Raw genomic sequence first — 72,089 nt, 5'->3', positions numbered from 1 at the left:
CTTTGAGATGTCACTCAACACAGACTTGAAGCTCTTTCTTGGGTTTCAAATACAACAATTTCAAGAAGGGATTTTCTTGTCTCGAACTAAGTACCTCAAGGACATTCTTGAAAAATTTGATATGACAAATGCTAAACCAATGAAGACACCCATGGCCATAGATGTAGTTCTAAATGAAGACACAAACGGTATTCCTTTTGACCCATCTACTTACCGCTCCATGATTGGTTCGCTACTTTATCTTTGCGCATCTAGACCGGACATCATGTTAAGTGTAGGCATATGTGCTAGATTTCAAGCTTCCCCTAGGGAAAGCCATCATACGGCGGTTAAGCATATTCTTAGATACCTTGTTCACACCCCAAAGTTAGGCTTATGGTACCCCAAGGATGCAAAGTTCGATCTTATTGGGTACTCCGATGCGGATTGGGCCGATGACAAAGTGGGACGGAAATCCACTTCCGGTGCATGTCAGTTTCTTGGACGCTCCTTGGTAAGTTGGTCCTCGAAAAAGCAGAACTGTGTTTCTCTCTCCACGGCCGAGGCTGAATATATTGCAGCCGCAAGCTGTGCAACCCAACTGCTATGGATGAGGCAAACACTAAAGGATTATGGTATCACGTATCGACACGTTCCTCTTCTTTGTGATAATGAAAGTGCCATAAAGATCTCCGAGAACCCCATTGATCACCCTCGCACAAAACATATTGATATTAGGTATCATTTCTTGAGAGACCATGTGCAAAAGGGTGACATTGATATTACCCATGTGGGTACCGACATGCAGCTAGCCGACATTTTCACCAAGCCACTTAGCGTAGCTAGGTTCTGTCAACTTAGGCGTGAACTTGGTATCTTGGAGCCTGACAACATATCTTGAAACCTTGCACACATACACACACTCACATTATGTTTGTGTCTTGATGTGGGCATGCATTTAGGGGGAGTGTGTCTTATTTTTCTGTTTTTTTGAGCTTACAAAGTACGCATAAATCACTTTCTGTCCACAAGTAGTATATGTAATGCTTGTAGGCAACTATGTTCGTACTTTTTGTGAGAGACCATGCAAATCATCATCTCATCATCAAAAAAATAATAATCCAGAATCAGCCCCTGCCTCCTCCTCTTTCTCGGACGTCCGGCGGCAAATCTCCTTCCGGTCGTCCGACCAGTGTCGGTCGTCCGACGCCACAATCCTCTCCGGACGTCCGACACCTGTCGGGTGTCCGACGCATCACGGCCTATAAGTAGCTGGGCGTGGGGCTGGGCTTTGCCCTAGCCCTCACGCGCCCCATTTTTCCCATGCAGCCGCCGCCGCCAGCTCCAAGAGCTCTTCCCAGCGCCGCCACACCCGAGATCGGCCCGATCTCCTCTGCGGATCCTTCTCCTCTTCCTCTTCTTCCTCCGCGGGATCCGTCTACAGGTACTCCTCCGTTCCCCTCGCGAGGTTCCCTCTCAAAGGTCTCCCTCTCTCCCAAGTCTACATGTTCGTTCCTATGGTTTGACCATGTTCGTTCCTTATTTGGGATTTCCATCCGTGTAGGACATTGTGCACCATGCCCAAGACCAAGCTCCCCGCACGGAAGAACGTTGCTGGCTCATCCTCTCACGCCCCTCCTAGCACGGGGTCGGACTCGGATGGGCCACGTCGTCCCCTCAAACAGACTACCCGGCGTTCTCCGTCTCCAGAGCTCCCCTTGTCGTCTGATGGTGATGACCCCAACTTCGAGGATGAGCTTGCCGCCGAGGATCTTCCTGACCAACCCGTCGATCGGAGGTCCAAGCCAAAGCCCAGGATTCGCAGGGCATCCTACATGCCACCACCTCCTCCTGCTCAGCCCGTAGGTGAAGCTCGTCGCATCTCACTAGAACCCCCTGCTACTTTAGGTCGTGCAATCACGAACTTCACCACACTTGGCGCGGCTTCATACCTCACTTTCCGCCGCGACATTGATCCATACGCTGTCGTACGTGACTCTACGGACTCACGTTTCCGCACAAACGTCCAGGCGGACATTTTTACCACAGTCATAATTCCTAAGGGTTTATGTGTTCATCTCTATATAGATCTTGAGCATATTCGCATGCACTCGACGAAATACCCGGGTGCCATTGAGCTTATTGAGGCATCGGGGCTTGCTGCCCCGTTTGCCTTTCGTCGCGACTTTAATGCTGATGTCATTCACCAGTTCTATGCCACGTGCTACTTTGCTCCAAACCACAGTGTCAGCTGGATCACCTGTGACATTCGCTTCACAACTTCTTATGATACATTTGTTGCCGCACTTGGTTTCCCCAACTCCGGCTTCCAAATACATAGGGATGATCCTAACCATGCGCCTAAGTCCATTGACGCGTGTGGGTATCTTCTCAAACCACTAAGTGAGCTTGATGCGGATGAACGCATGAAGGATCTTAATCAGGTATCCATCTGGCGCTCACCTTACTTCATCATCTTTCAGTGTCTTATCCGCACCCTCTATCCCAAGATGGGTGATAAGGGCTCTTGCAGTGGCTACTGCATTGACATCATGTCTCACTTATACGAGCACCCCAGGAGCAACATTAATGTGCCTCACTTTCTATGGCATGAGATTCGGCTTGCTAGCTTTCAATACAAGCGAGCCTTTCCTCATGCCCCCTTCATCCCGGCTCTTATTAATCATGTTGCTGATTTCTCTGTTGCTGTCACTCACACACATCGCAAGTGGGTCATTCCCGCTCACATGGCGGATAACTATGCTCCCAAGAAAGCCCCATCCTCCACATCCACTCGCCGCACTGCTGCCCGGTCAGCCACCCCCTCATCTAGCTCCGCTCCTCTTGGTCGCATTGCCAAGTTCCTTGGCAAGGCACATTCTGCTATGATGAAGGCCGTCTCTTTCGAGTGTGGTCAAACCCATGATGTGGTTTCTCGCTTAGTCTCCTCCAAGAATGCCCTCAAGGCTCGTCTGAGAGCCTCGGGCACTCTTGATGTGAGTGATGATGAGGCTCCTCCTCCTGCCCCTCCTTCTGATTTTGGCTTCCCATCTGGTCCTGAGTGGGCTGATTTCCTTGACGAGGCTGGTGGCAGTGGCTTGCCTGACGATGAGGATGATGCCGACGGTGATGCTGATGAGCTCTGAGCATGGTTGATGCTGTTGGTGCCTCCCTTTTTGGTACTTGGTGCCAAAGGGGGAGTAATGTATCGTAGCTTTTAGTCTTTGGAGATTTAATGTAATGGATAAACTCATGTATGGCTATTTATGAATGACTGTGATTGCTATGGATTGCTATGATATCATCATAGACTATTATGTTTTTGCTCCATTACTTCTATGATGATCTATTGTCTTTCTATATTGTCTTTCTATGATGATTTATTATCCTTACATGTTGATCCATTATATGTTCGATACACTACATTAAATGGGAGCTCCGATATTTTATCATGCACATACTAAGGGGGAGCTCCGTACTAAATATCTCCTAGGCTATAATGTATGTTAAATCTTTTTGAGACCTATGTATATGTTGTCATCAACTACCAAAAAGGGGGAGATTGAAAGTGCATGCTATGCCCCTAATCGACTTTTGGTGTTAATGACAACACATACATAGGAAACTAATCCTATTTGTTGAGTGTATCTGAGGATGGCAAGTACTTTAGTAGATTGAGAATTATGTGTCAAAGGTGGTCTGAGAAGATCGGGATTTATATTTCGAGAAGGCTCGGGATTAAGAAAAGATGATGTAGACTATTCTTTTGAGTTTACTGATATTGAGTATAGGGATCCCGCACTATGAAGAGGGGATCACAGGTTTTGCGATGAACTTGCTCATACCACATCTTCACTGTCATACCCAATACCACATATTCCCATTCTGTTCCTATCTCAAAACAGGTCTATTGCCTCGGACTTCCGGCTCCCTCCGGACGTCCGAGGGCCGGACGGCCGGCAGGCTTCGGAAATCCGGAGCCCTCCACCAGAAGTATTTGAGTCATATAACTCGGATTTCCGGCTCCCTCCGAACATCCGAGGGAAGGACGTCCGACCAGCCTCGGAAATCCGGAGCCCTGCACCAGAAGAACATGATCTCTATAACTCGGATTTCTGGCTCCCTCCGGACGTCCGAGGGCCGGACGTCCGCCCCCCTTCGGAAATCCGGAACCTCTCACCAGAAGAAGTTGAGTCGAATAACTCGGATTTCCGGTCCTCTCCGGACGTCCGGTCGCTGTTCAATTCACAGTATTTTCAGTCATATCTACAGGCCTCGGACAACCGACCCCTTTCGGACGTCCGACCCCTCGCGGACGCCCGGACTTCCGGAAACTGTCGGACATCCGGACCCTGTGTGACTTAAAGTGTCCCCAGCGGCTGTTTTTCACTCCCCACTATATATACTCTTCTCCCACCTCGTGAGAGGGTGTTCAACACAGCTAGAATACATCCAAGAACACCTTTCTTCTCACTCACTCTTGTCTACACCAAATCCTAGATCCCAAGAGCGTTTGTGAGTCCCTTTGAGTGTTGTTCCAATCAAAAGATAGATCGTCTCCCTCTCCTCCTTCCCACCAAAGTGATTTGTGATTTGAGCTAGTTTTGAGCAATCCCTGTGATCTTGTTACTCTTGAAGGTTGGAGACTCCTAGGCGGTAGGAGTCTTCGCAGAGGAATCAAACCATTGTGATTTCCCCCGGAAAGTTTGTGAAGGTTTGGAAGCCACCTCAAGGCTTACCACTAGTGGTTGAGAAACTCCTTCGTGAAGTTATCTCAAAGGGAGAATAGGGTGAGCCTTCGTGGTGTTGGTGTGCCTTTGTGGTAACATCCGCCCCTCTAACAGTGACGTAGCTTCCCTCCAAGGAAGTGAACATCGGGATACATCCTTGTCTCCCTTGAAGTTTCGGTTATTCCTAACCCTAACTCTCTACTTGTGTTAATCCTTATTACGCACTTGTACTTGATTATTGTTTACCGCTTTTCTTACTTCACTCTAAATAGCTTACTCTTTGTCATAGCAATTATTAGGCCTACACTCATATTCCACACTTTTGCCTAAAATTTCTAAGTAATTATTAAAATTTGGTACTGTACCTATTCACCCCCCCTCTAGGTCCATTTCGATCCTTTTCACATACCCTCAGCCCCGAGAAAGAACTACTCCCTCCTCGTCATGGAGATCGCCAGGATGATGAAGATGGCCACTGGAGATGGATCCCCCCTTCGGCAGGGTGCCGGAACGGGCTCGAGATTGGTTTTTGGTGGCTACAGAGGCTTGCGGTGGCGGAACTCCCGATCTAGGTTTCTTTTTGGGGGTTTATGAATTTATAGGAATTTATGGTGGTGGAATTACGTCGGTTGGGCCCACGAGGAGGTCACAAGCCTGGTAGGTGCAGCCTAGGGGGGTCGCGCCTCCTGGGCTTGTGACTCCCTCATGGCTCTTTTGGCCTTCTTCCAAAGCTTCGGGGGTCGCTTTTGGTCCAAAAAATCATCGCGAAAGTTTTATTCCATTTGGACTCCGTTTGATATTCTTCTCTGAAAAAGGTCAAAAACACGGAAAAAACAGAAACTGGCACTTTGCACTGAGTTAATAGGTCAATCCCAAAAAAGATATAAAATAGCATATTCATGCATATAAAACATCCAAAGTTGACAAGATAATAGCATGGAACCATCAAAAATTATAGATACGTTGGAGACGTATCAAGCATCCCCAAGCTTAACTCCTGCTCTTCCTCGAGTAGGGAAGTGATAAAGACCAAATTTTTGATGTGGAATGCTACCTAACATATTTGTCCTATGTAACTTCTTTCTTGTGGCATGAATGTTCAGATCCGTAAGATTCAAAACAATAGTTTACTATTGACATGAAAACAATAATACTTCAAGCATACTAGCAAAGTAATCATGAACTTTTGAAATAACAAGGCCAAAGAAAGTTATCCCTACAAAATCATATAGTCTGGCTATGCTCCATCTTCCCCACACAACGTATTTAAATCTTGCACAACCCCGGTATTAGTCAATCAATTGTTTTCACACTTTTACTTTCTCAAACCTTTTCAACTCTCACGCAATACATGAGTGTGAGCCATGGACATAGCACTATAGGTGGAACAGAGTGTGGTGGAGGTTGTGAGGCAAAAAGGAGGAGATGGTCACATTGACTCGGCATATCAATGGGCTATGGAGATGCCCATCAATATATATCAATGTGAATGAGTAGGGATTGCCATGCAACGGATGCACTAGAGCTATAAGTGTATGGAAGCTCAAAAAGAAAACTAGTGGGTGTGCACCCAACTTGCTTGCTCACGAAGACCTAGGGCAATTTTGAGGAAGCCCGTCATTGGAATATACAAGCCAAGTTATAAAATGAAAATTACCACTAGTATATGGAAGTGACAAAACAAGAGACTCTCTATCATGAAGAACGTGGTGCTATTTTGAAGCACAAGTGTGGAAAAAGATAGTAGCATTGTCCCTTCTCTATTTTTCTCTCATTTTTTGTTTGGGCTCTTTGGCCTCTCTTTCTTTCATTTTTTGGTGGGCATCTTTGGCCTATTTTATTTTATTTTATTTCCTCACATGGGACAATGCTCTAATAATGATGATCATCACACTTTTATTTACTTACAACTCAATACTTAGAAAAATGATGACTCTATATGAAATGCTTCCGGCAGTGTACCGGGATGTGAAACGATCTAGCTTAGTGTATGATGTTGAAACATCTCGCTAGCTATCTTACGATCATGCAATGGCAATACGAAAGTGGCGGCACATGTCATGAGACGGAACGGTGGGAGTGGCATGGCAATATATCTCGGAATGGCTATGAAAATGCCATACTAGGTTGGTATGGTGGCTGTTTTGAGGAAGGTATATGGTGGGTTTGTGCACCGGCGAAAGTTGCGCAGGAATAGAGAGGCTAGCAATGGTGGAAGGTAAACGTACATCTATACCATGGACTCACATTAGTCATGAAGAACTTGTATACTTATTGCGAAAGTTTTATTAGTAATCGAAACAAAGTGCTAAAGGCATACTCCTTGGGGAAGGGTTGGTAGGTGTTAACCATCACGCGATCCTGACCGCCACACAAAGGATGAAAATCAATAAATCAATTATGTTCCGACTTCCTAACATAGCGGTTCACCATACGTGCATGCTACGAGAATAACTGTCCTCAACACAAGTATTTCTAGATTCACAACACCCTACTAACATGACTCTAATATTACCATATCCATATCTCAAAACTAATTGTGAGGAATCAAACTTCTCTTACTAATCGATGCACTTGAATATGGAAGTTTTTATTATATCCTCTTTGGATGCCTATCATATTTAGGACTAATTTCATGGCACACGCCAATTACCAAGTTACTTAGAGAGAGCACTCTCAAAAAGATATAAGTGAAGATCGAGAGTTTTTATTTATACAAAATATGACACCGCCGTGGTCTAAAAATATTTAAGTGAAGCACTAGAGAGAAATTATCTAGCTCAAAAGATATAAGTGAAACACATGCGTGCTAAATTGCCTAACTCAAAAGATATAAGTGAAGCTCATTGAGTATTCTAGCAAATTCACGATGAGTTCATGTCCCTCTCAAAAAGGTGTGCAGCAAGGATGAAGGTGAAAAAACAAAAAGCAAATAGTCCTATTATACACGACGCTCCAAGAAAAACACATATCATGAGGTGAATAAAAATATAGCCCCAAGTAAAGTTACTGATGGATTGAAGACGAAAGAGGGGATGCCTTCCCGGGGCATCCCCAAGCTTAGGCTCTTTGGTGTCCTTGAATATGGCTTTGGGGTGCCTTGGGCATCCCCAAGCTTAGGCTCTTTACACTCCTTGTTCCGTAGTCCATCGAAACTCTACCCAAAACTTGAAAACTTCACAACACAAAACTTAACGGAACTTCGTGAGATGGGTTAGTATGATAACGAGCAAATCAATCACTTGGGTACTGTCAAAGCAAGACTCATAATTATTTTCACACAATGCCTACTGTATCTTACTATTTCCACAACATATATTACTCAATATAATATATGGAAACACCAAAACAAGCAAACTATGCATTGAAAACAGAATCTGTCAAAACTGAATAGTCTGTAATGATTTGAATGCTAACCATACTTCTGCACCTCCAAAAATTCTGAAACAATTATGAAAATTAGGTAAATTTGCATATAAATCAGGATAAAAAAGAATCAGCTCAATATCTCTCTCTAGATAGGAATTAAAAATATTTTCGTGAGCGCAAAGTTTCTGTCTTTTTCAGCATGATCAAACAACTATCACCCAAACTAATCATAAAGGCTTTACTTGGAACTTTATTGAAACTAAGGCAATAAAACATGATTAATACAGTAGCTTAATCATGTGAACACACAAAAACATTAAGGATACATATTGGGTTGTCTCCCAACAAGAGCTTTTCTTTAATGCCTTTCAAGCTAGGCATGATGATTTCAATGATGCTCACATAGAAGATAAGAATTGAAACATAATGGGAGCATCATGAAACATATGACTAACACATTTAAGTCTAACCAACTTCCTATGCATAGGGATTTTGTGAACAAACAACTTATTGGAGCAAGAATCATCTAGCATAGGAAGGCAAAACGAGCATAGCTTCAAAAATTGCAACACATGGAGAGGAAGCTTGATATTATTGCAATATGTAGAAGCATATGATCCGCTCTCATAATAATTTTCAGTAGCATCATGAATGAATTCGACAATATAACCAGAACCTAAAGCATTCTTTTCATGATCTACAAGCATAGAAATTTTACTGCTCTCCACATAAGGAAATTTATTCTCATCAATAGTAGTGGGAGTATCGTAAAAGACTTGAACACTACGAATTGTTTCCACATTAAAAGAGTAATGTTCAGTAAGAGGGTACTCAAGAGTATGACAAGTTTTATCATCCCTCTTCTTTATAGCATAAGTATCATCACAATAATCATCATAAATAGGGGGCATGCTTTCATCATAATAATTTTGATCATTCAAAGTGGGAGAACTAAAAAGATCATCTTCATCAAACATAGCATCCCCAAGCTTGTGGCTTTGCATATCATTAGCATCATGGGTATTCAAAGAATTCAAACTAACAACATTGCAATCATGCTCATCATTCACATATTTTATGCTAGGCATTCTATGTAATTCTTCTTCTAGCACTTGAGCACAATTATCCTTCCCATCATTTTCACGAAAGACGTTGAAAAAATGAAGCATATGAGGCAACCTTAATTCCATTTTTTTGTAGTTTTCTTTTATAGACTAAACTAGTGATAAAACAAGAAACTAAAAGATTCGATTGCAAGATCTAAAGATATACCTTCAAGCACTAACCTCCCCGGCAACGGCGCCAGAAAAGAGCTTGATGTCTACTACACAACCTTCTCCTTGTAGACGTTGTCGGGCCTCCAAGTGCAGAGGTTTGTAGGACAGTAGCAATTTTCCCTCAAGTGGGTGACCTAAGGTTTATCAATCTGCGGGAGGCGTAGGATGAAGATGGTCTCTCTCAAGCAACCCTGCAACCAAATAACAAAGAGTCTCTTGTGTCCCCAACACACCCAATACAATGGTAAATTGTATAGGTGCACTAGTTCGGCGAAGAGATGGTGATACAAGTGAAATATGGATGGTGGATATAGGTTTTTGTAATCTGAAATTACAAAAACAACAAGATAAATAATAATAAAATTGAGCACGAATGCGTGGAAACAAGGCCTAGGGTTCATACTTTCACTAGTGAAGTTCTCTCAACAATGATAACATAATTGGATCATATAACTAGCCCTCAACATGCAACAAAGAGTCACTCCAAAGTCACTAATAGCGGAGAACAAACGAAGAGATTATTGTCAGGTACGAAACCACCACAAAGTTATTCTTTCTGATCAATCTATTCAGGAGTCCGTAGTAAAATAACACGAAGCTATTCTTTCCGTTCGATCCATCATAGAGTTCGTACTAGAATAACACCTTAAGACACACATCAACCAAGACCCTTATGTCACCTAGATACTCCATTGTCACCTCAAGTATCCGTGGGCATGATTATACGATATGCATCACACAATCTCAGAATCATCTATTCAACCAACACATAGAACTTCAAAGAGTTCCCCGAAGTTTCTACTGGAGAGTCAAAACGTGTGCCAACCCATATGCATAGGTTCCCAATGTCACGAAACCCGCAAATTGATCACAAAAACATACATCAAGTAATCACATGAATATCCCATTGTCACCACAAATAGACACGTGCAAGACATACATCAAGTGTTCTTAAAGACTCAATCCGATAAGATAACTCCAAAGGGAAAACTCAATTCATTACAAGAAGGGAGAGGGGGAAGAACATCATAGGATCCAACTATAGTAGAAAAGCCCGTGGTACATCGAGATCAATACATCTCAAGAACACGAGAGAGAGAGATCAAACACATAGCTACTGGTACATACCCTCAACCCCGAGGGTGAACTACTCCCTCCTCGTCATGGAGATCGCCGGGATGATGAAGATGGCCACCGGAGATGGATCCCCCCTTCGGCAGGGTGCCGGAACGGGCTCCAGATTGGTTTTTGGTGTCTACAAAGGCTTGCGGTGGCGGAACTCCCGATCTAGGTTTCTTTTTGGGGGTTTATGAATTTATAGGAATTTATGGCAGTGGAATTACGTCAGTTGGGCCCACGAGGAGGTCACAAGCCTGGTAGGTGCGACCTGGGGGGGGGGGGGCGCCTCCTGGGCTTGTGACTCCCTCTTGGCTCTTCTGGCCTTCTTCCAAAGCTTCGGGGGTCTCTTTTGGTCCAAAAAATCATCGCGAACGTTTTATTTCATTTGGACTCCTTTTGATATTCTTCTCTGAAAAAGGTCAAAAACAAAGAAAAAACAGAAACTGGCACTTGGCACTGAGTTAATAGGTTAGTCCCAAAAAAGATATAAAATAACATATTCATGCATATAAAGCATCCAAAGTTGACAAGATAATAGCATGGAACCATAAAAAAGTATAGATACGTTGGAGACGTATCAGTGTCCAAAGCCTTTAGGCATGGATTCTATTAGTTAACGGCTCACGCAGATGCTGAGGACATAGTGTGCAGATGTGATGGATGCTAGAAATTTGGACGTCATATGCATGTGCTGGCTCAGGAATTGTGGATGATCCCAATTACTTGGCCTTTTGCGGTCTGGGGGCTGGACATGGTCGGCCCCTTCAAGATGTGCTCCAGCAAAAAGACTCAGTTACTAGTGGCGGTCGACAAATTTACCAAGTGGCTTGAAGCAGAGCCGGTCAGTAGTTGCGATGCAGACACGTCCATCAAGTTCCGCAAGAAGTTGATTTTTCGCTTCAGGTATCCTCATAGTATCATTATTGACAATGACACTAATCTGTCCAAAGGCGCCATGCAAGAATTTTATGAAAAAGAGCACATCCGGCTTGATGTCTCTGCAGTTGCACACCCCCAATCCAATGGACATGCGGAGAGGGCGAATCAAGAAATTTTGCGGGGATTGAGCCCCGACTTATGGTTCCTCTGGAACGTACCCCGGAATGTTGGGTTGAAGAGCTACCTTCTGTTATATGGAGCATCAGGACTACCCCTAATCGATCCACTGGTTACACGTCCTTCTTCTTGGTTTATGGAGCCGAGGCGGTGTTACCAAGTGACATTAGGCACGACTCGCCACGAGTCGCCGCTTATGTTGAGAAAGACAACGAGCTGGCGCGTCAAGATTCGTTGGATGCCTTGGAGGAGGAGCGTGACTTGGCAGCATCACGGTCAGCTATTTACCAGCAAGACTTGCGACGCTATCATAGCCGCCAAGTCAAAAGCCGAGTCTTTCAGGAGGGCGACTTAGTGCTCCGTTTGATTCAAGATCATACTGGTATGCATAAGTTATCACCTCCGTGGGAGGGACTGTTTGTCATCAGCAAGAGTCTTCACAATAGTTCCTACTACCTGATGGATCTTCGTCCAGATAGGCCAACTACAGAGGTTGAAACAACCCAGCCTTGGAACATTGCCCACTTGCGGCCTTATTATACTTAGAGCCACTGGCTTCTTATCATTGTACATAGTTTAGTCATTGTACTCTCTTCCTATATATATATATAGCAATAAAGCCGGCGCCCACGAACTTCAGGGTCTCTGCCATTTCAGCTTCTTGAGACCATGAGTCTTTATTGTTTCATAAGACGTCCAAGCATGGACACTATCAGTATCACAGAGCATAAGTCCCAATGCTGCACTTATTTCAAAACTGGATACTGGTATGCCAAAGAGGACCAAAGTTGCCATGCTGCACGGTTCAAACATGGGCACCCTATATGGTTTTGAGAATCAAGTCGGCTTACTTGGGGGCTACTAGCTCCCAAGTTGTTTTGCAGTTAGAGCGTAAACGCTTCTGCAATCCTATGACTGGCTGTTCTCTAATCATAGGTCACTTGGGGGCTTCTATTCACTGAGTTCAGCCAGAATACCCTCTTGGCTAGTGAAAAATTAACGCATTATAGTGGTTATACTGGACTGTGTGTTTGGCGACTCGCCTTATGGTCCCATGTACTCTTGGCGAGTCAATCCACTTTTTAGACCCTGAACTTGCCTAGGTTAAAACATGAAGGGTGCTAGCGGGAGTCGGCACATGGAAAATAGACAAACCATGGGTTCACTGAACCCACTTCACTGAAGCTTGACTCACGCCTGATCAGTCGGTCTAAACAACTCAGGCCGTTGCAAGAGCCTTTGTGGGGTAGCACTAGAGCCTTGAAAGCTCGTCCTACCCGGTCGTGACTCATTGATCTGGCAACCTCTATGACTACAAAGTATCTTTGTAGCGTAGCTAAAGAGTTTTATAAAAATTCATTCTAAATCGCTGCGTCTCACTGAGCTGGCTTATTATTACGTGTCAAAGACATGGTAAAGGCGCCTAATCAAGGCGACTCATATTAATGGAAGGGTGAGACTTCAAAGTCAGCAAAAGGTACAGGTGTATCATAATGTTGTTTTCGTCTCTAGCCTGTTACATGGCTCGGAAGGCCATAACCAATTATATAACCCGGCATTGGATTTTAAATTGATCTCCACGGGTGATCTTCAAGTAACTCCTGGTTCAGGCCGCCTCCGGATTATCCTGCCTCGAGCTTTCGCCATATTGGATCTGTAAGTCGCCCAATTTCCAATTGCAATTGGTCAAGGCATGGAACTCATCCTCGTCGGTCAAGATGGTGGACAGGTCGGCATCAGAGTCAAAAGGATGCTTACGGTGCTGCGGAGTCAGAGCGGTGATTTCATACGAGGGAGAAGTAACCCGCTTGCTGTGCTCATCATAAGCCGCCTGATACTTGGTTAAGTCCAGGATGACTACTAGTTGAGTCGTCGCGAAGCGAGATTCCTTCACTCATCGATGGTAATCTTCTTTAGTAAACTCTGACCCGTCGTCTTTATACTCTAGAAATCCCCCAGTTACTTCCTCCGGCTTAAGCTTTGGAGCTTAGGCCAAGCACCAGCTCAGGGTGGTCAGTGCTCCTTTCCAGGCGGCTAAGCTTTTTAGCTCTTCTATTTGGGGTGGCAGCATGGACAAGCATCCCAACATATACTTGATTGATTTTATGGGCTCTTTGTCGCCCATAACGGCCTTCATAGCATCACACCGCCAGTGTATAGTTGTTCTGTCAAGGTATAGATTGCCTTAAACTTTAAAATGCAATCATCTTGAAGAGTGGCGGCTCGAGGACCTGCAGTAAAGATGCACGCTTATAAGTCGCCACAAGATCTTACAACACGACTTTGGAAGGAAAGGAAGAGGTGGACACTTACCAAACACAACATGGGCCATTTTTGAGATATGATGTTTTAACCCAGACAGCTCCTGCACGACGACTTTCGTCTGCTCTTCGGCTTGCTTCGCCCTCTTTGGTAAGGCGACTCGCTCAGTTTCGGCTTTGTTTTCATGCTCCTTGTGTTCTGCCTTCAGTTTTTCCATATCGGCTGGTGCAAGGCGAAGCTTCTCTTCAAATTTATCTCGAGCGTCTTGTTGCTCAGCCAGACTTTGCTTCAAGCCGGCCACAATTATGTCAGCTCGAGTCAACGATTCCTGCAAAACATCAGGGCAAAGCTAGTTTCATGCACATTGCAAGCAACATCCCTGACACTTGGGGGCTAATGTAAGATTCATTTTTTTAAGGTAAAAACCTTAAAGCAAAGACCCGACTCATCTTTAAAAAGATGACCCGGCCCTTGGGCCTACAGGTTGAAGCTTTCTTTAAATATATGCTAAAGACCCGACTCATCTATGAAAAGATGACCCGACCCTTGGGGGCTACATGTTGAAGCTTTCTTCAAATATATGCTAAAGACCCGACTCATCTTTGAAAAGATGACCCGACCCTTGGGGGCTACAGGTTGAAGCTTTCTTCAAATATATGCAAAAGACCCGACTCATCTTTGAAAAGATGACCCAACCCTTGGGGGCTACAGGTTGAAGCTTTCTTCAAATATATGCTAAAGACCCGGCTCATCTTTGAAAAGATGACCCGACCCTTGGGGGATACATGTTGAAGCTTTCTTCAAGTACAAACTAAAAGATCCGGCTCATCTTTAAAAAAGATGACCCGACCCTTGGGGGCTACAGGTTGAAGCTTTTTTCAAGTACAAAATAAAAGATCCAACTCATCTTTAAAAAGATGACCCGACCCTTGGGGGCTACATGTCTAAGGTTTATACAAAGCACGATTCGTCACAGATAACTCGCCCTTTTTGAGGGCTAATGGGAGGACATGTCAAAAAGGTTAACATGTATCATACCTCATGTTTTCTTCGCATCATGTTAACCATGCCTTTTTCCATTTCATGGTCCGTCTCCAGGCGACTCACAAAGCCAGAGTACAATTCATCAAACTCCATCTTCTCAAAATTAGGAAGCTTCAGTTTGGTCATGTCCTTCTGTGGAAAGACCGAGGCATCTTTGGGTGCATGCTTGGTCAGAACCGCGGACGCAGGTTTGGAAAAACTGGTACTAATGACGACGACTGGGTTTGGGTCAGGCATTACTTCTTCAGCCGCCTTGTGAGAACTTGGCGGATTGAGGTTTTCAGATGACTCCTTCTCAGGACTTGGAAGCTCGTCCGGATGTCAGGGAAATCATCAAAGGACTCGGCATGAGTCTCAGCCGGCTCGTCTTGAGCTTCTGGGATGGAAGTACTCATTCCAAGTATTTCAGCCGCCTTGGGAGCGGATGGTGACTCATCGGTTTTCCTCTTCTTCGCTTGAGCCGTGCGGAACGATGGTAAATATGTTACAATAGAAACATTGACACCCAAAAAGAGCACGTTGATGAAAGAACTTACCCCTGAAGGCGGATCAATGGGGGGAGAGTCGAGGCAGCTGAGTCGCCAGATGAAGGAGGTGAAACCTATTGGATGTAGGATTTAAAGATTCAGTAAATCGCGAGAACGATTTGCACAGGAAGAAAGGATGTTTAATAAAAATGTACCTCGTTCTGTCATTGACGACCAACCATTTTCTCGGGCAAGCCAGACAAAAGGTCCCCAAAGTGGCTTCGAGTATGACGTTTGGGCATAAAACTCGCCTTCTTCAAAAGGAAATCGGGATCCAGATAAGCATCCGGGTGAGACAGGGGAACTTTCCTACAGATCCGCCTTGCCGGTTTGGGAAGAGAAGAGTTTGAGTGGGAAGAAATGGAAATTACCTCTACGTCTTCATCTTGGCTCTCAATGTCATCATCCTATAAATAGAAGCAGCAAAGCATGAGTACAAGTCATATTAAAATAATAAAGACAAAGAGCATTTACCTCTGATTGTTCTTTGGCAACCCGAGACTCGCCCACAACGGATGACTCCTTTGTGGTGGCCTCGCCCCTGGTCTTCTTCTTCTTTGGGGTGGGTTTCAACACTTTCTTGACGACGGTTTTGGGTCTTCGGTTCCAGAAGGCTGAACCTCTCTGATTGACATAATTAAAGCCCGGATCAGAGACAAGCCTGAGTATATTAAAAGCTAGAAGGGCGAGTTGAGATGTTTTACCTCTGGAGCCGGATTAGAAACGTAGAAAGGTTTTAACCCGATCTTGGAGCAGTTTTCAACAGGCTCGCCACTTAACTTTTTCACAATTTCAACAATGTCTTCTTTGTGAAGCCTCACGTTGTAGAAGCATTGAGGGTGGTTTAAGTTGCCATTGAACTCACACATTAAGCCGTCCCGGTGGCTCAAGGGCATAATTCTCCACTCCACCCAGCAACGGATCAGATCAATTCTGGTAAGACCGTTGGCGGTTAAGGCCCTGAGCTTTGCAAAGACAGGGACGAATGAAGCTTCTTCTTCTTTAGTTAGCTTTTCAGGGAGCTTGAAATCCGTGGGCAGAGTTCCTGCCTAAAACCTGGTAAGGGGTTGTCATTGGATGGAGAGGTGTCGCGGCAGTAAAACCAAGTTTTTGCCCAACCCTTGGGATGACTGGGCAGTGAAGCAGCCGGGAACCCGCATTCTCGTCGTCGCTGGATATTAACTCCCCCAAGCTCTAGGCAGGGCTCGTTGGCAAACTCCGTTTGGCGGTTCAAATAAAAGAACTTCCTAAACAAAAGTATAGTAGGCTCTATCTGCAGGTAAGCCTCGCATAACACTTGGAACTGGCAAAGGTTGCTGATGGAGTTTGGGCCTAAGTCATGGGGATGGAGGTTGTAGAACTGCAAGGCATCCCTGAAGAACTTTGAGCTGGGCGATGTGAAGCCTCGCTCGAGGTGATCAACAAAAACGATTACTTCCCCTTCGACGGGTTGCGGGCTTTGCTCCCCAAGGGCGGTTAGCCAGCCGATCATTTCTTACGGCGCGAGAATTCCCACTTTCACGAAATTCGCAAGGTAGGCATCATCAAGTTATGTTGGTGACGAGTTGCATTTGGAGATGGAGCCCATGACTGCAAGCTTAAAGGATGAGGACGGAGATCTGCATAAGAATGTTTGGCGGGTTGTAAGGACCTACAAAGTGGTGACTCGCCAACCAACAACTGGAAATTATCTAAGAGGACATTGTGACTCGCCACAGTACTAAGGGCGGGTTACGTTTCTAAAAATTCCCTTAGAAGATTCCTAGCCAAGGATAAACACGTTTCCAATGCCATGACAAAGTTTATGGATCTATGGGTGATTTTATTGAGAAAAATAACTTGCCAAAATAAGAGCGCTAAGAATATAGGGACACTATGGAGCTGTGTGGTGGTCCTATGAAACAATGGGGGAACAACAGATCTACCGAGGAGTGTTGATGGGACTACCATGGTTCTTTGCTAAAGTGCGAGATCTAAAAACAGTGCCTATGCGAATTGATGGTGCGACATGCAAACAATCGAGGAGCTCCGTTGCTGCCCTAAGAACTAGGGAAGTTCGAGATTCGGATCTACTAGAGGAGGAAAAGTTACGTGTTGAATGTAGATGACGACGGAAGGAGGCCACGGAGGTTGGCATCGAAGACCAAGCCCAAATAATTCCGAGAAGCTGCCGGCCCGAAGCGGAGGTTCAATGACGGCGCGGCGTTCGTGGTGCAAGCTCGAGGAAGAAGACGCAGTGGGGGAGATGGAATAGAGGTAGGTGAGGATACCCCTTTCCCCCTCCGTCTATTTAAAGGCCTAGGGCAAAAAATTAAAACGGCAGGCGTGGGAGTCGAGGGGGCGCATTGAAAACCGGAGATGATGGCGCCTAGATTCTCGGGACAACATGATAAGACGAAAGATCCGTTGGAAATGACGTCATCAAGATCCCTGGAATAGTGGAAAAGATGACATCACCAATAAAAGACCTAGCGATTCAGGCAAATCACGAAGATTGGCGGCTTGTCACTCGCTGAAGGAGAAAGGTCAGAGATCATTTGTGAGTCACCGTAGACAGACATGAAAGTTTATTGGCATGAATGAATTCAAGTCAATCTGGGGCCTAATGTTGGGGATATTACCCGCGGTATGACCCGCCCTATTGGGCTAGGTCAGGTGCATGACAATTCAACATTCATAATCAAGATAGGCCTTGGCCTAGGGTCTGAGAGGTGCAAGGAGAACCTCAACGGAGAGCCGGCCGGGCCCACGAACCTAGATGGCGGTTCAAGACCTATGGAGCAGATGAGTCGCTGTGACCGTTTCCTTGCTTGGAAGACACGACGGGATAGAGATATGGCAGGCCACGATTTGTAATGTGGCCTGGACTTTTGTAAAATCTAGGACCTCGACCTGTATATAAAGGTGAGTCCCTAGGGCAGATAGATTAAGTTACAATCCATCGAGAGCTATGTTAGGCAAGTTACGCCCTCCTTGTAATTGATTCCACCATCAATATACACAAAGTAGGACGTAGGCTTTTACCTCCATCGGAGGGGCCGAACCTGGGTAAACCCGAGTCTCACTTCCACTCAACCCCTTTGAGTCGCCACCAAGGTGCGATGGTTCCATCACTAAGTCCTTTGACGAGGACATCTTCCGTGACAAAACCACGACACCTCTCATACAACAATGTGTTCGGTCCACGGGCATCGTCTCAACGGTATACCTTTGAAGCGTGCATCTTGGAGCGGTTCGAGTCGTCGCGGTGTAGATGTACAAGGTCGTCATGGACGTAGTGGAAGTAGTCGTTCCCGCGATGGTAGTTGAAGTAGTTGTACATGGGTCTTCGGCGACGGTAGTCGTACACACTCCATAGATGTTGGGGGTCGTCGAGGACATCGTGGAAGTAGTGGTACACGTGTCGTCGAGGAAGTAGTCGTACACGGTTAGAGAGGATCTTGGAGAATCCAGAGCCACAAACGATGGAGGTGGTGCAGGTCGGGCGCAGGAGCTGTGGGTCGAGGCGGGGAAGAGCTGGGGCGGCCTGGGCGTTGGAGCAGGCCCACGCACGCAGGCACGCGGCCAACATCCATGGCACGACCTGCTCGGTCGTCCCTAGACCGAAGCAAGACCGACAGCGCAGGGGCGGCTGCGACCTGGCTTGGCTGATGCGGGCAAGGGGCAGCCGGGTTGGGACTCACGGCGGCTAAATGCACCTGCGGGCCTTCGGCGAGGCAACAGAGGTGGGGTTGAGGCGGCGAAAGGGAGGCCAACAGCAGAGAATCGAGGCCAGCTGGGACGCTCGTCTCCCTGGCACACTCGATCTGAAGGAGCATCGCGCGGCACGTGGGAGACGCACGGGGACGAAGTCTTGCTCACTCCGGGCGAACGACTGGCCTGGCGGCAGCGCTCGCTAGCTCGGCTGCCGATGGCTGCGCGAAGGCGGACGACGAATGGCAGGGCGGAGCTCGGCTCCATGGCCACGGGGCGGCGATAGTGCATGCAAAGGAGGCACGCGACACGCGGGGAGAAGGAGATCGGGTGCGCATTGGGGCTGTGGGGAAAGGGTCGGGCGAGGAGGAGGTGGTGGATGCTGCAAGGATCATAGGCATCGGGCTGGATCGAGGAGAGGAGGAGCAAGTGATGCGGCTCTCCTTGGGGCTTCGGTCGCAGGATAGGGATGACTCCTACACCATCCGATATGATCACGGATGGCCAGGATGGACTGACGAGGCTGGATCCGATCTGGTGGAAATGGACCAAGAGGAGGGTGGTTGGGTCATTGGGGATCCCAAGGCGATCAGGTGGCGACAACGGTTGGGACAAGGCTCCTAGTTTTTAGGGTTAGGTTAGGTTTAGGTTAGGTGGTATAAATATAGCTAGTGTATTAGGTTTAGACTCATCTCGATCCTCCGATTTTAATCGTACGGTCGGGAATATAGGTTAGAGGAGTCCAATTAACAAACTGATGACGGCTTAGGGTATTACGGGGTTGATCCAGATCCAACGGCCACGACTGTCGGGTTCGGGTCCGGGGAAGTTTTCAGACTAGGTTGTGGGAAGGTTGGTGCACTGTGCAGAGGGGCTAGGTGGGGATGAGAGGGAAAGCGGGCACCCAGCGACAAAGTTTAAAATACCCACACGTCCGACAATTGAACGGCTATAGTGCCGCTATAGGTTTAACGGTTTGGGTATCAAAAGAACTCCAATTGCGACAGAATTCGGCAAGCAGCCTACCAACAATTAAAATAAGACCGCATGCCAAGTATCAACCCAATCCAAGAATATTTTATACACACTTTTAAAAACAATATTTTAATGATGTCACGGGCGCGTGCGAGTGTGGTTGGTCTCAAAACGGTTGATACGTCCCAAACGTATGTATAATTTCTGCTTGTTCCATGATCTTTTGGGTGACATTGTTATATGTTTTGCTACACTTTTATATCATTTTACAAATATTTGGACTAACCTACTAACAGAATGCACCCAGTGCCAGTTTCTGTCTTCTCATGTCTTTTTTGCACGGGCTTTTACCTAATTTTCGGAAGCCTGAAAAAATCCAGAATATATATATATATAAAATCAGCGAAACAGAAGCTTCCGGATCACCAAAGGAGGGCCAGGGGCCTCCCAGGCAGCCTGCTGGCGCGGCCAGGCCCTAGGCCGTGCCAAGAGGTCGCTTGGGTGGGTCCCACCTCCTCCGGTGCCCTCCTTTGGCCTATATTTAGAGTCCCGAGAGGAAACCCTCGCAGACTTTCTGGAATCGCAGATTTCTCCATCGTTCCGCCACCGTAGCGCTTTTAAGATTGGGAACGTCAGGATATTTCTTCCCGGCACCCTGCCAGAGGGAGGATTGACCTGTGGGAGCTTCTCCACCGTCATGGATGCTTCCCGAATGTGCCGTGAGTAGTCCTCCTTGGACCATGAGTCCATGACCAGTAGCTATGTGATGTCTTCTCTCTAGTCTTGTGCTTGAATGGTTAGTCCTTGTGAGCTGCCCTACATGATCAAGGCATCTATGTAATTCTCTTGCTATTGCTATGATCGGTTTGTTGGGATCCAATGGATTGTGAGATTATGTTCAGATTGTTGTGAGTTATATATTTGATTATCCTTTTATATTATGTTCCTTAGTGATTCATGCATGTTCTCCGGTGATTTTTATTGCTTTGGCCAAGTAGTAGATCGTAACTCCAAGAGGGAGCGTTATGCATGATTGTGGGTTCGGGCCCCTCGATGTCTAGCTTGAGTGACAGAAAGATGAGACTAGGGGATGTGCTTGTTGCCACTAGGGAGAAAACAGAAGTGCTTGTCACCACGGTTGCAAGGATTGTTTACCTTATGCATAGTTCGTTAATGCAGTTGGCCGTTGCTTTGAGTTTACACTTTCGGTGGGTCTCACAACTTAATACCGGAGAGATGTTCTCGATAGATATCTCAAGGTGGATGATTAGTAAGTAGATGCTGATGAATAAACGGTCTACTTGCCTTGGCGTACTGCCCATTACTATTGGACCTCTAACTATCAATGAGCATAATTAGCATTGCGGTGCGATCATAATTCTGTCAATTGCCCAACTGTGCTTTGTTACCCTAGCATAGTTGTTTATCGTCTTTTGGGAGAGAGACATCACTAGTGAACATAATGTGACTTCGGTCCATATCACCATCATTGTTTACACCTCCATCATTTACCGCTTTCATTTACTTTTCCGTTGCAATCACTATTACCTTCCCGCTTGTGTTTTGATCCTTTGTAAACTACAATGCCGAAGAGATTGACAACCTCTCTGTACTCGTTGGGAGCAAAGTTATTTGTTGTGTGTGTGCAGGTCCACGTCTTCTGCTAGCGCTAGGGTGGAATACACCTACTCATTGATCCTAGGAGTCCTCCTGGTTCGATAAACCTTACAGTCTCCGTGTAAGGGAAATTTGCCGCTGACTACATATCCACCTTCCACTTGGGGTATCCAACGAGGGGCGAGAAGTATATACATCATCTCATCATCAAGCGAATTTCTGGCGCCGTTGCCGGGGACTCCAGTGTTCAAGATAAGGGAGTTGCACACTATCTTTTACCTTTGCTTTTTTAGTCTTGTTAGTTTGCTTTTTAGTTCTTGCTTTAGAGTTTATACCAAAAACCACAAAAAATTAGTTGCTTTGTTCTTGGTTGTGGTTGTTGCTATGGGTTCCACTGAGAACACCAAGTTGTGTGACTTCACTAGTCATAACAACAATGACTTTATCTACACTCCTATTGCTGCTCGTGCCATTGAGGCCACGTCCTATGAGATTAAACCTGCTTTGGTGAACCTAGTTATGAAAGATCAATTCTCCGGTGCTAGAGATGCTGCTGCTTTGCACTTGAACAATTTTATTGAGCTCTGTGATATGCAAAAATATAAAGAAGTAGATTGTGATATTGTTAAACTTAAGCTTTTTCCTTTCTCCTTGAGAGGAGGAGCTAAAGTGTGGCTTCAATCTTTGCCTAGGAATAGCATAGATTCTTGGGATAAGTGCAAAGATGCTTTTATTGGCAAGTATTACCCGCCTGCTAAGATTATCCAGCTGAGGAGTAACATTATGAATTTTAGAAAATTGGATAATGAACATGTTGCTCAAGCTTGGGAACGTATGAAATCTCTTGTTAAGAATTGTCCTACTCATGGTTTTACTACTTGGATGGTTATCCAAACTTTTTATGCATGATTGAACTTTACCTCGCCGAATCTGTTAGACTCAGCCGCGGGAGGAACCTTTATGTCAATTACACTTGGTGCTGCCACAAAGCTATTGGATGAGATGATGACAAATTATTCTCAATGGCACACCGAGCGAGCTCCAACAGGTAGGAAGGTAAACTGTGTTGAGGAGATCTCCTTCCTTAATGATAAGGTTGACATGATTATGACTCTACTTACTAAGCAAGCTCCTATTGATCCTCATGATGTTCCTTTAAATTGGTTGCTCAAGAAAGAGAGAAAGTGGATGTTAATTTTATTTCTAGGAACAACTTCAATAACAATGCTTATAGGAGTAATTTTGGTAGGAATCCTAGACCGTTCCCATCCAACAATTATGGGAACAACAACAATTATCCTGGCACCAAAAAATCCACTTTTGAATTAGAGAGCATGCTTAAAGATTTTATCACCTCTCAAAAAGCCTTCAACAAGAGTGTAGAAGAGAAACTATAAAAATTAGATAGTCTCTCTTTGAAGGTGGACAACATAGCTCATGATGTAGAGATGCTTAAAACTAGAACTTCCCCACTTGAGGAAAGGAACACCACACCCATGAATGCTATTCAAGTCCAAACTAATGAGAACATAAGAATGCTAGCCAAACTTAAAGAGAGATGGGCTAGAGAAAATAAAGAGGAAGAGAGAATTAAGAGCCTTACTACACACACTACTATTGCTACTATACAAGTTGTTGAGGATCTCAAAACTTTTAGCACCCATTGCACTCTTAGTCCCAATGGACTTATTAATGGTGATGCTAATACCTCAACTATAGGACAAGAAGGTCCTATGAATTTAGAGACTACCAAAAGAATGAGCTTAGATGACATTACTACCACTTTAATTAATGGTAGTAACCTTGATTTTGACAATTGTAGTCTCTCCGAAGTTATCACCTTTTTTCAAAGAATGGCTAAAGACCCCCACACTAGTACACTCAATATTGTCTTCACCGAGCATATTACCAATGCTCTTATCAAAGCTAGGGAGGAGAAGCTCAAGCTAGAGACTTCTGTTCCTAGAAAACTATAAGAAGGTTGGGATCCTATGGTCAAAATTAAATTGAATAACATCTCTTGCTTTGCTTTGTGTGATGTTGGAGCTAGTGCCTCCGTTATGCCCAAAAGAATGTATGATATGCTTGATTGGAAACCTTATGATACATGTTCTTTTGGTGTTCATCTTGTTGATTCTTCCATTAAGAAACCTTTAGGGAGAATTGATTATGTGCTTATTATTGTCAATGATAATTATGTGCCTGTTGATTTTCTTATTATGGACATTGAATGTGATCCTTCATGTCCAATTATTTTGCGACGTCCTTTTCTCCGCACCGTTGGTGCCATCATTGACATGAAAGAGGGAATTATTAAATTCCAATTTCTTCTTAAAAAGGGAATGGAACACTTCCCTAGAAAAGAAGATTAAGTTACCTTATGAGTCTGTTACTTGGGCAAGTTATTCTTTTGGAGTTGATAATACTTGATCTTCTTGCATTATGCCTAGCTCAAAGGCATAAAAGAAAGCGCTTGTTGGGAGGCAACACAATTTGTTTTTACTTTCTGTTTTAGTGGTATTGATGTGTGTTACTACTGTAGCAACATCATTGTATCTTTATTTTTAAGCTTTGTGACAAGTTATAGCCTCCGATTGCAAGAAAGTTAAAAAATTGTGACATGTTGTCCAGAAACAGATTTTGTCTGCTTGACGAGAAAATTCCCCAAAAATCACCAGATCATCTTTTTGATCTGAATTGTTTTGACAGCATGATCTATATAATTGTCTTTCTGGCATATGTTTTGATTTTTTGGTTTGAGTTGCAGAAGTGCCCCCAATAAATTATTTACTACCTGTTGTTCTGTTTTTCACAGATTCTGCCATGTTTTGCGAATCCTAACTTGCTTTTTATTTGCAAAAACCTTTTGGCATTCATGAGAAGTAGTATATTTTCATGAAAACCTTTATTTCCAGCAGTTATTGAATTATTTTATTAAGGGAACTAATCACTCTAATCAGCTTATGATGAGTTTGGTATGAAGGGAGTTTTCAAGTATGGGATGGTATAGATGATGAAAGAAGATGCAGGAGTGTCAAGCGCTCAAGCTTGGGGATTCCCCCATGCACCCCAAGAAATATTCAAGGATACTCAAGCGTATAAGCTTGGGGATGCCCCCATGCATCCCCTTCTCTGTCAACAATCATCAGTTCGTCCATCTCCATGCTATATTTTATCACTTCATATGATATGTGCTATGCTTGGAGCATCCCGCTATTTGCTTTTTAGTTTGTTTTAGTTTTTCTTGCTATTCATAACGAGTTGGAACCTAGCTTATCTTTGGTTGGGAGAGACACACGCTCCATTCCACTCTAGAACACGACATAGCTTTTCATGCTTATCTTTTTTGTGGGTTCTTCATCTTTTCGTAGCTACTGTCATGCTTAGCTCTTACTTTTCATGCTTATCTTTTTAAGATCTATTATTTAGGTTGATTTTGGAACTATCTTGAGTTATCATTCTTACCTTGTTTAGAGAGTTGGCTTGTTGCACTGAGTTGTGTGTCTTGCATAAGTAGGTAATCGTGATTGCTATTTAAGTATAGTAGTAACCTCCAATAGTTTTGAGGTATTGATTTGAGTAATGTTTGGACTATCTGTGCCAAGAGCTTGAGCCTATTAGTGATAGGTGTCGTATTTTGGGAAATCCGTGTGTTCTTCAAAAACTAAAAATTAGTTGAGAACTCTAGCTACTAAATTGACCGCTAACCTCGGGAGGGGTTGGAATATATAAAGTACCCTCACGTTACCATGAGTCGAGGATGCGCAAGGATAAGAAAACCCCCAAACAGTCCTCCTCGGGGTACTTGTATCTTTGTGAACCTCCTAACGAGATATAGAGTTACCGATAATAAGCATATGAGTTCTTCGGACTAATGTGAGAATTCGATTGTTGGCACTTCCACCATCCATATTTTGCTACCCTCTTCGGTACCGTGCATTGCCCTTTCTCACATTGAGAGTTGGTGCAAACTCCGCTGGTGCATCCAAACCCATGACATGATACGCTCTGTCAGACATAAGCCTCATTATATCTTTCCTCAAAACAGCCACCATACCTACCAATTAAGGCATTTCCATAGCCTTTCCGAGATGTATTGCGAAGCAACATCCACCATCTCATGACTTGATCTTCATGTCATACATGCTTTTGCTTGATCATAGAGCCGCATGCTAGTTGGGCCTTGCCCTCATTACTGCTACATGACGCGCTAGTATCATTGCATATCCTGCTACACTGGCAGAGGCATACATTTGCATACATCATGATAATTTTTACTTGTCTTTATGTTGAGTACTTCTTATAAAGTGTGATGATTTTTCTTTCTATTCTTGAATTGCATATCTTACTTGCTTTACTTTGAAGTTCTTATATGTATGTTAGCATTGTCACCAAAGAAATTATTGTGTTATCATTTATCTACTCGAGGATGAGGAGAAATTAAGCTTGGGGATGTTGATACGTCCCAAACATATGTATAATTTCTGCTTGTTCCATGATCTTTTGGGTGACATTGTTATATGTTTTGCTACACTTTTATATCATTTTACACATATTTGGACTAACCTACTAACTCAGTGCACCCAGTGCCAGTTTCTGTCTGCTGATGTCTTTTTTGCAGGGGCTTTTACCCAATTTTCCGAAGCCCGAAAAAATCCAGAAAAAAAATATAAAAAAATTAGCGAAACAGAAGCTTCCAGATCACCGAAGGAGGGCCAGAGGGGGGCCAGGGGCCTCCCAGGTGGATTGCTGGCGCGGCCAGGCCCTAGGCCGCGCCAGGAGGTCGCCTGGGTGGGTCCCACCTCCTCTGGTGCCCTCCTTTGGCCTATATTTAGAGTCCCGAGAGGAAACCCTTGTAGACTTTCTGGAATCACGAATTTCTCTATCATTCCGCTGCTGTAGCGCTTCCGAGATCAAGAGCGTCAGGAGACCTCTTCCCGACACCCTGCCGGATGGAGGATTGACCTCCTGGAGCTTCTCCACCGCTATGGACGCTTCCCAGACGTGCCGTGAGTAGTCCTCCTTGGACAATGAGTCCATGACCAATAGCTATGTGATGTCTTCTCTCCAATCTTGTGCTTGAATGGTTAGTCCTTGTGAGCTATCCTACATGATCAAGGCATCTATGTAATTCTCTTGCTATTGCTATGCTCGGTTTGTTGAGATTCGATGGATTATGAGATTAAGTTTAGATTGTTATGAGTTATATATTTGATTATCCTTTTATATCATGTTCCTTAGTGATTCATGCATGTTCTCTGTTGCTTTTTATTGCTTTGGCCAAGTAGTAGATCGTAACTCCAGGAGGGGAGCCTTATGCATGATTGTGGGTTCAGGCCCCTCAATGTCTAGCTTGAGTGACAGAAACATGAGACTAGGGGATGTGCTTGTTGCCACCGGGGAGAAAACAACGGTGCTTGTGACCACGGTTGCAAGGATTGTTTACCTTATGCATAGTTCGTTAATGCAGTTGTCCGTTTTTTGAGATTACACTTTGGGTGGGGCTCGCCATTTAATACCAGAGAGATGTTCTGGATAGATATCTCAATGTGGATGATTAGTAAGTAGATGCTGATGAATAAATGGTCTACTTGTCTTGGCATACTGCCCATTACTATTGAACCTCTAACTATCAAGGAGCATAATTAGCATTGCCGTGCGATCATAATTCTGTCAATTGCCCAACTGTGATTTTTTTACCCTAGCATAGTTTTTTATCGTCTTTTGGGAGAGGGACATAATTAGTGAACATCATGTGACTCCGGTCCATATCACCATCATTGTTTACACCTCCATCATTTACTACTTTCATTTACTTTTCTGTTGCAATCACTATTACCTTCCCGCTTGTGTTTTGATCCTTTGCAAACTACAAGGCCGGAGAGATTGACAACCTCTGTGTACTCGTTGGGAGAAAATTTATTTGTTGTGTGTGCAGGTCCACGTCTTCTGCTAGCGCCAGGGTGGAAGACACCTACTTGTTGATCCTAGGAGTCTTCCTGGTTCGATAAACCTTACTGTCTCCGTGTAAGGGAAATTTAGTGCCGACTACATCTCCACATTCCACTTGGGGTATCCAACGAGGGGCGAGAAGTATAAACATCATCTCGTCATCAACGGTCAACAACGAAAACGAAGAGAACCGACAACTAATAACGGATGCATGTTTTGAAAACTCGTGGCAACGGAGTGCCGATGTAATGTGGATGATGCACATGTTGCGATGATGAATGCGACAAACAGATAATTAACACGTTGACAATGGAATAAAAGGGGAATCTTCCGGAGCGTCGGTCTCGGGCTCTTACACAGTTACATCGTCAATTACTAAAAGTTCAATGTCCCTCATAAGCTTCTCAAACCAGTCCTAGCCTAGCAAGTTCATAAGCCACCTTATTTTGTTCTCTATTACAATGTTCAAACCTAACAAAAGGAAAATCACAAGCTATAATCAAATATTGCTACTGCCGCTCCCACCGTCCGTCCTCCACTCTCCATAGTTTCAAGGGTTAATTATATTCATGCCACTTCAGCTTTCATGAGTTGGAATAATGCCATAACAAAAACCAAAGTTGGAAATATGCCACTATAACTTTCTCATACCTATACATATGCTATTTTCTTTACTGAAAAGAATATCGGTTCTAAAAATTCTTGCATTTCAGTGTATATTTCCAATATTACTCGGTTGGGGAACCAACACCCGCATTGGGCGCCCTTTTAATCGTGGCTTGCCCATCACACCCACCTCCATGGCTGCCGCTGACAGAAGGAAGCAACCGACGGGACTCACGGCGACCCCTCCATGGTTGCTGCTGATAAAGCTTTGAGGAGTAGTGGCTTCTGCACAATGGAAAGCAATTTGTGGAAGTGGGTATCACACGGCAGCTCGCAGCACAACCGTCAAGGAGGTAGTGGGGAACGACCGAGGAGCCCGACATGGGGAATGCAACATGCGACATCTGCTTTTGTCGTTCGCCCACATCGGCACTGAGCGACGTCCATGGAGGATGCAGGACGCAGGTGAAGCCCTACAACAGGGTGGCAGCATGGGACACTCGCGGCAACCAACACAAACGTGCAGTAGATGCAACACACAATTGCGATGCGAGCACACAAGTGTGCGGCTCTGTTTGCATGTGCGTCGAGCCATATAAAGTTACATGAACGAACACATGGCATATAAGGACAATATTTGGACCTATAGTAGAGAAAATGGCATAGGTAGAGTGATGAGAAAGTTGTAGTGGCATATTTCCAACTTTGGTTTTTGCAATGGCATTTTTTCAACTCATGTAAGTTGCAGTGGCATGAATCCAATTAACCCTATTTTCAATCACCTCCATGTTGTCGGAGTTAATGACAAGGCGATTGCAACCCGCCTTTTGTGTAAGGAGTAGACCAAACCTTAGAGCCAAAGCTTCTCCTATTAATAATAAATCTTCCAGTTCCACCAACAATGAATCTTCCATTATCATCTCTGAGAATAGCCCCAGTCGCATCCTTAAGTAGATCATTGTCAAAAAAGGTGTCAACATTAAGCTTTACAAAACCCGAAGGAGGCCTACTCCATCCCCCTATTTTGCCAATTGCCTTAGAGGAGTGTGTGTTGACATAGTTAGCCGTTATAGACCGGGCACCCATGGAAATATGTTGTGCATCTTGGATCTTTACTTCATGAACCAACTTACGTCTTTACCACCATAGATACCAAATTGTAATAGCAATCAATTCCCGTGATTTTGGAGCACCCATGTAAAAGCTCGAGACCGACGCTCCAGAAGATTCCCCTTTTTTTCCATTGTTGTCGTGTTAATTATTTGTTTGCTGCATTCATCATCGCATCATGCTCATCATCTGCATTGCGTCGGCACTTTGTTGCCACCAGTTTTCAAAACTTGCACCCGTTAGTAGTTGTCAGTTCTCTCTGTTTTGTCGTTGACCGTTTTGAGAGAAACCACACATGCATGCGCCCGCGGCATCATTAAGATATTGTGTTTAAAAGTGCGTATAGAACTTTCTAGGATTGGGTTGAAACTTGGTGTGTGGCCTTATATTAATGTAGGTAGGACGCGTGCCAAATTTCGTCGCAATCGGAGTTCGTTTGATACCCGAACGGTCGACCGTAGCAACACCGTCATCGATTTATCATCAGAATTTTTTTGGTGTTTTAAAATATTGTGTCGTGCTGCGAATCTCCCTCTCTTCTCATCCCAACCTATTCTACGCAGTGCAACACCACCCACCTAGCCTACCCCTCTGTTTCGGACCATCCGATCGAGATCCGAGGGCCAGAAAACGGTGCAAACCCCCTAAACCTAGCCTCTTCCCTTTATAAACACCACTTCCCCGCCCTAAATTGATCTTCCCCTACCCCCACCTAAAAATCCACGCCCACCACCTCGTAGCCGCCACTTGTCACTGCCACCTCCACCAGCGCCGCCAGCCGCACCCAACCAGGGCCTGGCACACGCCCCTGGCCGCTCCCAGCCACCACCGGCCCGTCGTAGCCCGCGTCTGGCCCTCCGAGGCCTGAGCACGCCCTCGCTCCCCCTACCTGCCCCCGAGCGCGCCCGAGTCATGGGCAACCGAAGCCCCGCAGCCGATCATGCTTCCGGTAGCCGTTCGTCGGAGCTTTGCCGCCGCCGGAGCGCCACCGCATCCTAGCCTGCTCGCGGCCCCGCCGCCCTCCACCGCATGGCGCGGCACTACTCTCTGGCCACCGCCATGGGTGCTCGTCGGACCTGCCTCCACGCCGACTCCTCGATGCCGATCGGATCGGGAGGAGGAGAGTGATTGCCGCACTGCGTTGACCCATCACCGGCCCCGAGCGTCATGTGGGCCAGGCCTAGTAGCCGGCCCAAGCCAGCTCCGGATATTCCCCCGCGCAGGCCAAGCCATCAGCCTCCTCCAGCAGGCCGCACCGAGGCCGAGTCCAGCCGCTCCACCAAATCCGGCCCGAGGCCGCAAGGTGAGTTGCCAGCCCCGCCCATCCAACACACCGTGCGCTGTTTTACTATCTAACGCTCATAGTTTCGGCCCGTTGTATTTTTTAATGATCCACGCTTTTATCAATTACGAGGTCATTTCATAATTTCAGAAAAAGCATGTTTTAAAATGCTTATATCTTTTCAACCATGCATCCTATCGAAATAAGTTATATATGAAAAACATGTAGAATTTCGTGTACAATCGCAATATCATGTTTTTGCAAATGATAGAGATGTTTAACGTGCTGTTTTCTGTGATGTTGCATAATTGCCATCTTTTGCATCATGCATATTTATTTAAGCGTGTGTCCGAATTGCTCAAACCTAGTATGTAAAATGTTCATGTTGGTTGCAAGGCATTTCCATGCATGGTAAAAATAGTCATCTCGCTGTTTTCATGTAGGTGGCGTAAATAGTTTGATATGTCGGGTTTATGTCATATTCTGACATATACGTGATGGCATTGGTTTGATTTAGAACCCCACATATTATATATGTTTTCATGGTAGAAAATCCATAGAATTTATCTATGCATTTAGTTTTGTCTTTGGAGGAAGTTAGCATGCATGATATTTTGCCACGTTGCCCTTTTGTTTCCTTCGTGTGAATTATTCCATGCATGTTATGAATTAGTTTTTGAATTTGAGATATGCCCTTGCATATGTATGCTAGCCCCTGGTATTTTTGGTTGCTATAGAAATCCATGTTTAGGTGTTGTTTTCTTGTTGCCAACATGCTAGAAAATAGTGGTGATTTGAGATGCTGAAATATTTCTAAGTCTGGAATCTGTAATATTTTGTTGCTGTTTTGCCATAGATTTGTTAGTTATCTCCAGTCCTTTTGGGGTTGGTGCAATGGAGTTAGTTGTAATGATTAAGATTCTCTAGCATGCTGTTAATTTTCATGCCATTCCATGCACTGTAGCATGTAGTTTTACAGCTGCCAATATGCCATCTGGTTAAAAAATTGCACTGTCAAAATTGTTATTTTCACTAGTCTGAAACTGTGTGCAACTTGCCATTTTGTGAGTTATTTCCCTAGTGATCCACGATTCCATGCTACTTGTCTTTAGTAGGGTGTTGTTGTGCATCTTTCCCACTACTGCCACATGTCTTGTTTGAGCATTTTAAACTGCAGTAGCTTGTTGTTTTGGGGTGTACAAAATGCCATGTTGTTGTTTTTGGCAGATTGTAGCTATATCTTGTTTTGCATGTAATGGTTGAACCGTTAAAACGTTTGGAACGTTTTATATATGAAACTTGCTTAGAATCTCGTGTAGTTTCACAATATGTTTCTGCCTTCTTGGTTTGGAATGCTTGTGGATGTCATTTGCATACATACTGCATTGATGGCATGATATCTCACGGTGATCATATGTTTTGAACCGTAGCTCCATTTGCGATGATCTCTATATGTAAGTCGACTAGAATGAATCACGTGAACCTCCTTATTCTGCTGTTTAACAAACATTAAAACATGTTAGTTCAGATTTGGATATATTTCTTAATTAACTTATGGGGTCATTTTGGAGATGCTACAAGTTGTTTTCGACCTCATTTAAAGTTCCTAGATAGGTAGTCTAATTATGCTTCATCTCCTGCCATGTTTAACAACATTTAATATTGACGTGTACCTTAACGGGAATGAAGTAAGTAACTCAAATGTGGAGTTTTGTCAATATACAACTCGTTGCATATCGAGCTTCACTTAATGTGTAGTGTTTTGATTGTGGTGAACTGTTGTACCGTGCCTTGCATAATTTAACCGGACATGCATCATATGTGTTGTTCATCATGTCTTGAATATGTGTGGTGTTATCGTGTGTTGATTGTTGTTCCGGGTTATTTCTTCTCGATAGTGTTCCGAACCGCTTTGGAGTTTGAGGATTCGTTTGACTACATCGGTTCGTCTGCTTCATGGAGTCGATCTTCTTCCAAGCGGGATCACAGGCAAGATGACCATTTCCCTAGATACCATTACTATCATTGCCATGCTAGTTGTCTCGTTTCTTTTAATATGTTTTGCTGCCTACCACCTGTTAAATGTCATCCTCCCAACATTGCCATGAAAACCTCTAACCTTTCTCACAACCCAGCAAACCACCGTTTGGCTATGTTACCGCTTGCTCAACATTCTTATAGCATTGCGAGTTGCAGGTGCAGTTGCTTCCATGTGATAACATGGGTTCCTTGTTATATCACCATATTAATGCTATTTAATTTAATGCACCTATATACTTGGTAAAAGGTGGAAGGCTCAGCGTTTCTAGCCTGGTGTTTTGTTCCATCTTTGCCGCCCTAGTTTCCGCTACCAGTGTTATATTCCATAATTGAGCGCTCCTAACACGATCGGGTTTGTTATGGGGACCCCTTGATAATTCGTCTTAGATTAAAACTGGTCTGGCAAGGTGTGACAGCCCGATGCCGACGTTCCAGAAGATTCCCCTTTATTTCCGTTTCCGTCGGTGAATATTTTGGTTGTTGCATCATCATTTAGTTTGCATCATGGCATCTTGCATCATCTGTTGCGTGTGGTGTTTTGAGTGTGTGTGCTTCAAGTGCTCTTGGAGTCTTTGGTGCAATAGGGACTCCCCTTCTCTCCTCTCTTATTTTATTTTGTGGCTGCTTTAAAGATTTTAGTTTTAACCCCTATTAAAAAGTTTGTCTTCTTTAAAAAATCCTTTTATTAAATGTGGAGGCAACCCCTTGGGTTTTCCTTTATTTTCTCCTTTTGTTTATTTGCAAATTAGAGTTTCATTTTATTTATAAAAGGGGTTTTATTTTATTCTTCAAAAAAAGGTTTCATTTTTATTCGTAAAAAATGCCCAATCTATTTTTATAGTTGGGGTATATTTTTCAAGGAGTCCAAAAGAATTTTGTTATTTTGTTTAAATCTTTTCTTTTGCGTGTGTTTTATGTTTTAAAAAAACAACAAAAGAGAAAAGGGAGTGAGGAGCCGAGCCTGCCAAGGTCCAGTCGGCCCACCCGGCCTCCAACCCTAGCGAGCCAGGGGAGGCTCAGCCCGATCCCATCTCTCCCTCTCGTCCTCCCCCAGCGCCTCCTCCCTCTCCTCTCCCTGTTCTCCATCGCCGCAGCCACCAACTCTCTTCTCTGCGCCACCCCGCGCCGCCTGCCGAGCTGCTCCTCCCTGCACGTCGCCCTCGCTCCCGCCGTGCTCACCTCCCCTCGACCTCGCCCTCGGCCTCGCCCCTCGCCCCTCGAGAGCTCGCCAGCCCACCGTGCCGTGCCCGCCGCCCTACCAGTTCCCTCGCCCGCGACCCTGCACCAGCATGTCTTGCCGCTCTTGCACGCCAAGGGCCTGACCAGCTCGAGCTGGAGCGTGAAGCTCTACTGCACCAGCCACCAGAGATGCCATGGCGGTGCCCAAGACCTTCTCCATGCTCGGTATTGCTTGGAACCGAGGGGATTTGTCCTGTAGCAAGCAGATCCAGTGCCCCAACTCCCCTATGCACCATGCCCGGAGCTCCACCATCAGGCCGTCCGCCGCCTGTTGCTGAAGCCCGTCGCTGTGCTGTGCCTGTTGTTGTTGCTATCGGCATGCTGCCGTTGCCTGCTGCCGTAGTGTGCCGATGCTAGTTGCTGATGCTAGCTGCTGCTTGCCTGCTGGTGCTGCTGCCCGCTGTTAGCTGCCGCTGTGCTGTTGCCGCTCTGTTGCTGTCGCTGTAGCTACTATGCTGCCGCTGTTGCCGATGCGTTGTATCCTGGTGCTGCCGCCCATGCTCTAGCTTGCTTGCTGCTATACTGCTGCCTGATGCTGTTTGCAGATGCTGTTGTTAGCGTTGCCATGCTCTAGCTTGCTATTGCCGCTCTATTGTTGTCGCTGAGCTGCCTACTACCTGCTTGCTGCTTGCGTGGCTTGCTGCTAGGCTGCTTGCCCTACCAGCCGTTGCTGCTAGTTGCTAGGCCGCTTCACCCCTTGCCATGTTAACAACAATTTAATATTGCCGTGTAAATAACTGGGAGCGAACTAAATAATTAATCGTGGAGTTTCGTAGGTATGAAACTCGTTGCATACCGAGCTTCACTTAATGTGTAGTGTTTGCGTGAGATGAATTGCCATGCGATGCCTTGCATCATTGAACTGATCATGCATCATAGTAGGGTGTGCATCATGTTGTGCATCGTGTGCTGAATATCTGTGTTGATGCTTGTTTCCGGTTTGCTTCGTTTCGATAGAGTTCCGGAAGCGTGTCGAAAAGAGAGGACCCGTTCGACTACGTTGGTTCGCCGACTTCATGGAGTCATTCTTCTTCCAAGCGGGATCTCAGGCAAGATGACCATTTCCCCTGATACCATTACTATCATTGCCATGCTAGTTTTACCGCTTCTATCGTTTATGTCTCGTTGCCTACCACATGTTGAATATCAGCCTATCTACAATGCCATGAAACCTTCAACCTATTCGACCTAGCAAACCACTGTTTGGCTATGTTACCACTTGCTTAACCTTGTGTTAGCGTTGCTAGTTGCAGGTGCAGTTGCTTCCATGTGTTAACATGGGTTCCTTGTTATATCACCATATTAATTGCTATTTAATTTAATGCACCTATATACTTTGTAAAAGGTGGAAGGCACGACCTTTCTAGCCTGGTGTTTTGTTCCACCTTTGCCCCTTAGTTTCGGCTACCGGTGTTATGTTCCATAATTGAGCGCTCCTAACATGATCGTGGTTGTTATGGGGACCCCCTTGATAATTCGTTTTAGATTAAAGCTGGTCTGGCAAGGCCCAACATTGGTACTACATTTGCCCAACATAATAATTCTGATAATACTGAAATGCATAGGGAGTTAGCGCTACCCGAGGAGTAATTCTACATAATACACGGAGGGCTAGTGCTGATGGTGCTAGTCCAAAAAAGAGCACTGTGCGGGGCCAACCCAGGGAAACTTGGGTGATTTGTATCAGGCCACCGTACGCGTGGCTCATCTGTCGTGTCCTGAGAACGAGATACGCGGCTCCTATCGGGATCGTCGACACGCCAGGTGGCCTTGCTAGATTAGTTTTACCTTTGACGAAATATCTTGTGCATCGGGATTCCAGTGATGCTTTGGGTAATCTCAGAGTTGAGGTTTTCCACTAAGGAGTCCGACGAGAGCGCGAGCTTCATGATCGAGGATTTCTATGTGGCTTGTGGTAATTTGTGATGGACTAGTTGGAGCACCCCTGCAGGGTTAAATCTTTCGGAAAGCCGTGCCCGCGGTTATGTGGCAACGTGGAAGCTTTGTTTAACACTGCTTCTAGACAACTTGAAGTAACTTAATTAAAATATGCCAACTGTGTGCGTAACCGTGACTGTCTCTTTCGTGAGTTCCTTCTCCGATCGAGAACATGGTGGGGTTATGTCTGACGTAGGTAGGTGTTCAGGATCGTTCATTTGATCATCAGTAGTCACGTCCGCTATGCGTAGATCATCCCCTCTTATTTCTTGTACTCGTAAGTTTAGCCACCTCATATATGCTTAGCCGCTGCTGCAACCTCACGACCTAACCATGCCTCACCCATTAAGCTTTGCTAGTCTTGATACCTTTGGAAATGAGATTGCTGAGTCCCCTATGGCTCACAGATTACTACAACACCAGTTGCAGGTACATGTAAAGGTTACTTGATGCGAGCGTGTTGATTGTTCATTTGGAGTTGCTTCTTCTTCTTCTTCATCGATCTAGGATGGGTTCCAGGCCGGCAGCCTGGGATAGGAAGGATGGACGTCGTTCTTATTTCCTCGTTTGTTTTCGTCCATAGTCGGACCCTGCTCTTACTCTTGATGATTATGTAATGTACTGATGTGATTGATGTAGCTTGTGGCGAGTGTAAGCCAATTCTATATATATATATCTTCCTTTCAGTACATGTACTTGTAACGATATCCATTCTTGCGACACGACGAGATGCGCTTCTATCCCTGACGAGGCCTTCGTGCCAAATTAAGGATAGGGTCGCATCTTGGGCGTGACAAGTTGGTATCAGAGTAGTACCGACCTAGGAGCCCCCTTGATTGATCGAACTTGGCCGAGTCGAGTCTAGCGAAAAACTATTTGAGTCTTAGTTATATATCGGAGAGTAGGATTCATTTTTCTCCTCTTCTATGCTTTGGTGAGGAATCTTGACGTAATAATTTTATTCTACTCCTCTTCCCACTCAATTTTTTTTTAGGATCACGCGGATATTCTTGGAATTTATATGATGCCGATGTGATGGAGTTCTGACTTGGTGCCTCCTATCTGCTTTGAGTTTCAGGGGAGTTGAGCTCCAGGGGATTCTCGAGGACATCGTTATCATTCAGATTTCTTAGTATCTCAGAACGAAGGATGTTCGTAATTGCTTCAACACTAGTAGTGGCGAGATAACCCCGATGTCCCCAGTACTGGTGCAGATTGATCGGGAGTACTGCCATACTTTGTATCATTGTGATCACGAGGGTCTATTGTAGATGAAGGTCCGAGAATCTGGTTGTGTGTTGACGGATGTGATACAGGTGACGGGTTAGTACAGGAGTTGTGTGTTATTACTCCTTGTATCCGTGTACCAGATTGCATGACCAGATATTTCGGGAATTCTTAGGTGGGAATTCAAGTAGTTTCTTATAGGACAATCTTCCAACAAATGCATGATGTTAGGTTGGGGTCCGACATCTAGTGGATTCCTGTCCATGAAAATATCGAACGAAATCTTTCGCATGAGTTTGTTCTGGCTTGTTTCATAAGCCTCACCCTTTGTTTTGTTGGAATATGGTAATTTGTGTTGCTTCGATGTCAAGTAGTGATTTCAGATCTTTCCTTAGTGGTGTTCTCATATTTTTATGAGAGTACTAATCCTTTTGCTCAAATCAGATTGTTATGTCAATTCTTGTCTACCGGAGTTGTCATGTTAATTCTTTTCCAACCGGTGTGCTTCTCTTCAAGTGTAGTCTATCCTCTCTAATTTTGCAAGATCGTTCTCTCATTCATCCGGAGTTCATCTCATCTGTCCCAAGTCGTCTTTGTTTTTCCCTGCCCTCCCGCCCTTTTTATTCGGTGATTGGATTTCATCCAAGCGCATTCATTTCATTGTTCTTCCGCTATCTCTTCTCCCTTTAGTAGCCGGTGATTCATTGTGAAGATTCTCAGAAGATTCGTGTCATATTTGTTCATTCTTGTCATCCTTACCGGTGAATTTAATTCAACTATCCGTGTTCATCATATCCTAATTATCCTTGTAATTCGTTTTCATGTTGGAGATTCTTTCAGCCTATCTTGGTTATTCATTCCTCTCTTTTCATCCGGAGTGTTGAAGATATCTCGGAAGTTTCGTGTTTTCAATTCTTTTAATTATTTCGAGGATCTCAACCTCATCTAGTGCTCTTCATACCGGTGCAATATCTCTCTTCTAAGTAATCTTTTCCAACGATGGTTTCTTTGAGTGGTCCCATAACCCACAGGTTCTTTCCTAGGGTCTTTCCTGGCTCTTTTAATCTTTTCCCGGAGATCTCTAAATCTTTTCAACTATGACGTAAGCATGATTTTCATCAGTCACATTCCTTCTCCAAGATCTATTTGAACTAATTCTCATATTGGCTCAACCTTTCATTCTTCTTTATTCCGGAGTGTCTCATTAATTCTTGGTGGTGTTCTCCTTTTCATTTCAGCTTTGAAGATTCGAAGGAGTGTTTCTGTCAGTCTTGTTCCATTCTTGTGAAGACTGTCATCTCAGCTTCGTGTATCCTATCATTTGTTCCAATCATGAGTAATACATTTCTCGCTATCCGGTGCTTCTTTGAGTTGTTTTTATTTCTTGATCCTCCGAAGGCCATCATTTTAGAAGATTCTTCTTTCTCAGCTTTCAGCTTTCATCCTCGATTCTTCTTATTTGTTGTCTCTTCGTTCATCTCTCGTTTATTCCGGTGCCTTGTTCAAGTTTTCTCTCAGGTGGCTCATGATCTCTTCATTCTCTTGTGTATCCATGCATTCTTGGAATTCCCATTCAGTTGTGAATTCTCACCGGTGTTCTTGCAACAATTCTTCTAGTTTGTGCTCATATCTCTCCTCAATCTTTTCAGAAGAATAAGTGGTATGCTAAATCCGTTGCTTGTCATCAATTAAACTTGATGAAGGATAAGCATAACATAATTCTTATTCTTGTTCTTCCTTCTTCCAAGATATTTCAATTCTTCTTCCGGAGTGGCTCATGATATCGATTCTTTTCTCAGGTGCGTATCTTTCTTTTCCGGAGTTCTAAGTTCTTTTAAGTATCTCTTTGTGAAGCTTCATCTAAATTTTGGCAAGGTCATAATCTTATTCTTTTCTACCTTCATATCTTTGCATCATTCATTTGTATACGGAGGCTCGTCTTGGTGGTTCTTCAAGCATGTGAATTTTACTTAAAGTGTTCTTCAACATTCCTGTTGGAGTACCTCAAGTTTTCTTTCTCTTGCATTTCCAATGCGTTTGTTCTCCTTTATCCTTTGAGGTGGTGTTATAGCCTTCTTGTTAGTGTAGGAGCCTCTAAGAGTTTTTTCCTTTCAAGAATGAGACAATTAAACCCACCAATTCTATGATCATGAGATATTTTCAACCGATGAATTATTCATTGAGCTATCTTGGTTTAGACTTCACCTAAAGCTTTTCCTATGGATTGTTGCTATCATGGTGCTTGTCATTAATCCAAGTTCTTAATGTATCCTCTTGGTGTAAGAAGTTTTGATTTCTTGTTGCTCCCAATCTATCCTTGTTTCTTTTAGTGGTTGTTTGTCACCTCATATTTGTTGAGATAATTTTCATAAGCCCACTACTATCTTGTTCTTTTCATTGTTGGTTTTCCAACTACTCCGTCTATTCCTCTATCCAGAGGCTCTTCGATTCTATGGTGATGATAGTTGTCATTCTTTTCTTCATTCTCTTCTTCCGCTTGAGCTAGTTCCTATTCTATTGTTCCGGAGGCTTTGTGATGTTGCTCATTTGGGTCAATCATGTTGTTCTATCAAGATCATGGTGTCCCTTGCTCTATTTAGTTGTTTGTCATGAATATTGTGTAATTCTCTCTTCTTATTGAATTTTTTGTCCCATTTTCCTACCGAAGTGCTGCCGAAATTTTCCGTGAATTCTTGCTTCTTTCTCATATCAGTCCTCATCTCTTTGCAACTTTCAAGGATCGTTGGTTTCACTCGTTTGGCAAAGAAGCGACTAAGTTTGTACCTCTTGTTCTTTCTCATCCTCTCCCCCTTTCATTCTTGGATCTCGGGGCGAGATCCTCTTGTAGTGTAGGAGAGTTGTGGCAGCCCGAGACCGACGTTCCAGAAGATTCCCCGCTTATTCTGTTTCCGTCGTGTGGCTATTTTATTTTGTAGGTTGCATCATCATTTAGTTTGCATCGTCGCATCATGCATGGCATCTTGCATCGTCTGTCACGTGTGGTTTTGAGTGTTGTGCTTCGAGTGATCACCGAGTCGTAGTGCGATAGTAACTCCCCCTCTCCCCTTCTCTTTTCATTTTTGTGGTTTTGCTAAAGTTTCCGTTTTATCCCCTTTAAAAAACCGTCTTCTTTTAAAAAATCCTTTTATTAAATGTGGGTGCAACCCCTTGGGTTTTCTTTATTTTCTCCTTGTGTGTTATTTTAAAACCCTCTCATTTTCTTTTCCTCTTTTAAAGGGCTTTTATTTTATTCTTTAAATAAAGAGGTTTTATTTAATTCTTCAATGGGGTTTGATTTTTTTTATTCTTTTGTAAACGGGTTTTAATTTTAATTCTTCAAAGGTTTTATTTTTATTTCTTTTAAAAATGCCCAACTATTTTTTATAGTTGGGAATATTTTTTTCAAAGGAGTCAAAAGCCTTTATTTTATTTTATTTTTTGTTAAGAGCTTTCTTTGTTTAAAATTGTCTGTTTTGAATAGTTAAAAAAAACAATGGGAGGAGGGAGCCCAGCCGACTAAGGCCTTCCCAGGCCCAAGCCTCCCGTAGCTCTAGCGCTGCTCGTCCCCCTGTTCTTCCCCGTGCGTCGTCGCCTTCCCATGCCCCGATTCCCCTTTGTCCCGAATCCCCCTCGTCGCTGTGACCTCACCGTCCCCAGTGCCCCTGCGCGCCGCCGCCGGCCTCGGCCTCGCCTCCCCGAGCGCCCTCTACCATCCCCGCGTGCTCGCCAGCCTGCCCGAGGAGCCCCGAGCACCTCCGTGGCCTCTCCAGCGCCGCCTCGCCCCCTCGCCCGCGTGCGCGCCTCCAGGCCGCCGGCGCCGCCCCGCGCCCCGCGGCTCCCAGGTCGCCGCGCCCTGCCGGCCTCGCCTCGCCGCCTTTCGCCCTCGCCTCGGCCTCCTCCTCCTCCTCGCTGGGTGCTGCCGCGTTGCTCGCCTGCCGCGTGCCCGACCTCCCCTTGGAGCCGAGCTGTTGCTGCTCGCGGTGCGCCTTTCTGCCGTGGCGTCTTCCGCGTGCCGCGCCCGCTTGCTGCTGCCGTTGCTGTGTTGCCTGATGCGAGTGATGATGGTGCTGTTGCCGCTAATATGCTGCTGTGCATGCTGTTGCCCCGCGCTGCTATTGTTGCTATCGAGCAGTGCCGCTTGCCTGCTGTTGCTCTTGCCGATTGCTGCCCTGCTGTTGCATTTTGTTGCTGCTGCCTAATGCTGTTGCCGATGCTGCTGTTGCTCTGCTTGCTTGCCGCTGCTTCCTGCCTGCTGTTGTTGTGCCGTTTTGCTGCTGCCGCTGCCAAGCTTGTTACTGCTGCTGTCAAGTTTGCTGTTGCTGTTGTGCCGTGCCGTGCTAGCTGCCGCTGCTTGTCCCTGTTGCTTTGCTGTTGCTGTAGTTGCTGCTAGTAGATGCCTGCTAGCTGGTGTGCCATGGCTTGCTAGTTGCTTGCTGCTTAGCTAGTGTTAGTTGCTTGCTGTTACCTGTTGTCGAGAGCTGTAGTTGTTGCTAGGTGGCTGTTAGATGCCCTGCTAGCATTGACTGCTGCTGCTTGCATTGCCTGCCGCTGCCGCTTCTTACTGTTGCTTGCGTGCTGTGCCGCATGCTCCTGCTATTGCTGTTGCTGGATGCCGGTTTCTTCATTCTCAACTTTCATCTTTCATCCTCAAATTGTTCTCATTTGTTGTCTCTTCGTTCGTCTCTCAATTATTCCAGTGCCTCATTCAAGTTTTCTACTAGCTGGATCATGATCGCTTCATTCTCATGTATCTACATTCATTCTTGGTATTCCCATTCATTCAAAATTCTCACCGGTGCTTCATTGAAGACTTTTTCAAGTTTGTGTTCCATCTCTCTCTGTCGGGAAGACGACACCTATGGGAAGCTCTAAGGGTCCCTTGATCGTTCGACGAAGGGAGAGAGGTGGCGCCAAGAGCGGAACTAGCGATCATCACCAATAAGGTCGTTTACCCAGGTTCGGGCCGCTTGGCGCGTAAAACTCTACTCCTGCTTTGTTTGTATTGGGGGCTTACTGTAGGGTTATTTCCTAAAATAACTTAGCTGGTGATTAGAGAGTCTAAAAACCCAAAAGTTCCAACCCCTAGAAATGAGCCTTGGGCCTCCATTTATAGGCAAAGGGGTCACCAATAGTGTGCTCACGGGCTGCATAGTGAACAGGGTTCACTTATTATCTTTCTACTGTGGTGTTAGGGCCAGTAAATGCCTTGGCAGGCCCCCTGACCAGCATCAAGGTGGCTTCGACATGTACTCAGGTGTGTTGACACCTAGGCTTTGTGCTGGCGCATGAGGGATGCGCTGGAGCGGTGGCGGTCGATAGTACTGTGGCAGGAGGGACACCTGGCGGGCGAAGGGAGCCTGCCGGCCTGGTGTCCTTGCCTTTGGCCACGCCCATCTTCCCGGCAAGGATGGCTTGCCGGGGTCTTGAACATCTTCACCGCAAGGAGCGCTGGCCGGGGCCTTGCAAGTCTTCTCGGTAAGGAGGGCTTGTGGGGCCTTGTGAGTCTTCCCGGCGAGGAGGGCTCGCCGGGGCCTTGTGAATTTTCCCGGCGAGGAGGGCTCGCCTCGGCCTTGTAGACCGGGTTGGCTTTTCACACCTTTGGTGGGGCATTGAGATGTGTCGTGTACCGAACACATATGATGTATGAGTTGAATATATGTATGCACCGTATGTTGCCCGTTGCACGTGTACTTCTTTTGTTGTGCCTCGACACATGGGAACCCGGTAACCGGGATCACCCCATCTTTATTTAACGTTCCCGCACACGCGTTCCCAGTTTGTTGGCACGTTTTCTCAGCGAGTTATCAGGATAGGAACGTTGCCGTGGCATCGTTTCTGACTTGCCGCCATGGTTCCCTCTCGCTCGCCGTGGCGACATATGCTTCTTTCCCTTCTTGCCGTGTTGATGTAACTCGCATGCATGACACATTCATGGCATATACATCTTGTGTTGCATGTTCTTGTGCCGTAGCTCCCTTCTCAGTCCTGCAAGCTATCGACTAGTATGACAGGTGGAATCATCGCTTCACCCCTTGCCATGTTAAGAACAACTTAATATGCCGCGTAAATAATCGGGAGTGAATTAAATAATTAATCGTGGAGTTTCGTCGTTATGCAACCCGTTGCATATCGAGCTTCACTTAATATGCAGTGTTTGTTTGAGGTGAATTGCCATGCCATCCCTTGCATGTTGGCCTGATCTTGCATCATAGTAGGTTTTGCATCATGTTGTGCATCGTGTGGTGAATATTTGTGTTGATGTTTGTTTCCGGTTTGCTCCGTCTCGATAGAGTTCCGCAAGCGTGTCGGAATGTGAGGACCCGTTCGACTATGTTGTTTCGTCGACTTCTCCGAGTTGTTCTTCTTCCAAGCGGGATCTCAGGCAAGATGACCATTTCCCCAGATACCATTACTATCATTGCCATGCTAGTTTATCGCTTCTATCGTTATGTCTCGTTGCCTACCACATGTTAAATATCAGCCTCTCAACAATGCCATGATTACCTTCAACCTGTTCGACCTAGCAAACCACTGATTGGCTATGTTACCGCTTGCTTAACCCTGTTGTTAGCGTTGCTAGTTGCAGGTGCAGTTGCTTCCATGTGATAACATGGGTTCCTTGTCATATCACCATATTTAAATGCTATTTAATTTAATGCACCTATATACTTGGTAAAAGGTGGAAGTCTTGGCCTTTCTAGCCTGGTGTTTTGTTCCACCTTTGCCCCCTTAGTTTCGGCTACCGGTGTTATGTTCCATAATTGAGCGCTCCTAACATGATCGGGGTTGTTATGGGGACCCCCTTGATAATTCGTTTTAGATTAAAGCTGGTCCGGCAAGGCCCAACATTGGTTCTACATTTGCCCAACATAATAATTCTGTTAACACTGAAATGCAAAGGGCGTCATGAACCCGAGGAGTAATTTTTTTTACATAAACAGGGGGGCCAGTGCTGATGGTGTAGGTCCCAAACGGTCTGCCTGTGGGGCCACCACGGGGAAACTCGAGGTTTGGCACCCGTAGCTAGTTCCATCCATCGTGTCCTGAGAACGAGATACGCGGCTCCTATCGGGATCGTCGACACGCCGGGCGGCCTTGCTGGATTAGTTTTACCTTTGACGAGATATCTCGTGCATCGGGATTCCGGTGATGGTTTGGGTAATCTCAGAGTTGAGGTTTTCCACTAGGGAATCCGATGAGATCGCAAGCTTCGTGAGTGAGGATTTCTATGCGGCTTGTGGTAATTTGTGAGCACCCGTGCAGGGTTAAATCTTTTCGGAAAGCCGTGCCCGCGATTATGTGGCAACGTGGAAACTTTGGTTAACACTGGTTCTAGATAACTTGAAGTTAACTTAATTAAAACTTGCCAACTGTGTGCGTAACCGTGACTGTCTCTTTCGTGAGTTCCTTCTCCGATCGAGGACACGGTGGGGTTATGTCTGACGTAGGTAGGTGTTCAGGATCATTCATTTGATCATTAGTAGTCCACGACCGCTATGCGTAGATCTTCCCCCTCTTATTTCTGGTACTCGTAAGTTAGCCACCAAATATATGCTTAGTCGCTGCTGCAACCGCACCACTTAACCATGCCTCACCCATTAAGCTTTGCTAGTCTTGATACCTTTGGAAATGAGATTGCTGCGTCCCCTGTGGCTCACAGATTAGTACAACACCAGTTGTAGGTACATGTAAAGGTTATTTGACGCGAGCGCGTTGATTGTTCATTTGGAGTTGCTTCTTCTTCTTCTTCTTCATCGATCTAGGATGGGTTCCAGGCCGGCAGCCGGGGATAGGAAGGATGGACGTCGTTCTTATTTTCTCGTTTTTTTTCGTCCGTAGTCGGACCCTGCTCTTACTCTTGATGATTATGTAATGTATTGATGTGACTGATGTAGCTTGTGGCGAGTGTAAGCCAATTATATATATATCTCTTCTTTTCGGTACATGTACTTGTAACAATATCCATTCTTTCGACACGACGAGATGCTCTTCTATCCCTGACGAGGCCTTCGTGCCAAATTAAGGATAGGGTCGCATCTTGGGCGTGACAAGTTGGTATCAGAGCAGTACCGACCTAGGAGCCCCCTTGATTGATCGAACTTGGCCGAGTCGAGTCTAGAGAAAAACTATTTGAGTCTTAGTTATATATCAGAGAGTAGGATTCTTTTTTCTCCTCTTCTATGCTCTGGTGAGGAATCTTGACGTAATAATTTTATTCTACTCCTCTTCCCACTCAATTTTTTTTGGATCACGCGGATATTCTTGGAATCTATATGATGCCGATGTGACGGAGTTCTGTCTTGGTGCCTCCTATCTGCTTTGAGTTTCAGGGAAGTTGAGCTCCAGGGGATTCTCGAGCACATCGTTATCATTCAGATTTCTTAGTATCTCAGAACGAAGGATGTTCGTAATTGCTTCAATACTAGTAGTGGCGAGATAACCCCGACGTCCCCAGTACTGGTGCACATTGTTCGGGAGTACTGCCATACTTTGTATCGTTGTGATCAAGAGGGTCTATTGTAGATGAAGGTCCGAGGATCTGGTTGTGTGTTGACGGATGTGATACAGGTGACGGGTTAGTATAGGAGTTGTGTGTTATTACTCCTTGTATCCGTGTACCAGATTGCATGACCAGATATTTCGGGAATTCTTAGGTGGGAATTCAAGTAGTTGCTTATAGGAAAATCTTCCAACAAATGCATGATGTTAGGTTGGGGTTCGACATCTCGTGGATTCCTGTCCACAAAAATATCGGACGAAATCTTTCGCATGAGTTTGTTCTGGCTTGTTTCATAAGCCTCACCCTTTGTTTTGTTGGAATATGGTAATTTGTGTTGCTTCGATGTCAAGCTGTGATTTCAGATCTTTCCTAAATGGTGTTATCATATTTTTATGAGAGTACTAATCCTTTTGCTCAAATCAGATTGTTATGTCAATTCTTGTCTACCGGAGTTGTCATGTTAATTCTTTTCCAATCCGTGTGCTTCTCTTCAAGTGTAGCCTATCCTCTCTAATTTTGCAAGATCGTTCTCTCATTTCATCCGGAGTTCATGTCATCTGTCCCAAGTCGTCTTTGTTTTTCCCCGCCCCCCCGCCCTTTTTCTTCGGTGATTGGATTTCATCCTAGCGCATTCATTTCATTGGGCTTCCGCTATCTCTTCTCCCTTTCGTAGCCGGTGATTCATTGTGAAGATTCTCAGGAGATTCGTGTCATATTTGTTCATTCTTGTCATCCTTACCGGTGAATTGAATTCAGCTATCCGTGTTCATCATATCCTAATTATCCTTGTAATTCGTTTTCATGTTGGAGATTCTTTCAGCCTATCTTGGTTATTCATTCCTCTCTTTTCATCCGGAGTGTTGAAGATATCTCGGAAGTTTCGTGTTTTCAATTCTTTTAATTATTTCGAGGTTCTCAACCTCATCTAGTTCTCTTCATACCGGTGCAATATCTCTCTTCCAAGTAATCTTTTCCAAGGGTGGTTTCTTTGAATGGTCCCATAACCCACATGTTCTTTCCCAGGGTCTTTCCTGGCTCTTTTAATCTTTTCTCGGAGATCTCTAAATCTTTTCAACTATGACGTAAGCATGATTTTCATCAGTCATATTCCTTCTCCAAGATCTATTTGAATTAATTCACATATTGGCTCAACCTTTCATTCTTCTTTATTCCGGAGTGTCTCATTAATTCTTGGTGGTGTTCTCCTTTTCATTTCAACTTTGAAGATTCAAAGGAGTGTTTCTGTCAGTCTTGTTCCATTCTTGTGAAGACTGTCATCTCGGCTTCGTGTATCCTCTCATTTGTTCCAATCATGAGTAATCCATTTCTCGCTATCCGGTGCTTCTTTGAGTTGTTTTTATTTCTCGATCCTCCGAAGGCCATCATTTTAGAAGATTCTTCGTTCTCAGCTTTCAGCTTTCATCCTCGATTCTTCTTAATTGTTGTCTCTTCGTTCGTCTCTCATTTATTCCAGTGCCTTGTTCAAGTTTTCTCTTAGGTGGCTCATGATCTCTTCATTCTCTTGTGTATCCATGCATTCTTGGAATTCCCATTCAGTTGTGAATTCTCACCGGTGTTCTTGCAACAATTCTTCTAGTTTGTGCTCATATCTCTCCTCAATCTTTTCAGAAGAATAAGTGGTATGCTAAATCCGTTGCTTGTCATTAATTAAACTTGATGAAGGATAAGCATAACATAATTCTTATTCTTGTTCTTCCTTCTTCCAAGAGATTTCAATTCTTCTTCCGGAGTGGCGAAGGATAAGCATAACTTAATTAAAACTTGATGAAGGATAAGCATAACTTAATTAAAACTTGCCAACTGTGTGCGTAACCGTGACTGTCTCTTTCGTGAGTTCCTTCTCCGATCGAGGACTCGGTGGGGTTATGTCTGACGTAGGTAGGTGTTCAGGATCATTCATTTGATCATCAGTAGTCCACGTCCGCTATGCGTAGATCTTCCCCCTCATATTTCTGGTACTCGTAAGTTAGCCACCAAATATATGCTTAGTCTCTGCTGCAACCTCACCACTTAACCATGCCTCACCCATTAAGCTTTGCTAGTCTTGATACCTTTGGAAATGAGATTGCTGAGTCCCCTGTGGCTCACAGATTACTACAACACCAGTTGCAGGTACAAGTAAAGATTATTTGACGCGAGCGCGTTGATTGTTCATTTGGAGTTGCTTCTTCTTCTTCTTCTTCATCGATCTAGGATGGGTTCCAGGCCGGTAGCCTGGGATAGCAAGGATGGACGTCGTTCTTATTTTCTTGTTTGTTTTCGTCCATAGTCGAACCCTGCTCTTATTCTTGATGATTATGTAATGTACTGATGTGACTCTGGTGTAGCTTGTGGCAAGTGTAAGCCAATTCTATATATATCTCTTCTTTTCAGTACATGTACTTGTAACGATATCCATTCTTGCGATACGACGAGATGCGCTTCTATCCCTGACGAGGCCTTCGTGCCAAATTAAGGATATGGTCGCATCTTGGGCGTGACAGGCATGGTCTTGGCGAGCCTGGGGTTTACCTTCCCATCGTCTGTCTTTGTGTGATGTCGCCAAGTGTGTTGCGGGTGCCTGTGCACAAGTCTGGGGCACAGGAGACCCCAATCTCTAGTGCACCGACAGGAGCCCCCGGGCCTGGGCCATACATACATGCGAGGCGTAGTTGGGCCAGGCCCAAAAGTGGTGCACGGGTTTCTGCTTGGTAGCTTGGAGACGTTGCAAGTGGCCCTTCCCCTCTTCGCGCATTGAACATGTGAAATGGGGAAGCATGCGCACAGTGGCTGAGGTGGCCACGCGCGTGTAGTTCCGTTGGTTGGGTTCGACAAGGTCGGCCCACAAATCTCCCCCCCACATAAGAAGGTGGAAAACACAAGCGCATAAGCCCATTGCCCCCAACTTCCTTCAATCTCGATGCCGCCGCCATCGCCTTCCTTCAGCTAGAAATCCACCCCTTCCCCCTCCCACCTCTTAGTTGCGCTTCGGGTAGCCGCAGCTTCCGCTGTCGTTATGGCGCCGAAGGGGAACAAAGGCAAGAAAGGGAAGGTTGTTCCCGTGGAGAAGGAGCCGGTGAAGACGCGGAAAGAGTTCGCCTACTTCTCTCTGGGGCCTGATGCGTTCACCTTGAAGCGGCGCTACCAGTTCATGTGGGCTGCTCGGAAGACGGTGCATCCGGCCACCTGCGTGACTCCCGGAGAGGCTGGCGGTGCCCGCGATAAGTATCCTTTCTTTGCTGATTACTTCTACTGTGGGCTCTGCCCGCCTTTCTCTGAATTCTTCATCGAGATCATGCACACCTACGGCTTCCATCTTTTGGACTTCACGCCAAACGCGGTGACATGCATGTCCATATTCGCGCACCTCTGCGAGAACTTCATTGGGATTACTCCCAACACAGCCCTCTTCCGCCATTACTTCACTCCTCGCATCCAAGGAGGGGACGCCCTTTCAGGCTCCATTACCTGGATTCCAAGGACCGGATGCAAGGAGTTATACCTGGATGGGGCCCTCCGCAAGAAGTGGGAAGAATGGCAGGGGAAATGGTGTTGGATACGCGAGGAGGGGTATCTGCCCTTCTGCGTGCCTAGGACCGCGAAGATCGATTCCCGCGGCAAGCATTGGAGTGACCTTGACCCGGATGATAAGAAGCTGATCGTTGCCATCAACAGGATCTTGCGTCTCAGGGCCGCAGGGTTGACGATAGAGATGGTGGGCGCTGACTTCGTCCGCAGGCGCATCGCCCCCTCCAAAACAGAGGAGGAAGGCCAGCCTCGGCCTTCGTGAATGCCGCAGATATTATGCGGCTACGGACCGGCTTGAACAACAATTTGACGATGTTGGAGCATGCCTTCATTTGTCAGAAGCTGTTCAAATCTGACTCTCTGCCTCGGCTACCGCACGACATCATCCCCTTGTGCAACAACTCAGCCTTAAGCACCCTCACGGTGATGATGCCGGAGTGTAATTCTCATAGCGTGGTCACAACTTGGATCGATACCAAGGAGGAGGACGCCTTATCTTTCTTCGACTGCTTGTCGGAGAACCCCATCATGGAAGAGACCGGCCTCGTTCGTGGAACCACCAACGAGGAAGTGGAGTACATCGCCAGCTGGGCCGAGGAGGAGGCCCTTGCTGAAGCGGCTCGGAGCGTCGGATTTTATGATGAAGCAGCACTCGAGGAGGGAGCGCCACTAGAGGGAGAGCTTGCCCGGGAGCCTAGCAGTTCGGCTGCCGGGGGCCCTTCAGTGGAACGGGCGCCCGACAAGGTGGAGGAGGAAGAGGAAGAGGATGTGCCTCTGGCCCGTCGGAAGCCCAAGTGAGTGCTTCGTCATGCCGGCTCTAACCTCCCTGTCCGGCCTGGCCCATCCTCCGCGCCTGTCAAGCGTCCCTGGGTCGCATCCCCTACGGCGGATGTCGAAGGGGATGTGGATTTTGATTTCTCGGCCTTCAGCTCGGGGGAGGAAGGAGATTAGGCGTCTCACCCTTTACCCTCTTCGAACCCCTTGCTTTATTTTTTACTCATCGGGTGTTGGTTCTTCTTCACACGGACACGGAGACGTTGGCCTAGAGGATGGCGAAGGGGGCCAAGGTGTCGGCAGGCGATGGTCCATCGGCAAGTGCCTCAGAGGTGCCGCCGGCAGCTTCCACCACCCCGGTGCCCAGCCCCCGACAGAGCCCTCAGCGGGAGTCACCGAGGCTCGTGACGCCTGAAGACGAGCCCCCGACAACTGATGTTGCCGGAGGGGGACAACTACCCTCACCAGACCGACGAGGGTGAGTGTCCCGACAAGGGACGTCTGTGAGCTTTTCCTTTTGTTTGCTTGAATGCCCTTCCCGTTCTGATCATCTTCTTCTTTGTCTTGTACCCCAGGTCTCTCCCCTGCGGAGGAGATTGACGTCGACTCCGTCATCGAGGAGACGCGGTTGCTGAGGCCGATAAGGTTGCCGCGAGCGAGTCCGTCGCGGAGGCACGGGAATAGGCCGGAGGAGTCCGCCGAAGGACCCGGAGCACGTGCCGGCGATTCTTCTACCACCGGGGCTGAGGAGGCCGTACTGGACAAGGAGCCCCCTCTTGCCTGTGAGAACGTTGGTGACGACCAACCTCCCATGTCTGGGCCCCCGCTAGCCAGCGAGTACATTCGCACTGGCGAGGGTCCATTCGCCAACCCGTCGGGGGTGAGTCGCACGAGGATAGCCATAGAGGGGGAGAGCTTCGATGCCGAAATCTCCGCCAGTGCTGGGCTCGAGATCCTGGAGGGATTGGAGACCCACGGCGGGAAGCTCAATGAAGAGCAGCTCTTCCAGTCCATGAGGGACAACGTCAGCCAGCTCTAGGCCTCTATCAGGCCCGGAAGGATAAACTGGACTCCCACGCGGCGTTTGTCGAGGCAGCTGATACGTCTCAAACGTATCTATAATTTTTGATGGTTTCATGCTGTTATCTTGTCATCTTTGGATGTTTTATGTACCTTTTATATCTTTTTTGGGACTAACTTATTAATTCAGTGCCAAGTGCGAGTTCCTGTTTTTTCTGTGTTTTTGGCTCTTTTCAGATCTGATTTTGGAACAGAGTCCAAACGGAATAAAATCCCCGAAATAAATTTTTCCCGAACGGAAGAAGATCAGGGGCTTAAGGGCCAAGCCAAGAGAGCTACAGGGGGCCCACAAGCCCCCTACCCGCCACCAGGGGGGGGGGGGCTAGCAGGCTTGTGGCCTCCCTAGAGCCCCCCTGACCTAGCTCCTTCGCCTATATATTCCCTAAAATACAGAAAAAATCAGGAATCCACGAAAACACTTTTCCGCGGCCGCAAGCTTCCGTTTCCGCGAGATCTCATCTGGAGACCCTTCCTGGTGCCCTACTGGAGGGGACTCTGGAGTTGGAGGGCTTATTCATCATCATCATCGCCCCTCCAATGACTCGTGAGTAGTTCACTTCAGAACTATGGGTCCATAGTTAGTAGCTAGATGGCTTTTTCTCTCTCTTGGATCTTCAATACAAAGTTCTCCATGATGTTCATGGAGATCTATTCGATGTAATGTTCTTTGGCGGTGTGTTTGTCGAGGTCCGATGAATTGTGGATTTGTGATCAGATTATCTATGATATATATTTGAGTCTTTGCTGATTTCTTATATGCATGATTTGATATCCTTGTAAGTCTCTCCGAGTCTTGGGTTTTGTTTGGCCAACTAGATAGATTCTTCCAATGGGAGAAGTGCTTGGTTTTGGGTTCTTACCGTGTGGTGACCTTTCCGAGTGACAGTAGGGGCAGCAAGGCACACATCATGTAGTTGCCATCAAGGGTAACAAGGTGGGCTTTGTCGTGGATATGAGATTGTCCATCTACATCATGTCATCTTGCTTAAGGCGTTACTCTGTTCTTTTGGACTTAATACACTACATGCATGTTGGATATCGGTCGACGTGTGGAGTAATAGTAGTAGATGCAGAAAGTATCGGTCTACTTGTTTTGGACGTGATGCCTATAGATATAATCATTGCCTTAGATGACATCACGACTTTGCGCGGTTCTATCAATTGCTCGACAGTAATTTGTTCACCCACCGTCCACTTGCTTTCGTGAGAGAAGCCACTAGTGAACACTACGGCCCCCGGGTCTATTCACACCTATCGTTTCCACTTTTGCTTTTACTTTGCTTTGTTACTTTGTTGCTTTCAGTTCCCACTTGGCAAACAATCTATAAGGGATTGAGAACCCCTTCATAGCGTTGGGAGCAAGCTTTTTGTGTTTGTGCAGGTACTTGTGATACTCCTTCACTGGATCGATACCTTGGTTCTCAAAACTGAAGGAAATACTTACCACCGCTGTGCTACATCACCCATTCCGCTTCGAGGAACACCAATGCAAGGCTCCAAGGACACGGGGAAATCCTTTGCATATTTTCCAAGGAAGTCCCTAAAGGCGTAGCCGTAGCAGAAGGATTCCTGGTGCCGTTGCTGAGGAGAATCAAGACAAGAATAGTCTCCCGTGAGCACGTATTTCTGGCGCCGTTGGAAGGTCTTTTTTTTGCATCATCAGAAGTATTTCTGGCGCAGTTGCCGGGGAAGGAGAGATCTATCCAAGTAGGTCTCACAAACTCATCTCTCGCATTTACTTTTTTTGCGAGTTGCCTCTCGTTTTCCTCTCCCCACTTCACATTTGCCGTTTTTATTTGCCTTTCTCCTTTGCCGTTTTCATTTGCCTTTCTCCTTTGCCGTTTTCATTCGCCTTTTTCGTTCGCCCTTTTCTCTCGGTTGCTTTCTGTTCGCTTGTGTGCCATGTGCCTTCAATATACTTGCATCTTCGCTTGCTGAAAATCTAGTGATATGGATCCTCATCCACTTGCTAATCTCTTTAAGAGATCCAATTATGTTGATCCAATTGCTAGTAAGTTGAGTGCACTTGACTATCTTTATGGAGTTTTGCTTGAGATGCGTGAATCTGAAAATTGTGAGGAAGAAATTTATGAAGTGATTCACGAGGGCTCCTTGGATGAAAAGCATGATTGCAATGGTTTCACTACAAATTCTATTAGTGACAATCATGCTAAAATTATGCAAAACCCTAAGCTTGGGGATGCTAGTTTTGCTATGACCACTACTTATTGCAATAATCATGATTGGGGTGATGATCTTTCTTATGATCTTGAAAATTTGTTTAAACCTCATGATGAATATGATATTTTCAATAATATTGAAAGTAGGTTTGGAGAAATCATGACTATAGTTGATGATAATCCCACTATTTTTGAAGAGCGTCAACTTTGCATGCATGTGGATCATGAAAAGAATATCCTATGTGATAGTTACATTGTTGAATTCGAATATGATCCCACATGTAATTATTATGAGAGAGGAAAATATGGTGGTAGAAACTTTCATATCACCAAGTCACCTCTCGTTATGTTGAGATTGCTCTTGTCTCTTTCTTCTTCCTTGCCTATGGCAACTATTGGTTCTCTTGACAATCTGTTTTCCTATAAAATGCCTATGCATAGGAAGTATGTTAGACTTAGATGTGATTTTCACATGCTTTATGATGCTCTCGGTGTGCTTCAATTCTTGTCTTTTGTGTGAGCATCATTGATTTATCAATGCCTAGCTAAGGGCGTTAAACAATAGCGCTTGTTGGGAAGCAACCCAACGAATCTATCCTTTTTCTTTCTGTTTTGTGTTTTCCACACTTTCATAATTCTGTTATGATTGTGTTTTTTGTGTTTCTTTTTGCGTTTGTGCCAAGCAAAACCGTTATGATTAGTCTTGGGGATGATCGTTTGGTCATGATGGAAAAGACAGAAACTTTCTGCTCACGAAAAGAATTTTCATTTTTGTTCTGTAAGAGCTTTTGAGTTGATTCTTTTTGCTGCTAATTGCTACGCAAATTCTTCAGACTGTCGCAATCTTTCAGAATTTGTGAAGTAAAAGAAGTATACGAAGTATACACATTGCTACAGACTGGTCTGCATTTAACAGATTCTGTTTTTGTTGTGTTGGTTGCTTATTTTGATGAAACTATGGATAGTACCGGGGGTATTAGCCATGGAAGATTGGAAATACAGTAACCCAACATCAGCATAAGTAGAATTTAAGTTTGCTACAGTACCTAAGGAACTGGTGGTTTGCTTTCTTATACTAATGTTATCACGAGTTTCTGTTTAGGTTTGGTGTTGTGAAGTTTTCAAGTTTTGGGTGAAGTTCTTATGGACAAAAAGATAAAGAGTGGCAAGAGCTCAATCTTGGGGATGCCCAAGGCACCCCAAGAGATTCAAGGATGCCGTAAAAGCCTAAGCTTGGGGATGCCCCGGGAAGGCATCCCCTCTTTCGTCTTCAAATCCATCGGTAACGTTACTTGGGACTATATTTTTATTCACCACATGTTATGTGTTTTGCTTGGAGAGTCTTGTAACGTAGGAGTCTATTATTTTCGTTGTGTCACAATCATCCTTGCTGCACACCTAGAGAGAGAGACATGCACTCACCGTGATTTTGTCGAGCTTCACTTGTATCTTTTGGTAGACAATTCTGCTCACATGTGCTTCACTTATATCTTTTGAGCTAGTTGATTTTGCTCTATGTGCTTCACTTATATCTTTTAGAGCACGGTGGTGCGTGGCTTGGTAATTGATCTATGCTTTGAAAGTAGTCTCAAAAGGGGTAGTTATCCAAATGGATACGAAAACTTCCACCTTCATGTGCATTGAATAGTTAGAGAAGTTTGATTCATCTCAATTAGTTTTGAGTTGTGGTTGTGGTAATATTGAAGTTATGCTAGTAAGGTGTTGTGGATCTAGAAATACTTGTGTTGCAGTTAGTGATTCCCGTAGCATGCACGTATGGTGAACCGCTATGTGATGAAATCTTAGCATGATTAGTCTATAGATTGTCATCCTTTGCGTGGCGGTCGGGATCGCGCGATGGTTTATACCTACCAACCCTTCCCCTAGGAGTATGCGTTGAATGCTTTGTTTTGATTACTAATAATTTTTTTGCAACAAGTATATGAGTTCTTCATGACTAATGTTGAGTACATGGTTTAGATGCACTTTCACCTTCCACCATCACTATCTTCTTAGTGCCATGCAACTTTTGCCGGTGCACAAAACCCACCATTAGCCTCCCTCAAAACAGCCACCATACCTACCTACTATGGCCTTTTCAAAGTCATTCCGAGATATATTGGCATGCAACTACCACCATGACGTGTACCACCACTTCTACATTGCCATTGCATGATCATAAGATAGCTAGAATGATGTTTCCATTGATGTCTATGCCATGCTAGATCATTGTCACGGTACACTACCGAAGGCATTCCATATAGAGTCATCATTGCTCTAAGTTTTGAGTTGAAAGTGTGATGATCATCATTGATGGAGCATTGTCCCATGTGAGGAAATAAATGATTCCAAAGATGCCCACAAAAAAAAATAGGAGGCCGAAGAGCCCACAAAAAAAAGAGAGAAAAAAGAGAGAAGGGACAATGCTACTATCCTTCAACACTTGTGCATATTAAGCACCATGATCTTCATGATTGAGAGTCTCTCGTTTGTCACCACCATATAGCTAGTGGGAAATTTTCATTATATAACTTGGCTTGTATATTCCAATGATAGTCTTCCTCAAAATTGCCTTAGGTCTTCGTGAGCAAGCAAGTTGGATGCACACCCACTAGTTTTCTTTAAGAGCTTTCACATACTCTTAGCTCTAGTGCGTCATTTGTATGGCAATCCCTACTCATTCACATTGATATCTATTGATGAGCATCTCCATAGCTAATTGATATGCCTAGTTAATGTGATCATCTTCTCCTTGTTTTTCTTGCAACCTCCACTACACTCCACACCACTTATAGTGCTAAAACCATGGCTCATGCTCATGTATTGCGTGAGAGTTGAAAAAGTTTGAGAAAGTAAAGGTGTGAAAACAATTACTTGGCCAATACCGGGGTTGTGCATGATTTAAATTCGTTGTGCAATGATGATAGAGCATAGCCAAACTATATGATTTTGTGGGGATAACTTTCTTTTGGCCTTGTTATTTTGAAAGTTCATGATTACCTTGCTAGTTTGCTTTAATTATTATTGTTCCCACGTCACTCGCAAACTATTGTTTTGAATCTAATGGATCTGAACATTCACGTCACATAAGAGGAGTTACAAAGGACATCTATGCTAGGTAGCATGAAAGCATCAAAAAATCATTCTTTATCACTTCCCTACTCGAGGACGAGCAGGAGTTAAGCTTGGGAATGCTTGATACGTCTCAAACGTATCTATAATTTTTGATGGTTTCATGCTGTTATCTTGTCATCTTTGGATGTTTTATGTACCTTTTATATCTTTTTTGGGACTAACTTATTAATTCAGTGCAAAGTGCCAGTTCCTGTTTTTTCTGTGTTTTTGGCTCTTTTCAGATATGATTTTGGAAATGAGTCCAAACGGAATAAAATCCCTGAAATAAATTTTTCCTCAACGGAAGAAGATCAGGGGGCTTGAGGGCCAAGCCAGGAGAGCTACAGGGGGCCCACAAGCCTCCTAGCCGCCACCAGGGGGGACGGCTAGCAGGCTTGTGGCCTCCCTAGAGCCCCCCTGACCTAGCTCCTTCGCCTATATATTCCCTAAAATACAGAAAAAAAACCCAGGGAATCCACGAAAACACTTTTCCGCGGACGCAAGCTTCCGTTTCCGCGAGATCTCATCTGGAGACCCTTCCTGGTGCCCTACCGGAGGGGACTTTGGAGTTGGAGGGCTTCTTCATCATCATCAACGCCCCTCCAATGACTCGTCAGTAGTTCACTTCAGACCTACGGGTCCGTAGTTAGTAGCTAGATGGCTTCTTCTCTCTCTTGGATCTTCAATACAAAGTTCTCCATGATCTTCATGGAGATCTATTCGATGTAATGTTCTTTGGCGGTGTCTTTGTCGAGGTCCGATGAATTGTGGATTTGTGATCAGATTATCTATGATATATATTTGAGTCTTTGCTGATTTCTTATATGCATGATTTGATATCCTTGTAAGTCTCTCCGAGTCTTGGGTTTTGTTTGGCCAACTAGATAGATTCTTGCAATGGGAGAAGTGCTTGGTTTTGGGTTCTTACCGTGTGGTGACCTTTCCCAGTGACTGTAGGGGCAGCAAGGCACACATCGTGTAGTTGCCATCAAGGGTAACAAGGTGGGCTTTGTCGTGGATATGAGATTCTCCATCCACATCATGTCATCTTGCTTAAGGCGTTACTCTGTTCTTTTGGACTTAATACACTAGATGCATGCTCGATAGCGGTCGACGTGTGGAGTAATAGTAGTAGATGCAGAAAGTATCGGTCTACCTATTTTGGATGTGATGCCTATAGATATAATCATTGCCTTAGATGACGTCACGACTTTGCGCGGTTCTATCAATTGCTCGACATTAATTTGTTCACCCACCGTCTACTTGCTTTTGTGAGAGAAGCCACTAGTGAACACTACGGTCCCCGGGTCTATTCACACCTATCATTTCCACTTTCTCTTTAACTTTGCTTTGTTACTTTGTTGCTTTCAGTTCTCACTTGGCAAACAATCTATAAGGGATTGACAACCCCTTCATAGTGTTGGGAGCAAGGTTTTTGTGTTTGTGCAGGTACTTGTGATACTCCTTCACTGGATCGATACCTTGGTTCTCAAAACTGAGGGAAATACTTACCATCGCTGCGCTACATCAGCCTTTCCGTTTCGAGGGAACACCAACGCAAGGCTCCAAGGCCACGGGGAAATCCTTTGCATATTTGCCAAGGAAGTCCCTAAAGGAGTAGCCGTAGCAGAAGGATTCCTGGTGCCGTTGCTGAGAAGAATCAAGACAAGAATAGTCTCCTGTCAGCACGTATTTCTGGCGCCGTTGGAAGGTCTTTTGTTGCATCAGCAACAACAAAGGTGGCCTTCGAGAAGCGCTCCAAGGAGACGCGGATCCACTCCGCCGAGGCTCACCAGGAGGTGAAGGTCGACCGCGAAAAGCTGAGGGCCGAGCGGGATGAGCTCCTCCTAAAGTCGTCTGACATCCGGAAGGAGGAAGAAGAGACCCGACGCCGCATTTCTGACAAAGACGCCCGCTTCAATGCACTTCGGATCATTCTCATGTCCCACGAAGAGGAACTTGCCGATCGTGAGAAGGCGCTCAGCGACAAGCTCCGTGCCAAGGATGAAGAAGTTGAGAGGCTCGTGGTGCAGTGTACCCAAGAGCTGATGGACCAGCACAAGTACGCCCTCGCTGCCCAGGCTTCAGAGTACGCAGGCAAGTTACACGAGGTTGCTAACAAGGCCACCGGCGCCGAGGCTGCTAGGGAGGAGCTTGCCGGCAAATTGAAGAAGCTGGAAGGGGACCCTGAAGGCCTCGACATGGAGATATCAACTCTCACGGTTGAGAGAGAGAAAGTTCTCTCCAGCCTGTCGGAGCCCTAAGTTGCCGTATCTGACAAGAGTGCCCAACTCCGCTCTGCCAATACCTACCTTACCGCCTTGCAGGATAAACTGGCTCCTCTCGAGCAGGTCCTTGAAGAAATCAAGGCACATGAAGAGGTCTTGTCTCAAAAGCTTCTCGACGCGACAAATCAGCTCGAGGCTGCCTCCATCATCCACGAGGGGTACACGCATGGCGTGGAGTTGTGGACCGAACGTCTTGTCAACGCCACGGAGGGGATTGCCGCGCAACTGTCTTTGATGGATCTCCAAGGCTTCGGTTATTATTCGGGCCCGGAGGTATCTCCAAGCACCAAGATGACTCTGTTCTTCGAGAGCGTGGTCGATGCTTTGAAGCAGATTCGAGCCGGCGAGGCGGCGCACCTGGCGAATGAGTCTCGGAGGTTGTACCGGGGCACCCTCCTCAAGGTCCTTACCAAATTGGCATACAAAAACCCCAGCATCGACCTCACCCTAGGGCATTTGCCGAAAGAGGCGAACCTCAAGGAACTCGAGAACCTGGTCATGCCCATCGTTGACAAGGTGGACCAGATCAAGAGGGTGCAAGGTCCACGTCGGGATTAATTCTTCGTGTTCTCCTATTGCTGCAATTCTCTACCAAGAGTTGCTGTATTTTGTTCATAACTGTTAGTATTGTAATATACTTGATATTCTTGACAAGCACTACCTCCCTATGTTGCTCTTTTTGTATGGCTGGTCCTTGTGTTTCTCCGGGGATTTGCTGGCTCAACTGGCCTTGTCGTGAGCACTCCGAGGGGTGGCTCTTGCCGTAGTCGTCACTGCCGGCAAGGCACGCTGGCACCCTCTGGGCTTTCCCATAGGTTGTCGAGCATGCTCTTTAAGCAGAAGGGGCACGCGGGGCAGGCCGCTTCAGTTATCGAGTGTGCTTCGAGACAATGCTCGGGAGGCTTGTGATGGAGTTCCCTTGCGCACAAGTTTTCCACAAAAACGTGCCAATGATACGTAAAGGGGAGTGTTGTATCTACTCGATGAATTACTTAAATTTTTTGCAACTTATCTCTAGGTCGCGGTACTTCTTTCGGTCTTGAGAAGATTGTCCTTGTTTTTTTCGCTGCCGTGGGTGCCCCCACTATCTCCTCCGCCTGGCAAACTTGTGCACGGGGTTGTATCTGTCTTTTAAGAAAAAGAAAGAAGAGAAAATAGGTGTTGGGACCTCGGTATTCCGTTAGTCTAGGCGTTTCACAAAATCTTAAATTATGCATGCATACGATCTAACATGGAAATCTAAATGACGATGCAGAACGCTATGCTTTATTAAACTGCGCACATGGTCTTCGCCTGGCTTTGTACAAAGGATTACATACAACTTCGACAAGACTTGTACAAAAGGTGGTCGCCGGTAAGCCCGACAACCTCTCCCTATGGGTAGAACTTTCGAAGATGTTCAATGTTCCAGGAATTGCTCAGCGGTGTGCCATCTTTGGTCTCCATGCGGACGACGCCGGGCCTGGTGACTCGTACTACCCGATATGGGCCTTCCCACTTTGGCGTCAACTTGTTTGAATTCTTGGCTGACTGAATGTGCTGAAGAACAAGGTCGCCTTCCTCAAGACTTCTGGCTCAGACCTTGCGGCTATGATAGTGGAGCAAGGCTTGCTGATAGCGAGTGGCTCGCACAGCCGCCTGAATCCGGTTCTCCTCGAGGAGCATTGCATCATCTCGACGCAATTGCTCTTGCTCAAGCTCATCGTAAGTGAGCACTCGAGGTGACCCATAAGTGAGTTTCGTGGGAAGAACTTCCTCTTCCACATAGACCAGGGAGAAGGGTGTCTGGCCAGTGGCTCAATTTGGCGTCGTTCTGATCGACCAAAGAACCGCGAGAGTTTATCAATCCAGTGCTTTCCATGCCTTCACAGCTTGTCAAAAGTTCTCGCCTTGAGCCCCTGCAGCACTTCGGCGTTTGCCCTTTCATCTTGACCATTTCTCCTTGGATGGGCAACATAAGAGAATCATATTTTGCTACCGAGGTCTTGGGCGTACTGCATGAAGGCGCAACTTGTGAACTGAGTGCCATTGTTCGTGATGGCCCTGTTTGGGACACCGAAACGGCAAACAATTCCTTTGAAGAACTTGATGGCTGATTGTGCTGTCACCTTCCTCACTGGTTCCACCTCTGGCCACTTTGCGAACTTGTCAATTGCGACGTACATGTACTAAAAGCTCCCGGTAGCGCGGGGGAAAGGGCCGAGGATATCGAGCCCCGTGACCGAGAATGGCCAGGAGAGAGGGATCGTCTGGAGAGCTTGCGCTGGCTGATGAAGCTTCCTTGAATGGAACTGGCATGCTTCACACTTGGTTACTAGTGCAGTCGCATCCTGGAGGGCTGTGGGCTAGAAGAAGCCTTGCTAGAATTCCTTTCTGACAAGGGCTCTTGACCCTATGTGGGAGCCACATCTCCCCCATGTATCTCGACCAACAGCTCCAGTCCTTCCTCTTGGGGGATGCATTTCAATTTCATGCCGTTCAGTCGTCTTCTGTAGAGGGCATCATCCATGAACTGATATATGCTGGACTGACGGCCTACTCTTTGCTGGGATGATATCTTTCCTAGTAGGCTCGGTATCTCCTTCGACAATTTCTTGCCCAGCAAGATACTCGCCACGGCTCCTTGGGAGGTCTGTCGGAAAGTACTTGCCGGTGCTTAGCTTCCTTGTCTTGGCCGGCTTGGTTGATGGTGTTACGGATGGTTGAGTCAGTTGTAGCACAAAATTTCCTGGTTTCACATGCAACTTAAGGGCTGCACGCTTCGACAGGTCGTCGACGATGGTATTCTCGGCACGAGGGATGTGCTCTGTCTGCATACAGTCGAAGTGTTCTTCCAACTTTCTCACTTCTTCTATGTAAGCTTCCATCAATGGACTCTGATAGTCCTTGTTGACCTGCTAGACTACTAGTTGTGAGTCTCCTCTCACGATGAGCTTCCTGATCCCCAGGTCTGCCGCGATCCTGAGGCCGGCAAGTAGCCCCTCGTACTCGGCGGTGTTGTTGGTGTACTGATATGTCCATTTTGCATCATGTTTTCATGTTGATATTTATCGCTTCTTGGGCTGTTATTTCACTTCACGGTACAATTCTTATGCCTTTTCTCTCTTATTTTGCAAGGTTTACATGAAGAAGGAGAATGCCGGCAGCTGGAATTCTGGCCTGAAAGTGGAGCAAGTTTGAGATACCTATTCCGCGCAACTCCAAACACCGTAAAAATCAATGAGGATTTTATTTTCTGGATATATAGAAAATACTGGGTCGAAGAAGCGCCAGAGGGGAGCCAGGGGTTGGCCATAAGCCTGCACAGCACGGCCATCCCCCAGGCCGCGCCATGAGGGCTTGTGGGCAACCAGCTGGCTCACTTGCCCCCCTCTTCTGCTATATGAAGGGTTTCGTCTGAATTTTTTTTGAAGGAGGAGCTTTTTTGTGGATTCGCTGCCTCCACGAGGCGGAACTTGAGCAGAACCAATGTAGAGCTCCGGCAGGACGATCCTGCCGGGGAAACTTCCCTCCCGGAGGGGGAAATCGTCGCCATCGTCATCACCAACACTCCTCTCAGCGGAGGGGACTCATCACCATCAACATCTTCGTTAGCACCATCTCATCTCCAAACCCTAGTTCATCACTTGTAACCAATCTCCGTCTCGCGACTCCGATTGGTACTTGTAAGGTTGCTAGTAGTGTTGATTACTCTTTGTAGTTGATGCTAGTTGGATTATTTGGTGGAAGAGTTTATGTTCAGATCCTTGATTCTACTCATTACCTCTCTGGTCATGAATATGATTATGCTTTGTGAGTAGTTACTTTTGTTCCTGAGGACATGGGATAAGTCATGCTAATAGTAGTCATGTGAATTTGGTATTTGTTCGGTAATTTGATGTGTTGTATGTTGTTTTTCCTCTAGTGGTGTTATGTGAACGTCGACTACATAACACTTCACCATTATTTGGGCCTAGAGGAAGGCATTGGGAAGTAGTAAGTGGATGATGGGTTGCTAGAGTGACAGAATCTTAAACCCTAGTTTATGCGTTACTTCGTAAGGGGCTGATTTGGATCCACTAGTTTAATGCTGTGGTTAGACTTTGTCTTAATTCTTCTTTCATAGTTGCGGATGCTTGCGAGAGGGGTTAATCATAAGTGGAATTCTTGTCCAAGTAAGGGCCGTACCCAAGCGCCGGTCCACCCACATATCAAACTATCAAAGTAACGAACGGGAATCATATGAACATGATGAAAACTAGCATGACAGAAACTCCCGTGTGTCCTCGGGAGCGTTTTTCCTCCTATAAGACTTTTTCCAGGCTTGTCCCTTGCTACAAAAGGGATTGGGCAACTTTTCTGCACCGTTGCTACTTTTTTACTTGTTGCTTGCTACGAATCATCTCACCACACAATCACTTGTTACCGACAATTTCAGTGCGTGCAGATTTTACTTTGCTGAAAACCACTTGTCAGATCCTTCTGCTCCTCGTTGGGTTTCACACTCTTACTTATCGAAAGGACTATGATTGATCCCCTATACTTGTGGGTCATCAAGACTCTTTTCTGGCGCCTTTGCCGGGGAGTGAAGCGCCTTTGGTAAGTGGAACTTGGTAAGGACACATTCATATAGTGTGCTGAAATTTATTGTCACTTGTCACTATGGATACTAATCCTTTGAGGGGCTTGTTCGGGGTATCTTCACCTCGAACGGAAACACAAAGAGTTGCTCATCAACCTGCTGCACCTACTGAAAATATTTTCTTTGAATTTCCTTCGGGTATGCTTGAGAAACTGCTGGCTAATCCTTTTACACGAGATGGAACATCGCACCCAGACTTGCATCTAATCTATGTAGATGAAGTTTGTGGTTTATTTAAGCTTGCATCTTTGCCCGAGGATGAGGTCAAGAAGAAGGTCTTTCCTTTATCTTTGAAGGATAAGGCGTTGAGATGGTATAGGCTATGTGATGATACTGGATCATGGGACTACAGTCGGTTGAAATTGGAATTTCATCAAAAGTTTTATCCTATGCATTTAGTACATCGTGATCGGAATTATATTTATAATTTTTGGCCTGGTGACAGAGAAAGCATCGCTCAAGCTAGGGGGAGGCTTAAATCAATGTTATATTCATGCCCCAATCATGAGCTCTCGAGAGAAATTATCATTTAGAACTTCTATGCTCGGCTTTCTCATGATGATCGCACCATGCTTGACACTTCTTGTACCGGTTCTTTTATGAAGAGAGATATTGACTTCAAATGGAATTTATTGGAGAGAATTAAATGCAACTCTGAAGATTGGGAGCTTGAAGAAGGTAAGGAGTCAGGTATGAATTTCACGTTTGATTGCGTTAAATACTTTGTTGAGACAAATACTTTTTGTGACTTTAGCGCTAAGTATGGACTTGACTCTGAGATAGTAGCTTCACTGTGTGAATCCTTTGCTGCTCATATTGATCTCCCCAAAGAGAAGTGGTTTAAAGATCATCCTCCTTTAGAAGTCAATGTAGTTAAACCCACTCCAGTTGAAGAGAAAGTCATTGCCTATAATGATCCTGTGGTTCCCAGTGCTTACATTGAGAAACCACCTTTCCCTGTTAGGATAAAGGATCATTCTAAAGCTTCAACTGTGATATGTAGAGGCTATATTAGAACACCTACACCCCCGAGCAAATTAGAGTTGAACCTAGCATTGCTATTATCAAAGATCTTCTGTCCGACGATGTTGAGGGACATAATATTCACTTCTGTGAAGATGCTGCAATAATTGCTAAACCTCACGTTAGAGACAAACATAGGCCTGTTGTTGGCATGCCTGTGGTTTCTGTTAAGATAGCAGATCATTGTTATCATGGTTTATGTGACGTGGGTGCTAGTGTTAGTGAAATACCTCAATCCTTATACGATGAAATCAAAGATGAGATTGCACTTGTTGAGATAGAGCCTATTGATGTCAATATTCAGCTGTCAATAGAGATACTATCTGCCCTGTGGGAATTGTTAGGGATGTTGAAGTCTTGTGTGGTAAAACGAAGTATCCTGCTGATTTCCTCATTCTTGCTACCGCACAAGATAGCTTTTCTCCCATCATATTTGACAGACCTTTTCTCAATACCGTCAATGCTCATATTGACTGTGAGAAGCAAACTGTCACTGTTGGCTTTGAAGGTGTGTCACATGAGTTCAATTTCTCCAAGTTTGGTAGACAACCTCATGAAAAGGAGTTGCCTAGTAAGGGTGAAACTATTGCCTTAGCTTCTATTGCCGTGCCTCCTACTGATCCCTTAGAGCAATACTTGCTTCAGCATGAAAATGATATGCATATGAATGAAAGGGATGAGATAGATAGAGTTGTCTTAGAACAATATCCTATCCTTAAGAATAATCTGCGTGTTGAACTGCTTGGGGATCCACCCCCACCAAAGGGTGATCCTGTGTTCGAGCTTAAATAGTTGCCTGATACTCTTAAGTATGCTTATCTGGATGAAAAAGAGATATATCTTGTTATTATTAGTGCTAGCCTCTCAGAGCATGAAGAAAAGAAGTTACTAAAAACTCTGAGGAAGCACCGTTCCGCTATTGGAGATACTCTTGATGATCTTAAGGGCATTAGTCCTATCCTATGCCAGCACGAGATCAAAAGTGATCCTGATTTCAAACCAGTTGCTGATCATCAAAGGAGATTGAATCCTAAGATGAAAGAAGTAGTAAGAAAAGAAATACTAAAGCTCCTGGAAGCGGGTATTATCTATCCTGTTGCTCATAGCGATTGGGTGAGTCCGGTGCATTGCGTCCCTAAGAAGGGAGGCATTATCGTTGTCCCTAATGATAAGGATGAATTGATTCCACAGAGGATTATTACTGGCTATAGGATGGTGATCGATTTTAGGAAATTGAATAAAGCCACTAGGAAATATCATTACCCTCTGCCTTTTATTGACCAAATGCTAGAAAGGTTGTCTAAACACACACACTTCTGCTATCTAGACGGTTATTCTAGTTTCTCCCAAATACCAGTTGCACAATCTGATGAGGAGAAAACCACTTTCACCTGCCCTTTCGGTACCTTTTCTTATAGACGTATGCATTTTGGCTTATGTAATGCACCTGCCACCTTTCAAAGATGTATGATGGCTATATTCTCTGACTTTTGCGAAAAGATTGTCGAGGTTTTCATGGATGACTTTTCCGTTTACGGGTCTTCTTTTGATGATTGCCTCAGCAACCTTGATCGAGTCTTACAAAGATGTAAATACAACAATCTTGTTTTGAATTGGGAGAAGTGCCACTTTATGGTTAATGAAGGCATCGTCTTAGGACATAAATTTTTCGAAAGAGGTATTGAAGTCAATAAGGCTAAGGTTGATGCAATCGAGAAAATGCCATACCCCACAGATATCAAAGGTATAAGAAGTTTCCCTGGTCACGCTGGTTTCTATAGAAGGTTCATTAAAGACTTCTCTAAGATTTCTAGGCCTCTTACCAATCTCTTTCAAAAGGATATTCCTTTTGTTTTGACGATGATTGTGAGGAAGCCTTCGAAATACTTAAGAGGGCTTTGATAACTGCACCTATTGTTCAACCACCTAATTGGAACCTACCTTTTGAGATCATATGTGATGCTAGTGATTATGCTGTTGGTGCTGTCCTAGGGAAAGAGTTGATAAGAAGTTGAATGTTATTCACTATGCTAGTAAAACTCTAGACAGTACCCAGAGAAACTATGCTACTACGGAGAAGGAATTCCTAGCAGTCGTGTTTGCTTGTGAAAAGTACAGGTCTTACATAGTTGATTCCAAAGTCACTATTCACACTGATCATGCTGCTATTAAGTACCTCATGGAGAAGAAGGACGCTAATCCTAGCCTTATCAGATGGGTTCTCTTGCTACAAGAATTTGATTTGCACGTTGTCGACCGAAAGGGTGCTGATAACCCCGTAGCAGATAACTTGTCTAGGTTGGAGAACATTCTTGATGACCCACAACCTATTGATGATAGCTTTCCTGGTGAGCAATTGAATGTCATCAATGCTTCACATAGTGCACTATGGTATGCTGATTATGCAAACTATATTGTTGCCAAATATATACCACCTAGTTTCACGTACCAGCAAAAGAAGAAATTCTTCTTTGACTTGAGACACTACTTTTGGGATGATCCTCACCTTTATAAGGAAGGAGTAGATGGTGTTATTAGACGTTGTGTACCTGAGCATTAACAGGGACAAATCCTACAGAAGTGTCACGCCGAGGCCTACGGAGGACACCATGCGGGAGATAGAACTGCACACAAGGTATTGCAATCAGGTTTCTATTGGCCCACTCTCTTCAAGGATGCCCGTAAGTTTGTCTTGTCTTGTGACGAATGTCAAAGAATAGGTAATATTAGCAAACGTCAGGAAATGCCTATGAACTATTCACTCGTCATTGAACCATTTGATGTTTGGGGCTTTGATTATATGGGACCTTTTCCAAAATCCAATGGGTATACTCATATCCTAGTTGCTGTTGATTACGTCACTAAGTGGGTAGAAGCTATCCCCACTAGTAGTGATGATCACGACACCTCTATCAAGATGCTTAAAGAAGTTATTTTCCCTAGATTTGGAGTCCCTAGATATCTAATGACCGACGGTGGTTCACACTTCATTCATGGTGCTTTTCGTAAAACGCTTGCTAAGTACGATGTCAACCATAGAATTGCGTCTCCCTATCACCCTTAGTCCAGTGGTCAAGTAGAGCTAAGTAATAGAGAGATTAAACTGATTCTGCAAAAGACTGTCAACAGGTCTAGAAAGAATTGGTCTAAGAAGCTCGATGATGCACTGTGGGCTTATAGAAGTGCCTATAAGAATCCCATGGGAATGTCTCCGTACAAAATGCTGTACGGTAAAGCATGTCATTTACCTCTTGAGCTAGAGCATAAATCTTATTGGGCAATCAAAGAGCTCAACTTTGATTTCAAACATGCCGGTGAGAAGAGGTTATTTGATATTAGCTCGCTTGATGAGTGGAGAACTCAGGCATATGAGAATGCCAAGCTGTTCAAAGAGAAGGTTAAGAGGTGGCATGACAAGAGGATACAAAAGCGTGAGTTCAATGTAGGTGATTATGTCTTGCTATATAACTCTCGTTTAAGATTCGTTGCAGGAAAGTTTCTCTCTAAATGGGAAGGTCCCTATGTTGTTGAGGAAGTATATCATTCCGGTGCTATCAAGATCAACAACACGGAAGGTAATTGTCTGAGAGTGGTAAATGGGAAGAGAATCAAGCACTATATCTCAGGTACTCCCATAAATGTTGAAAGCAATATTATCAATACCATAACTCCGGAAGAATACCTAAGGGATATTTATCAGCCTGTTTCAGACTCTGAAAACGAAGAGGTATGTGATTCGGTAAGAAAACACAGTCCAAAACTTTTCCAGTAGGAATTTTTCTCCGTTTTGGAATATTTGAAAAAAAATACAAAAATTGGAAGTAGTCCGGAAAGTGCGCGAGGAGGCGACAAGCCTGCACGGCGCAAGCCCACCCCTTGGCCGCGCCGTGAGGGCTTGTGGCCACCTCGTGTGCCTCCCGGACTCCGTTTTCGTGTAGGGTACTCCTTCTGGTCTAGAAAAAAAAATCATTATATATACTCCCGTTTGGTCTGACCCCTGCATCACGCAGATTTCCTCTATTTTTTGTTTCGAGCCTATTTTCTGCCGCAAATTTAGAGCAAGATGTCGTCCCACGAATCTGTGGTGTAGAACGATCTCCGTCAAGTCTATGGAGAAGTACATGCTGTTCTGAAAAGGATGGAGGTCATGGATGCTAAGGAAAGGCTACCTAAAGAAACCAAGGGCAAAGCTGAGGAGAAGAATCAGGGATGGGACGAGGTGCAATCTGTGCTCAACAAGGAAGAAGTTGAAGAAGTGGATTTCCTCCAACCCTACCTCCACCTACTGTCTCCATCCTTGATTGAACTCTTGAGGTTTTGTGAAACAACTCATGCTCGCAATACTTGTCTCACTCGTGAAGTTGTTTTGCTGGAAAAACATATCACAGATCTCCAAGGTATAAATCAAAGATTAATGGCCCTCTTGGAGTCAAAGATTGCAACAACTCCACCACCATCACCTCCAAAGGAAGACAACTGAGCATTGGTATGGGCAATCCCCTTGGCTTGTGCCAAGCTTGGGGGAGTTGCCTCGGTATCGTATCACCATCACATCTTTTGCCTTTACCTTTGTTTTAGTTTTCCTTTTCAGTTTTCTCTTTCTCTAGTGGATTAAAAGTCTTAGTGTTTTAGTCTTGAGTTTTTCTTTGTGTCACCCCCGACGTATTCGAGCTCGTGAGCCATATAATAAAGAGTGTCTTAGTTGAAGGGCTTTGCCTCTTGCCATGATCAAAAGAGTGAGAATAGAACAAAAGCATGAAAGATCATGTAATGATCTTATGGGATGGCTTCACATATAAAAATAATGAGGATTGAAACTTGTTGAGGGTAGGCAAACGTAGACCTTGGTCATGGTTGCAATTAATAGGAAGTGATAAAGAAGGAGAGGTTCACATATAAATATATCATCTCTGACAACACCTATGATTGTGAACACCCACTAAACTATTGCATGCCTAGAAGTAGATGTTGGACAAGGAAGACATCATAATGAATTGTGTTTGCTTGGTTCTGAACAATGTTATATGATTAGAGATCCCTTAGCATGTGACGATTGCTTCCACCTCATATTAGCCAAACCTCCAGCACTAAGTAGAGATACTACTTGTGCATCCATAAACCTTCAAACCAGTTTTACCATGAGTATCCACCATACCTACCTATGGATTGAATAAGATCCCTCAAGTAAGTTGTCATCGGTGCAAGCAATAAAAAATTGCTCTCTAATATGCATGATCTATTAGTGTGTGGAAAATAAGCTTTGTACGAACCTGTGATAAGGAAGACATAAAAGCGACAGACTGCATAATAAAGTTCTTTATCACAGAGGCAATATAAAGTGACGTTCCTCCGCACTAAGAGGACACACATCCAAACCTCAAAAGCGCATGACAACCTCTGCTTCCCTATGCGAAGGGCCTATCTTGTACCTTTACTTTTGCCCTTGAAAGAGTCATGGTGATATTCACCAATTCCTCATTTCGCCTTTATCTTGGCTAACGTCATATGCTTGGGAAAGATCTATATTCATATGTCAACTTGGAAGTAAGTATTCATGAATTATTATTGTTGACATTACCCTTGAGGTAAGAAGTTGGGAGGCAAAACTGTAAGCCCCTATCTTTCTCTGTGTCCAACTAAAACTTTGATCTCATGAGTACCACGTGAGTTGTAGCAATGGTAGAGAACGAAAGAATGATTGAGTATATGGATTTTCTTTACAAGCTCTTATTTGACTCTTTCTGATGTTGTGATAAATTGCAATTGCTTCAATGACTAAAGGCTATCGGTTGTTACTTCTCGGTAAGGTTCTTGATCCATGCTTTACTTTGTGAAGGAATTATCACTTTAGCATGAGAGATTATATGTTGGTATTGCTGTTCCGATCATGATCATGATGCATGCATGTTCGTATCTTGTTTTGTCGACACCTCTCTCCCTAAACATGTGGACATTTTTATTGAGCTAGGCTTTCGCTTGAGGACAAGCGAGGTCTAAGATTGGGGGAGTTGATACGTCCATTTTGCATCATGTTTTCATGTTGATATTTATCGCTTCTTGGGCTGTTATTTCACTTCATGGTACAATTCTTATGCCTTTTCTCTCTTATTTTGCAAGGTTTACATGAAGAGGGAGAATGCCGGCAGCTGGAATTCTGGCCTGAAAGTGGAGCAAGTTTGAGATACCTATTCTGCGCAACTCCAAACGCCGTAAAAATCAACGAGGATTATTTTACGGATTTATAAAAAATACTGGGTCGAAGAAGCGCCAGAGGGGCGCCAGGGGTTGGCCACAAATCTGCACGGCGCGGCCACCCCCCAGGCCGCGCCATGAGGGCTTGTGGGCAACCTGCTGGCCCACTTGCCCCCCACTTCTGCTATATGAAGGGTTTCGTCTGGAAAAAAAATCAAGGGGGAGCTTTTTTGTGGATTCTCCGCCGCCACGAGGCGGAACTTGAGCAGAACCAATCTAGAGCTCCAGCACGACGATCCTGCCGGGGAAACTTCCCTCCCGGAGGGGGAAATCGTCGCCATCGTCATCACCAACACTCCTCTCATCGGAGGGGACTCGTCACCATCAACATATTCATCAGCACCATCTCATCTCCAAACCCTAGTTCATCACTTGTAACCAATCTCCGTCTCGCGACTCCGATTGGTACTTGTAAGGTTGCTAGTAGTGTTGATTACTCTTTGTAGTTGATGCTAGTTGGATTATTTGGTGGAAGAGTTTATGTTCAGATCCTTGATGCTACTCATTACCTCTTTGGTCATGAATATGATTATGCTTTGTGAGTAGTTACTTTTGTTCCTCAGGACATGGGATAAGTCATGCTAATAGTAGTCATGTCAATTTGGTATTCGTTCGGTAATTTGATGTGTTGTATGTTGTTTTTCCTCTAGTGGTGTTATGTGAACATCGACTACATAACACTTCGCCATTATTTGGGCCTAGAGGAAGGCATTGGGAAATAGTAAGTAGAGGATGGGTTGCTAGAGTGACAGAAGGTTAAACCCTAGTTTATGCGTTACTTCGTAAGGGGCTGATTTGGATCCACTAGTTTAATGCTATGGTTAGACTTTGTCTTAATTCTTCTTTCGTAGTTGCGGATGCTTGCGAGAGGGGTTAATCATAAGTGGGATGCTTGTCCAAGTAAGGGCAGTACCCAAGCGCCGGTCCACCCACATATCAAACTATCAAAGTAACGAACGGGAATCATATGAACATGATGAAAACTAGCATGACAGAAATTCCCGTGTGTCCTCGGGAGCGTTTTTCCTCCTATAAGACTTTGTCCAGGCTTGTCCCTTGCTACAAAAGGGATTGGGCCACTTTGCTGCACCTTTGCTACTTTTGTTACTTGTTGGTTGCTACGAATCATCTCACCACACAATCCCTTGTTACCGACAATTTCAGTGCTTGCAGATTTTACCTTATTGAAAACCACTTGTCAGATCCTTCTGCTCCTCGTTGGGTTCGACACTCTTACTTATCGAAAGGACTACGATTGACCCCTATACTTGTGGGTCATCATGGACTTCTCCCGGGGAAAGTACATATGAATTACGTACTTGAGGTGTTCTCCCATAGGCGCAACTAGCAGCACGCCGGCTCTAGCACCTTGCAGTGAGAACACTCCATCAAAATACGTGATCCACTCTTGGTTGGACTCCTTGCCCGGGAGGGTTTGATTCTGGTACTTCTTCGTATGGCGTAGGGTCCACTCGGCAATGAAATCCAGCAAAGCCCTGCTCTCGATTGTCGATGTGTTTTCAAACTTGAGGCCGAAACTGGACAATTCCGATGCCCACTGCGAGTTGCATCAGGGTTTCGCAAGACCCTTTGCAGTGGGAAGCGAGTGACGATGGTGATCTCGTGTGCTTGGAAGTAGTGGCGCAGCTTTCTCGAGGCCATGAGGAGGCTGATACGTCCCAAACGT

This window comes from Hordeum vulgare, chromosome 7H (genome assembly GCF_904849725.1).
Source record: "Hordeum vulgare subsp. vulgare chromosome 7H, MorexV3_pseudomolecules_assembly, whole genome shotgun sequence".
NCBI lineage: Eukaryota > Viridiplantae > Streptophyta > Magnoliopsida > Poales > Poaceae > Hordeum > Hordeum vulgare.
The sequence above is the reverse complement of the archived record's forward strand: the minus strand, read 5'-3'. Positions refer to the sequence as shown.